The sequence below is a fragment of the Ambystoma mexicanum genome, chromosome 4q (assembly GCF_040938575.1).
Source record: "Ambystoma mexicanum isolate Mex_15411 chromosome 4q, UKY_AmexF1_1, whole genome shotgun sequence".
In the NCBI taxonomy this organism is placed as follows: domain Eukaryota; kingdom Metazoa; phylum Chordata; class Amphibia; order Caudata; family Ambystomatidae; genus Ambystoma; species Ambystoma mexicanum.
The window spans coordinates 1,197,529,558-1,197,601,646 of record NC_090928.1 but is presented as its reverse complement, the minus strand read 5'-3'; positions in this window follow the sequence as shown (position 1 = coordinate 1,197,601,646).

Here is a 72,089-nt window from a genome sequence, read left to right as displayed (position 1 = left end):
AGGACCCGGTATTTCCCCATTCAGGGAAGCCATCCCCATTCGCATTCGAGCCTCAATAGGGCTCAATGGGAATGGGGAGAAAGCTAATAACGGGCCTGTAAATAACAGGCCCGTTATTAGCTCCCTGGTCCTTTAGCAGCTCCCACTAAAGGACCTCAGAATTTGGCGGTAAGGGGTTAACGGCACTGGCATCCTTAGCAGCGCCGTTAACCCCTTACCGCCACACTCGTAATGAGGCCCCTTGTCTTTTGCTCTGAGTACTGGAAATCGCCCATATAGGAGTTAAACAAAGCTGGAGTGAGCGGGCTTCCCTGTTTTACCCCTCGTGCTGTTAAGATTTTAAGATCTCTGTTGATAGTTGACCGGTTGGATCTAGCCGCTCTCTCATTGATGTCCCAGATTAGAGGGCTTTTATGGGTTCCAAGGTCGAATTCGGGCATTTCAAGCTGCCAGTTTTTGCCATAGTGTTTCACGGTTTACCTGGTCAAAAACCTGGACCAGGTCAACAAAGGCCATAAACAGGGGAGTTGCTAGGTCTGGAAAAGACCCGGGGCTAAGCTGATGTCAGAACTGTTGGGACCGGGGGCTAGCTAGCCTTTTGGCTGTAGCTCCTGAGATTCTATCCGGGGCTACAACCAAAAGATCAGGGGCTATAGCCCCCTTAGCCCCCTCCTAGCAACGCCCCTGGCAATAAAAACTCTAGGGCTTTCCTCCTTGATCTTGCCCCTTAGTGTACTTAGCAGCAGTGGAAGTCCTCCAAGAGTTTGGTATTGATTTTGTTTGAACACATTTTGTAAACACTTTGTGGATAAAGTAGGCCCATTCTTCCGGGTGCTCTTTCGGTTCAGCATTGGTAATGCCATCAGGGCCAGGGGCCCTTGAGGGATTCAACTTGATGATTTTCCCTAAAATTGTCTGAACATTATACATGATATCCCCAGTTGTTGATGGGTTTTTTGCAAAGCGCAGTTTTCTGCTGCTGGTCCTTGAAAGAGTTCTGTAAAACATTCCACCCATATCTGTTCACCTACATTATTTCGTAAGGACTAATTTCTGGCATTTATTGGGGATTTTGTTAAAGACCAGAACTCTCTTGATTTTCTTCCGCTTACCACTCGGAACATTTGTTCCGAATCTTCCTGGTAATTTTTTAATCGGTAGGTTATTAAACAGTTTGTATATGCCTTTTCTGCAGTTTTTGCCCTTTCCACATTTTCTTGAGATTTTATATTTACTGCCAAGCACTTTATTCGCCGCAAGCTGCTTCTTTTTTTGACCAAAAGTGTATTGCACATGTGAGTATTTGTTTTTACAATTTTTTTTGCACTTTTTTTCTTGGAAAAATAAGGGGTTAGTACAGGTTGATAGCCGACCCCTGATTCCCGAGTCTATAGTTCCCAATTCACAATTTGCTGAATACAGCTTTGTTATTTTATCAATGGACTCTATACTCAGGCGAGTGCCACGATTACAATCTTCAACCTGGGCCTTCATTTTAGGTTTTAGGATTTTCAGAGTCTTCCATGTTGCGTTCAGCAGATTATGGTCACTGTGCTTAGTTCTCGTCACTTTAAATGTGGTGATGAAGGAAAGGAGCTCTCTGGACACGAAAATGTGGTCTATCGTTGCATATGATCCATAACGCTCGCATGTCGGTACTCGTGGCTTGTTTTTAATCTAGCTTTTCTGTTTAAGATCAGCTCATCTCTCCTGTCAAGTATTTGTTCCAGAATGAAGGTGCGGTTGCTTTTGTTTTGATGCTTTTGGTTTGACGACCGCCCATCTTTCTCTAGATATCTTGGTTCAAAGTATGTATGAATATGATCTTGTGACCTTAAACGTTTGTCGCAGGGGCTTCTTCTCTGAGCAAGCTTATGTTTTAAGTATGGGGAAGCGCTACAAGGATTGTCATTCCTTCTTCTTGCTTGATCTTCACATCGTCCGTCTCTGTTTCGTCTTGGCCTCATTACGAGTTTGCCGGTTCGGATACAACGGTACTGGTATCCGGACCAGCAAACTGCGAGTAATCCTCGCGGGTACCTTTCATTCCGACAGGTCTGACCTGGCAGAATGAAAGGCACCCACGAGCACAGCTTGCATGTAGCACCGGCACGGTAATGAATCGTGGCGGTGCTACAGGCATCCACATTCCCATTGAGCTCTATGGGGCTCATGGGAATGGGGATCACCCGATTCCGACACCCACGAAAGGGCAATTACCGGATCCGGCGTGGCTGGAATACCCCGGTAATTGCCAATTCACAGGTGCCGGACTTTCTTGCAAGTTTGGAGGTAGCCTTGCCGGTTTTAACCACCTTGTAATGAGGCCCATTTTCTCCCTAGGTTTAGGATTATCCCTTTTTCGCCTTTCAATCCTTTGTGGTCTAGCATGTAGAAATACCTCTTCTTTGTTTTTCCTCTTTGACAACTTTAAGCATCTGTCGGCCAATTTTAAGAAGGCCGGAGAATCCGTCTCCATTATCGTTACTTTCTTCCATGATTCGGAAAGCGGTGAATTTGTTTCCACCTTCTTCTTCAACTGAGACGCATTAGCAAGTTTGGATTCCGACTCTCTGACAGTATATTGACTTAAATCCATCAAGTCCAAAATGTCCTCAGTGTCATCTATAGTAATTAGTGGCTAGTTTGATTTTTCTTTATTGCAGGGTATTAATATTGTTTCTAACTCTTTTGCTCGTATTCCCTGACAGATTTTTTTTCTTGGCGCTGGTATTGGTACTATACTCGTTATTTTCTTAACTTCACTATTTTTTGTCAAGGCGAGGTTTTCACGTGAACCTTTATATTAATGTTGTAGTGCGCTTTGTTCCTTGTTTGTGCAAAAATACCAAAATCTTTGTTTCGTTTATTTCTTAGCGATATGCCGTTTTCCAGATGCAAGGCTTGAATTGAAGGTCTTTTATTTAATGGATGATCGTTTACTTCTATAACTACAAAACCGTTTGCCACCCTCTTTTGAGGAACTTGATGTTTTTCACTATGAATCTCCGTGGTTTGTCTGGATGGTGGGTCGGTTTGCTTTAGTCGATTTGTTAATGAGACTGTCTGAGGAATAGATTTAATTTTACATTGTGAAATGCTTACTTTGCCCAGGGATTTATCAGAGTTAACTAAATTCATCGTTTTTGGGGATGAATTTGCCAATTCAAAATCTACTGTTGTTTGAATACTAGTTGTAAGTAGCAACAGCTCTCCCCATGTTGTGACAAGTTGTTCCACTCCTCGTTCATTATTCTCTGATGACAGGGTTATAGTACCCTGATCTCTTGTAATCTCTTTATTAACTTGGAGTGCATCATGGCGGACATTGAAGTATGATCTTTTAATGTATCATTCGATGCCTCATAGAGCTTACGTAAAGGGGCTAGAGCAATGGTAACTGCTGACATGATTGCGAACAAATCTGTTTTTTTTATTTGGAGTTTCCTTTCCAATCGTTTGAGGAATCTCACGTTGTCTTCTGTTTTGAGATGGTGAAGTAATAGAGGTTTGTAATGCTGTTAGTTGAAGCCCGCTGTTCAGCCGATGATTTTTCCTTTGTTACACCAGTCCCCTCTGTTGATCGATACTGAATATCATTCAACGCCAAGCAGTACCTTTCCTGTTCCTTTAATGCATAGTTGTTTTGTGGAATTTGCCTATTACTTGTTGAGAGCGTTACTAGAGCAGGCTTTCCATCCTCTGTTTGTCCTCCGTCAACAGACTTTCTTTCTTTCATTAGGCTCACATATTCACAGTGGTTCTCAGTTATGAAGACAGGCTCTGTTGTTGGTGGTCTACCAAAGTGCCATCTTCTTGGTGTTGATGTTTGATCAGTCACCACTGTGGGGCCCCTACTCCGCCCCATAGATGAAGAAATAAGTTCCTGGTCACTTGGGGTTTCACGTCCTGTTTGATCTTGGGCGCCTTCCAAGATCTCCACATCAAATAATTCCCTAGTAAGAGTTGTGTTTCCTTGTTTATGAAAAAGTCTGGTAAAAAGAGGTCGTTTAGGAGTAATTTCCCTATACGTGCAGAGTTTTTTTTAATGTCGTTGGTGCATTTTTACATTGCTTGTTCTGACAGTTTTTCAGTAAATGTGAGGTTTTGAATGTATATGCTAACCTCTCCATTTTCTTTCTGTGCGTTTTCGAGTAGAGACAGTTTGCCAGTATGTTTAATATTCTGTTTTTGCTTTGCCGTGTCCTTTTGAATGTTTAATATTTCATTTTTTACGGGCAGTTGACTCAAATCGATTTTGTGGACCTGGTTAATATGCAACGCGTCAGGTTGCAGGAGTCATTTTTATCCTGGTTCGCTACTGCTTCCCCACCAAATACAGGTGGGTTTTGGGCTTCTTTTGGTGACATTTGAGAGGTGTTGGAATCACGATAGGGCTTCACTGTCTATCGCTTTATGGATCTCAATTGGGACTTCTAACAGAGGTTGTATCCAGTTTGCGAACAGCTCTTCATTTGGATAAGGGTGATACGTTATCGATTCATTTGTTCCTTTTGATTAGCCTTGATCAGAGCTGAGTTCCCATTCAAAAGAAGCTATTCTTGTGTATGCTTCGGTATACTGGTCACTCAATTGCAACCGTGACTCCACTTGTGAGCCGTCACGCCAATCTCAACGCACTCATCCCAAAGATCAAGAGGCATGAGTGAAACTGCTCAAAGTTCAATCTCAGGGGGTGGGGGGCTGTCTCGCGGGTTCCCCCGGAACAGCCTCTCCCATCTCAAGCGCCTCGACCTGTATTTCGCTCAGATCGTGTTTTAAAGATGGAGCTTTCTCCATTAGTGTCATTATGTTCATTATGGTGTGGGGCAGCTTTTACCAGCGCATGAAGGTGAAGATAAAGAACAACAGTGAAAGATCTTAAAGGTCATACATGTGTTCTGTGTTAGCCGCCTACCTGCCTCCTCGTCTTCTTCCGTCGTTCTCGCCAGCAGAGTCCAGGTCAGACTCGGCTGAATCAATGAGGGAGCCGGAGCGTGTGATGAGCTCAGCTGTTCTGAATGCCCACCATCTCGTATCGTCGGAGCTGCAAGACAGCAGCCCTCCTCCTCAGTAGTCCGCTTACTCGCCAACGCAGACATTGGGCCTCATTACACGGATGGCGGTAAGCATTTACCGGTACCGGTAAAATACCGGTACCGGTAAATCCTTACCGCCTTACCACGAGGTCCCTTTGCGGGTTGGGGGATTTAACCCCTGCTTTTTGCAGGCGTTAAAAACCAACCCGCAAAGGGACCCAGGGAGCTAATTACGGTACCGCAATTTGCGGTACCGTAATTAGCGCCTTCCCCATTCCCATTGAGCCCTATGGGGCAAAAATGGGAATGGGGAGGGCAATAGTGGAAGGAGGAATTACCGCCCCGCCAACCTTGGAATGGGGCAGTAATTCCCCTTTCCGCCAAGGCGGTGCCGGTATTTTACCGGCATGATCCATGGCGCTAATAGCGCCATGGTTCTCCGCCATCCGTGTAATGAGGCCCATAGAATGCAACTCTGCAGCAACTCCGCGGCCAGGCATAGATTATGAATGGGTCCTCCCGCTCAATCAATGGAGACTGCAGAAAGACTGCCAAAAGGCACAGGAAAGCACTGACAACGAGGTAAGCTGCCAAAGACTGCAACTCTGGATTTGGTATAGGCCCATATTGCCAAATTACTGTGAATGTAAGCAGATGTCCAAGGCCAAATGATAATGATGTGTTATGCTTTATATAGAACAAATATACATACAATATCGCCCAACCTGTGTTGGTACTCATTCATCAACCTCAGAAAGCTGAAAGGCTGAGTTGGCCTAGCTGGGATTCGAACATGCAACCTGCAGATCACACACACATCACAGCAGCCACCACTCAACCCACTGAGCTATCTTACTGGCTATAGCTATCTTACCGGATATAGTAAAATGAGCAATTACATGCCTGAATGTTCTCAAAACTCAGATGGCAAATTAAAACTGGTAACAGATTTAATAGCAGGCCAGTTCATCTGCAGATCTGTTGCAAAGTTGGCCACATGTCAAGCCTGCGTGTATCTACTTTTCAGACTTCAGATGTTAGCAAAGTACATACCATCGGGAGGGTTCATAACTGTGTATTAAAGAATTTAGAGTAGTGCAGGAAAAGCAGTGCACTCACACGACATGCTGTACTCTGGGCACTCATTACCTCATAAATGAAAACAAACATCCTGAACAGCATGCCATGGAGATAGGATAGATAGACACATTAAAACAAAGCATTAATTGTGGCACAATGAAATCAAAGGCCACTTTCAGGGTAATTCATGGAATTAATGTGCGCTGAAAACAGGGGCGCAAGAGTGAAAATCGCAGTGTCGATTCATGGAAGGCGCTGCGCGTGGCTTACCTGAGATCTGACTGAATCCGCGTGTGGCGCACACGTCATTGCGACATCCCAAAGGCAGTGCGCGAGATGGCCAGTGAAGGGGCACGCACCTGAAAAGGGGGCGGAACACACAGAATGGGGACCAACATGTGAAAATGTGGCCATTATGGGGGAAGTACCTCTGCTAAATCCTCGCAACGCCCACACGCGGGCTAACAACACGTATTCATGGAATCGAACAGTGGAAACCCGCTTGCCACAAAAGACATGCTAATCCGGAAACACGCACGCCAGGCGGAAGCAGGCAGAAGCAGGAGGAAGCAGCCCCGCGCAACATTAAAGTGTGCGCAACAACCAACAAGCTCATATGCTATGATGAATATACCGTTCCTTGCAGCAGTGGTCGTGGGACACCGCAGGAGGAGGAGGATAGCCAGGTCCTGCATTCATTTTTTTACGCAGGACCAGCCTTTTTAGGATGCCTGATGACCAGGTCTATGGCAGATACAGGTTTCCACCCCATATCATCCTAGAACCGGTTGCTGAGTGGGAGGATGACCTCACATCACCCACCCTGTGCTCCCAAGCACTGAGCCCCTTGGAAAAGGTGCTCAATGTACTGCATTTTCTGGCTACTGTGTCATTTCGCGGACAAGTGCCATAGTTGGGGGCGTCTCAGAGGCCACGCAGTCACACTGCCTATACCAGGTGTTGGCGATCATGACTGCATGACCCGCAGGCACATATATATGCCCAGAACACCCGCAGAAAGGCAGGCCGTGGTCCAGGACTTTTATGGGGTGGCACACTTCCCCAAAGTGCTAGCTGCCATTGCTTGCACCCATGTGGCTCTACGTCCTCCTAGGGCCACTGAGCACATCTATCACAACCGCAAGCACTGGCATTCCATCAACGTTCAGGTTGTATGTGATGCCAAGGGAATCATCACCTCTGTATATGCCAACTATCCGGGGTCCAGCCATGATAGTTTCATATTCAGAATGTCACCCCTAAAGTGGGACCTGGAAGCTGGGAGTCATGGCAACACATGGCTTATTGGTGAGTACAAATGCCTCTGCACATGCATGTATGTCAGACACAGAGAAATGGAAAAACCCAACTAATGACAACCATTATCACCTCCCCAGGGGAAAGTGCCTACCCTCTGAGCACCTACATGGTGACGCCAATACGGAACCCCACCACACCACACCCGGTAAGATACAACGCAGCCCATATTACAACCCGGGGCATAGTGGAGCGCACATTCGGAGTGTGGAAGTCACGTTTCTGCTCCCTTGACCGCTCTGGTGGCCAGCTGCTAAATACGCCCCCAGCAGTGTGCAGGATTATAGTGGCAGCATGTGTCCTGCACAACATTGCAACCCGGCGGGGCGTGGCTGTGAATAATGGTGGTGCCCCCACATCCCTAACCACATGCATGGCCGCTGCGCATGGGAGGGGAAGGGCGCGTGGTGAGGCAGCCCGTACCCAGCTTGTGGCAACATTTTTCACCTAAAATTCCACCCCTGCAGAGTGCACACATGCCTGGCACATACCAGCTGATAATTGAAGATGACAAAGGGACAATCATATGTTACAACCATATCACCCTGAGATTGTTTCCCTGGAAGTGCTACATTGTGTGCATCCCTAGCTACTTAAACAGACCCAATGCTCTGTCAGTAAAAGCCACACATTCATGCTGCATGAAGGAGTACCCCCTTGCAAAACAGCACACCCAAATACTGGTATGTCACCCAACCCCTCCCAAACCTCATCTCACCCACCCAAGACACCATGGCATGGCATGCAATGTGAAAGCAACCAAATGAATGCACAACACATGACACAACTGTCACAAAGTGCATCATCACAAATGGAAACAGGCCACAGACAATTCCCTCTCACCTACGAAAAAGAAACAGCACACATGAACATATACTTATAGGCATGACAAAACATGAATACAGGACCCAACAGTGGCAACGTCTGACAGTAACCAATCACAATAGTGCAGGTTTTACAACCTGACAAAGGCAGCACATCGACTCCTTCAATCTCCAGTGTGTTGCTCGTAGGTAAATGTGGCAGGGTACGGCATACAACATGTACTGCATTTGCAAAGAAGACAGGCAAGGTAAGACATGAAGAAGCTGCATGCACATATGCATAATTAGCAATATGGAATACAATATACAAATCAACCATGCAGTGGAGAAATCATCAGTAATCCCAACTAGGCGTGAATACACAGTTTGGACTACAGACTGGCCACACCACTGATGGAAGCCTAATGCCTCTGTGTAAGTTACTGTCACACGGTGCCACCCTTGCGAGCCAATGGAAAGGTGAAGTAGGAGTGGAATATGTGTCTGGATCCCAAGCTTCAAACACAAACACAAGACAAGCCTGCATGGGCCCAGCTGGAACACACAGTGGATGCCTACGGGTGCCACACAAAGCAACACACTGTAACAGGAATGCACAATAGACAAAAAGTAAGATTTATTTTTCAAAAATCAAAATCAAAAAGGGCCATGGGTCAGCCGGGGCCAGGGGGGACCACCCAGGAGGGAGGAGGTGCAGGGTGCACCCCAACACGCACATGCGTACAAGAAAATGTCGTCCTACATAGACCTTTAACCCTTTCCCACAGCAACGCCTACGCGTACCACATTCACTTGTGTGCTTACGCGCTAAGGGCCTTTCCTCGGATAACATGCATTCACACGCGGACGTGCTGTTTTTGCAGGTGCGGATTCACTATGCACCCGTGCTGAGGGAAACGCCCGGGCGCATCACGTCACTTACGCGCTTACGTGCTAAGGCCCTTTCCTCGAATTACACGCTGACGTGCTGTTGTTTCACATACGGATTCACTCTGCATCAAGCTGGCCACGCGACAACACTCGGAAGACCACGCTCCTGCCAAGAAGGTCATTTTCCTACCCCCAGAGCCCCGAGGCGCCTCCCACAAGCCATCTGCTGCTGCCTGCTGGCCACGTGCCCTGCTACTTGGTGCCTGCACATCAGCCATTTGCAGGGGTCCAGTTGCTGCGACCACCCCTGCTGGAACAGAAGACTCCCGCCTGCTGTTCCATCGCTCCAAAGCCCAGCACCTGGACCCAGTTGCCCACCCGCACCTGCCTCTGGGGTTGCCATGTCAGGTCAAACTCCATCTGGGACCAGTGGTGACCCCCCTGGCAGAGAGGCAGAGAGCTGCCAATTTCACTGCAGGAGAAGTTGGCATCCCGGTGGAGCAAGTCCTGGTGCATTATGATGCCCTCTTCGGATGACCACATGCCGACGGAAGAGGATCTGGTTGGACATTGTGGGTGCCATCAACCCCGAGGGGGTGGCAACCCGCAAACTGAAACACATCCATAAGCGCTGGGAGGACTTCAGGTCCAGGACCCTCAGGAAGGCCCGGCGCCTCTTGGACGCAGCGGATGCAGTGGGGTGCCGGGTCCATCTTATCGCCGACCAGATGAGGGTCCTGGAACGCATTAGCACAGCGCTTCACCTCCAGGTCCTCAAGAGGCAGACCCGTCTGGAGTCGAGCGGTAAGTGTCCATGCATATTCATTGGAAACAGTGCATGTTGAGGTGTGCCAGGAGTACGCAGCTTGGACATATGTCTGACATGGCCCATATACGGATGTGTATGTTCAGGGACATGACCGTGCTGCATGTGAGTCCAGTCATGTGTGATGCACATCAATGGTGTATGTGTTCCAAAGCATGACGCACAACTGCATGTGAAGATGCACACATGTTTGCATGCCTGTGTATGTACTCAGCCATGTTTGGGGTGTGACACATGGATGCTCGTCACGCCTTCATGTACGTGCACAGTGTACATGTGTGTGTGTGTCTGTTTGGGGGGGCTGTGACTGTGAGACGCCATGGATGCATGTGACACAGACATGTCGGTATCTGATTGGCAGATGTGACATAGTTGCCGATGATTGCATGTGACAAGTGGTAGAGATGTACAGATGCATGTCTGTCTGGTGGTGTGTGTGCATGTGTTTGGCACTTCCCATGTTACTTGTGCCGTCATGCCAACCTTTCAATGTTCATGCAGTTGTGTGTGTACGGGTGCTGCTGCCTGTTGCATGATTCCTGTTAATGTGTGCATGTGTGTGGGTTCAAATTATATGAGTGTTGGGAGTGTGATGCCATCTGTGAAGTTTGACACTGCCACTCATGTGCAACTGTCATGTGTGTATCAGACCATTGTACAGTGCCCTGATGCCTGTGTTCTATCTCTCCCTGTCTGCAGCATCGACTGATGAAGAGGACGGAGACGGTGCTGTGGAGCACAGCGGAAGGGATGCCACCGCCAGCCGGAGACGCAAGGCCCAGCTCCCCTCCGAGGTAATATCTTCCGGGAGAGAGGAATCGGGTACCGCGTCCATGGCCGCAGCTACCAAGCGAAGGTCCAAAAGGTGAAGGTTGCAGGTGGACCCCTCGGCAGCAGAAGGGGCAGCTGAGCCCCTACAGGGGCCTAATGAGGAAGATGGCACAGAATCATCCAGGTTGGTGGGGGTTTGGTTGAGGAGGAGGCCGTGACAGCCCCATGCACAGGGCCTGGAAGGGGGGATTCTACTGGTGCTAGTGGTGCAGTCCAGGGGCAGGGACAGGAGGCTGGACAGGCCGCCGTGGAGGTGCCTGTGTGTAATCCTGTCCCCGATCCTGTGACTGCATCATCTGGCACCAGCAGGGATGCCTTCGTCCAGACCCGTTTTCAGGGAGGGTATGCGCAAACAACAACTGGACTTCCTCTCCCTGCGGACGTGACAATCCATGACTGGATTGAGCCTGTCCTAGCTGGTGTGGTGTTGCACCAACATGGTATTCGGGATGACGTGCAGCATTCTCGTGAGGACAATGCACGTAATTTTGAATACCTGTTTGGGCGCGTTGCACTACTACGACAGGTCGTCGGCACTGGGTTGCTCCGTGTGCTGGATCTTCTTGCGACACCCTCCTCAACTGAACCCCCTATGCACCAGTCCTGCGTGCCATCTTCCTGCCCAAGTATCACCTGGGCCCCCTGTGGAGGTGCCCCTGAGCCAGCGGCCAGGCTGGTAGAGGACACATCCCTGCCACAGTCGGGAGTAACAGGTCCAGCAGGGGTGGCCACCCACCAACTGGAACCCAGCAAATGGAGGACGTGCAGGCATCAACAAGCAGGGTACGTGCACGGCAGCACCAGAGGATTCCATCAGCCTGGATGCCGTTGTGGTGCCAGAGGCCGTTGCATTGGAGGCAGCAGCAGGCTCCGCGTGGGAGCCATCATGGCTCAGGGCCATCAACATCCCAGGGGCAGGCATCGGCCGGTGGGCAGGAGGACCCAGGATTGGGAGTGTCTTCCGTGTGGCAGCAGTTAAGCCAGCAAAAAGATGCAGAGTGGCGACGGGTGGAGAGGTCATTGCTCACAATGGTCAGGGCGGAGAACTCCTTGCACCGGAGTTTGAGGCGGGTTGAGTGCCTTGAGGCAACTCGCAGGGAGTTGGAGGATGCCATGGCTGCATCCCTGCGAGACCTCCAGGCTAGGGAACAGGCCCGCCTCTGGAACATCGACATGGAGTTTGATGATGCCCTGGCCCGGGACATCAAAAAGTGAGCGTCAGACTAGCCCGTCGCCTTTGTATATAGTTAATTAAGTTTAGGTTTCATTTTCTTTTTTTATGATTTGGAGTACAGACTTTGCTCCCATTTTTGTATATAGTTGTGTTTTCTGTAGGTTTCATTTTGTTTTGGAATCATGGACCCTTCAGACTTTCATTGTAAATAGTTCTGGACATGTACATACTTTCTTTTTTTTGTTGATCCCATGGAGTAATGGTTTTTTATGCTTTTCAGTTTTGGAATCATTTTTTTTTCCTTGCATTTTACTTTCTTTTTCATATTGCATTCATTATTTCATCATTTGCATGTGTGGTTTTCATTTTGTCATACATTTCATAAATCTTCATTATTTCCGTGATCTACTCTGATTGGTTTTGTGCATGTCTCTATGAGCATTGGCTCAGTCGTGTGTTGCCATTGTGGGACATTTATTCATGGGCATGCTGGTTCTTTTCAGACTCTAGGGAGTGGGTGCAGTGGATGTATGGGTGTTTGTACTGGGAGGTGGCAGGGTTGGCATTAGGGCCAGGGGTCTGTATTGTTATGAAGTGGTGTTTGGCGGGACATGAGTCGGGGCCTGCTGGCAGGTGTCCATCGCTGGTGGGGGGACATGAGTCGGGGCCTGCTGGCAGGTGCCCGTCAATGGTGGTGGGGTGGAGGGACATGTGTCGTGGCCTGCTGGCAGGTGCCCATCACTGGAGGTGTGGTGGGGGAGACATGAGTCGGGGCCTGCTGACAGGTGCCTGTCACAGGTGGGGGGACATGAGTCGGGGCCTGCTGGCAGATGCCCGTCAATGGGGGTGGGGTGGAGGGACATGTGTCGGGGCCTGCTGGCAGGTGCCCATTTCTGATGGGGGGGACTTGTGTTGGGGCTCACAAGTGCATGGTGCCATGGGGCCTGCCTGCAGGGCATGGTCAGTGTTTTCAGGGGTCCCCACTGTGGTGTGGGGTGCCTGCGGGGCATTGTCAGGGGTGATGGGCTGCCTGTGGGGCATGACCAGAGCTGTAGGGGGGCCCTGTGGTGTGGGCTGCCTGCAGGGCATGACCAGGGTGGATGGGCTGCCTGCAGGGCATGCCCAGGGGTGTAGAGTGGCCCCCTGTGGTGTGGGCTGCCTGTGGGGCATGGGGAAAGGGAAGGTCACACCTGGGAGGGGCCGCACTGCCAATTTGCGTGTAAAGCTCACTCACATACCCCGGAATACACGTACCCCGCTCGTGCCAGAGAAATCGCGTGGACAGCTCACTCGCTTATGCCGGAATACACGTACCCCGCTCCCGCCAGCGAAATCGCGTGTAAAACTCACTCGCGTAGGCCAAAATACATGTACCCCGCTCCTGCCAGAGAAATTGCGTGGACAGCTCACTCGCGTACCCCAGAATACACGTACCCGGCTCGCGCCAGCAAAATCGCGTGGACAGCTCACTCGCGTACCCTGGAACACATGACCACGCTCGCGCCAGCAAAATTGTGTGGACAGCTCACTTGCATACCTTGGAATACACGTACCCCACTCCCGCTGGTGAAATCGTGTGTAAAGCTCGCTCACGTAGCCCGAAATACATGTACCCAGCTTGTGCCAGGAAAATCGCGTGGACAGCTCACTCGCGTACCCCGGAATACACGTACCCCACTCCCACCAGCGAAATTGTGTGTAAAACTCACTCACGTAGGCCAAAATACACTTACCCAGCTCCCGCCAATGAAATCACGTGGACAGCTCACTCGCGGACCCCGGAATACACGTACCCCTTTCGCGCCAGCTAAATCGCATGGACAGCTCACTCGCGTACCCCGGAATACACGTACCCCGCTCCCGCCAGCGAAATCGCATGTAAAACTCACTCATGTAGCCCGAAATACACGTACCCCGCTCCCGCCAGCAAAATTGTGTGGACAGCTCACTCGCATACCCCGGAATACAAGTATCCCACTCCTGCGAGCGAAATCGCATGTAAAGCTCACTCATCTTTCCCCGGAATACACGTACCCCGCTCCCGCCAGCGAAATCGTGTGTTAAACTCACTTGCGTACCCCGGAATAAATGTACCCCGCTCCCGCCAGCAAAATCATGTGACAGCTCACTCACTGACCATTACCCACAGGCAGCCCATCCACCCTGACCATGCCCTGCAGGCAGCCCATCACCCTTGACCATGACCCGCAGGCAGCCCATCACCCCTGACCATGCCCTGCAGGCAGCCCACACCACTGGGGACCACCATACACCCCTGGGCATGCCCTGCAGGCAGCTCATCCACCCTGATCATGACCTGCAGGCAGTCCATCCCCCCTGAACATGCCCTGCAGGCAGCCCACACCACGGGGGACCACCATACACCCCTGGGCATGCCCCGCAGACAGCCCATCACCCCTGACCATGACCTGCAGGCAGTCCACACCACAGGGGACCACCATACACCCCTGGGCATGCCCCGCAGACAGTCCATCCACCCTGACCATGCCCTGCAGTCAGCCCACACCAATGGGGACCACCATACACCCCTGGGCATGCCCCGCAGGCAGCTCATCCTCCCAGACCATGACCCGCAGGCATCCCATCACCCCTGACCATGCCCTGCAGGCAGCCCAAACCACGGGGGATCACCATACACCCCTGGGCATGCCCGGCAGGCAGCCCATCCACCCTGACCATGCCCTGCAGGCAGCACAGACCACAAGAGGGACTTTTTCCAAGCAATTTTCCTGGCGCAGGCAAAGTATGCGTATTCAATAGGGTGCAGGAGTTGATTTTCATGCGTTTTGGCTGCTGCGGACAGGGTATGCATATCGAAGGAGGTGTACAGGGAGATTTTCACAGCTTTTGGCTGCTGCGAGCGGTGTACGAATATTCAAGGGGGTGAGCGAGTACATTTTCACACGTTTAGTCTGCCGCGAGCTGGGTATGTGTAGTTTTTAACGCGATTACAGTGTAGGGGACCTGTAAACTGGTCCAGGGTTAGCGCGGCCCTTTGTGCCGTATTGGGGATTTCTATGGCTTTTCCTTGTGCAAGGGGCGTTCTTGGGGGCATAACTGGCGCTGTGGGATGTTCGCTACGCCATGGCTGCAAATGGCTTGGGAAATCCATGAATATGCGGTGCGCCAGAATGCTGTTTAGCGCACATGGCTGGCGCACGCTGGCTCATGTTCCCTCCCTGCGCTGCCCGCGTGTGCTACTTCTGTGCTGAATTCTATGAATTACCCCCTTTATGTTTATGTGTACATTTCTATACTATACACAAGCTTTTAGGCACAAGGATTTTGTCAACTGACCGAGGACGCTGAGATGGAATATCTTGTGATGATCGTAACAGAGACAACGGCAGAAAAAAAACATGCTATAACTGCAACTTGAGAAAAGCAAAATACATAGTCCGAAATGGATGCTTATTGTACTTTCAATGTTTTTTTGACGTTTTTGCCTGCATTGTGAATTTGAGCTGTTTAAGAACAGACTAAATCAGTGACTCATCCACTGAATTATGCCGGAAATAAACCTTTAATGAGTCTAGCAATTATTGTATAGAATTCCAGAAAGACAAATTATTTGTTATTCCTATTCATTCTTATTTAGGGTCACTGCTCAAAGTGTTACACTTGTGGAACCCCTGTTTTATTTAAGAGGCCTGAACATGAAAGCCAGCCACTCCCCAAAAAGCCACATAGCACTGGGGTAGCAAGGGAGACCACAGGGGCAGCAAGGGAGCCCTCAGGGGTTGCAGATGCGACCCCTGGCAACTCCCAAATGACATCCATGAAGAGTCTGCAACCACATTTTAGCCAACAGTACCTTTAACTGTAGAAATATCTATTGGATACCTACCCACAGAAAAGGTAATTTGGCTGTGTTGTTTCTCAGTAGCGGGGGCTCCCAGACCTCTTTGTGAATGTGCTCAACTGTTGATATTGCAGACTGAACACATATCCCAATATCCCAGCTTCACCACTTCCTAATCTGTCAGAAATACGATTCCAAAAACATTTCAAAATTGTCAGTCATTAGGGCCAATTACGTTTTCAAGGTACACTGTTCAATTAAGTCTACTTCTTTTACTGGCTATTTGTGTTGCTTCATATATATATATATATATATATATATATATATATATATATATATATATATATTTACTGAAAAAACGTTGTTAAAGGGACGTTATGGTTAAGTTGCACCAAAAAAAGTTAATGAAATTCAATGAAAACACATTATGGTTATGTTGGACATTAAGATTGCATCACAAATGGTTGCTTAGTTTACCATAACTGGGGAATTTCTGGGGTTTTTCAGTTTTACTTGTAACCATAAAGTCCCTTAAACAAAGATGTTTCATTGAATTTCATAGGTTTTTATTAGTGCAACTTAACCATAATGTCCCTCTAACAAAGTATTGTCAGTGAATTCTATGGGTTTTACAAGTGCACCCTAATTTCCTACAACTTACTAATATCATGCTTACCCCAATTTAGCAACATTATTGTTCAATTTAGAAAGTTTCACCTTAAAGCTCTGCCATTCCTCACCTTCCAGCATCTTTTTTTAACACTCTATACACTTATTGCAACTTTTTCTACTCTTTCTGTGTGGTCGCTGATGTTCGCGAACGTCTGATGTCACTGTGGACTTTCCGGATTGGATCACATGACCACACGCGTGCACGCAGCATTATGATTTGTTCGCGAATGTGTCCGCACTTTGCATACTGGTCCATGCTTTGCGAACAATTTGGAAACTGCATTTTTCAGCTCATCTTAGAACTTTGTGTCAGGTCTGGGCTATCTAGAAGACATGTACTCATGTTAAGTTTACGGAGTTGGGAGTCTTTTAGGTAAGATTCTATTAAGTTGTCTATTCTTATTGGGATGGGCCCTTAACTATTAATTCTGCACAGTGATGTTTCCCCAATGTATCCAGCTGCTGATTGGTTCTAGTGGTCAAAGCAATTCCTGATCAGTCAATTTAGAAACATAGGAGTAATACTGGCTTTCCCAACTGCCTTTCATCTTCCTTCCTCAAGATTAGATGCTCTTAATTTGGAAGCCAAACCTTTATTATTCAGAAGTTCAGTCAGGTAACAGGGATAACAGGAGACTTCACAGCGTGGGACAAGACAAGCAAATTATTTGGTGGGAGCGCAGCGCTCTGTTTCATAAATGAGATTTTGCCTGAAAATTCTGTGAAGGAGCTCATCAAGAAACTAGTTCTAAAGGATTGAAACTTATTTAGTTTAGGTATTAAGTTAGTAGAGTTGATGTTAAAATCATTATCAAGTTGTTTAGAAAATAACGTGACTGTGCAAAATCACGGTCTTTATTGGATGGGGAATCAGCACCTCAGATTTCCTTTGCATTGGACTCTTATTAACATAAGAGCATTCCTAAAGTAAAGTTTTCTTCAAAAAAAGCGGTTCCCTTGACGTGTCATTAAGATTAGCGGTAGAGAATTCTTAAAGAAAATGTTCAGTTTACAGGAAATATCGCTGACGATCGATTAAAGTTGAAAACTGTTTCCATTTTATATTGTGTGCCTTGCGCAGTGGTAGTGCTCATGTGAAGTGAATCTGAAAGCCTTCAGCTTAAAAAAATAACGTGTGTTTCAGCAATGAGTAGAGCTATGGGTTGAAGTTAAAAGATTAGTGTTACAGCCTCTAATCATCTGCGCATGCGCTGCATTACCAGACAGTGCCTGACGGTGAGCAGTATTTTAAAGGGACAATTACTGATCGAGTCTGCGTGCCAGTGACTTTGTTCTTAGCTTTCTGCACATGAGCGCACAAAATATTTCTGAATAGAATGGAGTGTAATGTTATGCGAGACTTTCAGAGGTGTGCATGTTTAAATTCACGTTATTTTCACTGCTAAACACGGAGACATTGAAGAAGAGACCAGCCTTACATTTCAGAGTTCACTCAAAATAAGTAAAATAGTTTATTGCTTAATTCCTGATGTTATAAAGAGCAATTGAACTCATTCAACTTTTAAACCTGATGATCCTTTTGGAGTTTAACCTTGGACAACCTGAATCCCTGAATGCAATGTGTCCAGTCAGAATGTGCAAGAAGATCCAGAGACTTAATTGCCTTTAACCCTTCACCCTTTGGGATTTCATCTTAGTGGCCTCATTACTTTTCAAGAAGGCAAAACAGGTATTGATTGTTACTGGGATTGGGAACGGGTCAGCCTAAAGGGTATAACTAATTATTTGTTTTCTCATTCTCAGCAGATTCTCAAACTTCCAGTTAGAACACATAAATCTGTCTGTTTGTTATTGTATCCACTTCCCCTTTCCCCCGGAAGTGTTAGGATTTCTGCTGTAGTTTTATTCAGTAGTTGACCTAACACTAAGCAGGGAATGGGGGGTTCAGCAGTTCCCACGTATCAAGATATTCACAGGACCTGACAATTTGAAGCTCAAAATGTACACTTGCACAGCTCCTACACCTATTCTTACTCATTATCCATTAACAATCTAGTACACAGTACATACTTGGAAAAATATTAGTAAACCTACTATTTATCTTAAAAATGGCATCATCTATTGCCATCCTTCGTCCCCAAGAGCCACCACCACCACTAGCTGGAGGACCTACACAACGAAAGAAGCACAATACTTCAAAAGGCAATCAAGAAGAATAAAAAGATGAGGGGAGAGGAAATACCTACCTTTAGCTCCCAGAGAGAATCATGGGTGTGGCAGTTCTTTACCACTGTTGGAAATGTACCAAAGGCTAAAGATACTAAATTTAAATGCACTGAGTGCAACATTGTACTCGGTCACGGACAACCTGGGCAGTACTCCTACGGGACCACCTCCATGCAGCGCCACACCAAATCCAAACACTGCAATGCTCTCAGAAAGGTTGTTACTTTTTTTAGGAAGTAGTAGGCTGTCTTCCCCTACCTCATCTTCTCAATCGATGCTGTAACCACACAGCCTACTTCTGTGGTGCCCAAACTCCCACCAGCTACCTTGCAAGCAATGAAAGAGGCTGTTGATCCAGATTTTTCAAAAACAACAGTACTCTGTATATAATTCAACACACAACTCAGCAGCGGGGAGCAATATCGAAGTGCTTTTGAAGTTGTAATCAAGGAGCTTGAGAAACACTGCCCTCTACCTTATATGGAACACATATGCAACATCTTATCCTGTCCATCTGCCCCTCAACATCTGGAGTTGGTGCCCCTGCCCTCATATCCCTCCCCACCATACTTTCTGTCCTCTCCTGCAAAAAACATAAACATGATACAAGGTTTGTTGAGGAACCACCTTTCACAGTTAAGTAAAGTGTGTGATGTGCAATATGTGGCTGCTCAGAATCTATGTGATCACTGCGCAGTGCCATAATGGGAGTCAGCAATTTAATAAAATATAATAGTTGACATTATGGCCGGCGCAGTGATCACATAGCAGCCACATATTGCACTTCACACATGTCATTTGTTTTCGTCTCACTGTTAACATCATTCAGACACCATGGCCCTCTTCTAAGCCGAGTCCTTTTTCGTGTACCAGCACATTCCTCGAATCTTCTGATGCATATCCCCCATCGTTGCTATGTGTGATAGGTCTATGTTCTGTGTTGTTGCCAATCCATTTCCTGTATCCATTTTTGAGTATTTGTACCCTCCATGAGGATACTAATTTAAGTTCTGTGTTTATGATGGGTATGTGTATCTTTTTCATACTGCTAATGATCTATTTGTGACCTGCATCTAATCCACATCCCTCATACCTTTCCCATGGCCATGGCTGCTATTGCTAAAATGTCTCCTGTACCTATAGAGGAATGCAGACACCCTCACCATGGACTACTGATGTTGTCCTAGAAATGTTACTTATGTATTATTTTTACTCCATGATTGAAGAAGGGGGGATGGGAATTGTAAAGGAATTCCGCTGCTAATTTTGATTAGTGCTGGAGACGCATATCCTGATACCGGTTATGAGCGGGACAAGTTGTTTGGGAGCAAACCATGATTCTGGAATCCCTACATTTCTTCTATTTGGGGGTGCACATTTGCTTGTGCCTCAGTCCCCCAAAACTCTTACGATGGACCTGAGGGTTCACACTGCTTCTCCAGGAAGATGTCTTTGGGAAGGTTATTATAAGAATTACGTTCAAGCTGCGATGAAAGGTGCATATGATGTAGTGCTGGTCGCACGAGAATCACAAAGCTGGATGGTAGAGAAATCCACAACCTACCATACAATATAAGGATGACACTTATACAAATTGTCAACTATCAAAGGGCATACAGAACAAGTAGTGGCAATGCAAGCAGTTTTGGCAGTAGTGGCAGTATGGGATAGGCATTTGCCAGGCACTGCCAGTATTTGATAAGATATGATATGGCATTTATAATGCGCCTATACACAAGTGTTTGAAGGCGCGACGAGGCAAAGGAGGGGGAACAGAGGGAAGACAGAGACAACGATCTCACTAGGCCAAGTGACATTGAGATCGCGCAAGTGCAGGGGAGGTGGGGAAGGGGAAAAGTGTGAGGGGTAAGGGAGAGGGAAAGTGCAGTACATAGTATAAACAGTAATAAATAGAAAAAATAAATAGGAACAGTAAATAAAGTGCGGCCAGCTGATAGCAGGTGCAAGGGTAAGTGCAGGCATCAGGTGTCAAGTGCTGGTAGGGGGCTGTAGGGATACAGAAAACATAATGGTACCACCTGGTCATAAGAGGACAACATGTCATCATAGTGCCTATAATTTTTTTTCTTTTTTGATGTGCATTAACCATGTATTTTATTCAGTGTATCTTCACATTTTGACTGCATATTAAAATAAACACATGATGCATTATCATTCCTGTAGCCACTCTCTCACTTTCTCTCACCCACTCTGTTTCAATGCCCGCTTGATTCTTTTGCCACTCTTCACTGCACCCTACTCGGACCGGATAAGCATCTGCAGATTGGAGTGGGCCATGCCGGCAACCATGTGGCATGCATGCCTGTAACAAGTATGGCATATTGCAGTCTAGAATATGTAATCCTATATGAACAGCTTTGATAATTAAGGTGCTTTCTTAAGGTTTTGTTGATAGATTAGGCGGTGTCAATTGTGGAGCAAGTATTTCGTTTCTGTGTGAGGTAAAATGCATTCTGGAATAAATACTCATCTTGCAGCCTCTGAGGAAAAATGCATTCTGGTATAAATAGGTATTGTACAGCCTCTGTTGTCAGCCAGGTGAAGTGATCTCTGTGAAATGCAGTCATGCGGCGGCTGTACATTACATATAGAATTAAGGCTGAACCATAGTTGCCAACAAGACTTTGTTATCTGTGCAGTGCAGAATATTATTGAGGTCTCGCCCCACCAACACCCCTTGCCCAACTTCCTGCCCTAACCCCAACAGAAACCATAACAAACAACAGAGCATTTTTACTCCTAGATCCTCAGAGATGGTATAAGTAGCAAGTCCATATTTTCGGTCTCTCGATGACCGTGGTCATCTTATATCTTGCAATTGGCCCCTGCAGGAGCTGAGGGGGCCTATCATCAGGTGAGCGAAACTGCGCCAACACCAAGGCATTCCAGGTCATTACATCCTCGGAGGCCTCCTTTCTTCCCAATAGGACGACTCTGCACCACACCGCCGTCTCTGCTATGGACCACCTTCGAAGGTTTACATAGCAGCTATCTATGTATGGGCCTTCTCTTGATTTCCATGCCACAGCAATTCCTCTCTTCGCTAGTACCCAGGCTAGATCTATCAGTCTGTTCTGTGGTCTGTTTACTTCAGGTCGCACAAACACACCAAGGAGACAGGCCCCCGGAGCCCAAGTATATCCAGTTATACCCTTTTCTCTGAGACTCTATTATATGTCTCTCCAGAAAGCATGTACCACCGGGCAGCCCCAGAACATGTGTCCAATTCCTGCCCTGCTTGTTCCACATCTCAGACATCCGCTCATCTCGGTGCCCAGGTAGTGTTACAAAAGCTGTGGCATCATGTATGCCCTGTCTACTACAAGGAATTGAGTGTGTTTCAGCCCAGAGTTTCTCAAAATTATTTTTGGGTATAATAGTGCCTTGGTCCACTCGCTATCCGTCAACATCCTCCTCACATCTGCATCCCATGCACTCTTCCCCTTGGACACCTCTTTCAGTAAGGCCTCCAATAGTCCCTGATATAACCTGGAGATCTCAGGAACACCCTCTGATACATCATATATGAGATTTAATACACTGCTCCCATTTGGGGGAGTTGGGAGAGTTGGACATTTCATGTGCATGCCTTCGACTACCTCTGGAAAAGTTAGGAGCCTATCTGAGGAGAATAAGCCACCTATTGTTATTATCCCTTTGCTTTCTCAGTGCATCCTGCACTGTGCTATGCCCCCCAATGGTTGCCAGCAGGAACCTGGCATGAGAAGGGTTCTTTTAGCTTCAGAATGGCTTTGGTGCTTGCCCAAATGTTTCTACCCAATCATAAGAGCATTGTGGGAGTTGTGAATTGACTTAGGTCCGGCCACAGTGCTTCCTTCAGCACGTAGGGGGCTGATCCCGTACCTGACAAGAGAGTGTTCCGAATTTTTGTCATCTTCCAACCAACTCGCTACCTGTAGTAGTTGTCCCGCCAAATAGAAAAGTTTGAAATTCGGTAGTCTCAGTCCTCCGTTTGCATACTCTCTCTGAAAGGTATCTAAGGCCAGCCCCCTACTGTCCTGTCTCTAGATGAACCCCAAATTAAGGAGTGTATTTTCCTGCAAAAAGGGTTGAGGTATAAGATATGGGATATTTACAAAGTGGTACAACAAACGAGGGAGGGCCACCATTTTTAAAAGCACAACCCTGCCCACTACTAAGAGGGGCAGCTTCCCCCAGAATCTAATCAAGGTCTCCAGCCTTTCCTTAACACTTAGTGTATTGTGCTGGTGAGTCTGAAATTATGACATGATGAATGTCTATGCCCAGGTACTGGAATGTTTTATTGTTCCACTGTAGTCTCAGGTGCCGGAGTCTCGACTAGACTTCTCTGGTCCAACCCCCCAGGGGAAATCTGCAGGATTTTTTCCCTACTAACTGTTATGCCTGACAGCTTAGCAAAATTTGCCAGTATTTATAGGTATGACTCTAAGGTATCCTCAGGGTTTCGCACATACAGTACTATGACATCTGCATATAGAAATAGTACATGGTGAGCACCGTCTACCAGCAACCCTGTGTCTCTAAATTCCCTCCTGAGGATAACCGCCATAGAATCCAGGGCTAGGATGTACAGCATAGGAGGCCATGGACACCCCTGTTTCGTCTCTCTTTGTATGAGAAATGGATCTGATATGATCTTTCCAGTCCTCACTCATGCTATCGGTCTACAGACGCACAACAGAACCCACTTCATGAAATGATCACCAAACCCAAAGCTTCTCTGGGTGGCAAACAGCCATTCACACCTAACAAACACTGCAGACCACTCTCTACTGTTAGTGTAATTTTCCTATTTTGGTATTATGGGTTCTGTTCTTTCTTGGTATCTATCTCCAAGGACATTTTCTGTTTCTTGGGCTGGCAAGTCATCTAAATCTTTTTCGGCTTGCCCATAGTGTGCCTCAAGGGTCCGTTTTGGGTCCTTTTCTATTTTCCCTCTACACTTCCCCTCTTGCAGCTGTTATTTCTTCCTTTGGTTTGTCACAGCACTTTTATGCAGATGATACACAACTTTTTCTTTCTTTCTCCTCATTCTCTTCTGAAAGTCACCACACTCTTTCCACCTGTCTAGTGGCTATCATGGCCTCTCACTATCTTATGCTGAATGCTGGGAAAACAGAAGCTCTCTTTTTCCCCGCTAACACTCTTCTCCCTCCCTCTACCCGTCTTTCATCTCTTTTCCTCCATCACAGCTTCCAATCTCACTCATGGCTCGAAATCTTGGCCTCTATTTTGACTGTAGTATTTCCTTCTCTCACCACATTTCTTTAACCGTGCGCGCCTGGCGCATTGACCTACGCAATATTCGTAAAGCCTGTATAAAAACTTCTAATTTCCTCTTTAATCTTTTTTCATCTCTTCTACTGTTCTACAGCTCTTTTTGGGCTTCCTAGTTCTCGTCTTGCACCTCTCAAATCTGTATTTAATTCTTCCATTCGTCTTGTCTGTCTTCTTCTCTTTCCAGGATTCTATCTCCTCTTCTCTTGCCACCCTTAGCTGGTTACCCTTCCATACTCAAATGACATTTAATTTTCTTTGTTTTGTTTTTAAATCCCTCTATGGTCTCTCTGCTCTGATATCTTTCTATACACCTTCTCATTCTCTTCATTTTTCTTCCCAGTTTTTACTGGTGGCACCTCGCCCTCCTTGTGCCCAATCCCGTATTTACTCTTTTAAGCTTCTAACCACTCTCCACTGGAATGCTCTTCCCTACTCTCTTTGCTCTATTTCTGTGTATTCTTTTTTTCGTGGCTCACTGAAGTCTCATTTGCTGCAACACTTTTGATTGATTGCTTTCTTAATGTATTGCTTATTCATTTTTATAATGATATATAAAACACAAATGAAATACAAAATACAAATACAAGGCTTTGATGGCATCTAGTGTACCACGGCACAGCCCTCTGACCAATCTCTTGTCCCATCTCTTGTTCCATCAATGATTGCATGTAGTCGCCTTAGGTTTTCTGTTGTTGCCCTTCCCGGCATATAACTCATTGATGAGGGTGTATCAGTGATCCGATTACCCTCTTGAGCCACTCTGCCAAGACTGTTGTCAGGATTTTAGTATCCCGATTCATTAATGATATTGGTTGATATGATCCACAGTGCTTCCCTTCATTACTATTATTATGGATTCCTCCATACTCTGAGGTAGTCTCCCGGTTGCAAATGCCCCCTCATAGGTACGTAGTAACTGTGGTGTCACCCCCTCTGCAAAATCTTTATACAAATCTGCTGGGAGGGCATATCCCCCTGGTGTTTTACCCGTTGGCAGTGAGGCAATAACCCCCTGCACCTCTTCCAAAGAGAGGGGTGCTTCCAGCATGTCTCTCTGTCTCGCATTTAGGGCAGGCACATCTATCTCTTCAGTGTCTTCTCAATTTCCCTCAACGTAGCGTCTCCAGAGTCCTCATACAAGTGTTGGTAGAACGTTCTAAAGGTCTCATTAATTTCCTTCTGGGATTTCCACAGTTCCTCGCTTTCATCTGTTATCTCTGAGATGCCTTCCCTATTTTCCCAGCCCCTACATAACCACGCTAAAGGTTTCCCTGCTCTATCGCCCTGTTTGTGTAACTGTTCCATGTATCATGCAAAGCTGTACTTTCCAAGTCTGTCCGAGAGTGCTAGACATTCCTGTCTAATCCTGTAGCTTCCTCCTCAGTCCCCTTCCCATCTCCACTCATATTCTACACCACTTAATTCTTTCCCCTGTGTTTCTTAGTTCCCTTCTAATAATTTCCATACCCCTCCTGCCTTGGTTATAACTACTCCCTGTATAACCACTTTCAAGGCATCTCAGAGGATTTCTTTTTTGTCTATGCTCCCCTAATTCAGTTTAAAGTATTCCCCTATCTGCTGTGCCATTTCATTCCGGAATGGCCTGTCTGGTCCGCTCCCGTGAGAAAGTAGTCTATTCATGTATGGACTTTGTGTACCCCTGAATAATATGAACATTCCTTTTTGGTTCCCTCCTGCCATCTCCAGATCTCTTGCAGCTCCAGGTCCCTCATGAGTTCTAACAGGACCCTTGCGGGGGTGATGGCATCATGTATCTACTGTACGATCTGTCGAGCCTCAGATCAAGTGTACAATTAAAGTCCACTCCCCAGATCCAGGTCATACCTCCAAAGGGAGCTAATCTTCCATACAAGGATCGGAAGAAGATTGCAGCATTAGGGTTGGGCGCATATGCATTTATGAGGCAAACCTCCTTCTCTCCCAAGTACCCATGCACAAGCTCCATTCTTCAAACATTATCTTTGTGAGCACCCAGCAACTTCAAAGGCACCGTCATGGCCCTCCAGGTGAGTACACCCCTTGCATAGTTAGAATACGCTGAGCCATACCCTTTGACCCCACCATTTCTTCACCACTTGTGTCTGCCTATCTGCCGTAAAATGTGTTTCCTGGAGCAGTGCTATTTTGACTCCTCTATGGTGCAGGTATGTTGCTATCCTCAACCGGTTTATGCAGTAGTTTTAGCCTCTTACATTCCAAGAGGCAACTCTTATCGTCTCAACCATTTGGTCCATGTCTTCCCCCTCTTCCTATGTGTACGGTATAAGTAGGCTCTGTGGGTTTCATTTCCCTCCTCACATGCCCCTGGCCCTGCCTTACCTTGCCTCCATCCCTTAAGCTCAAACCATGGCACAACCACAACCAGTATAAACCAACTAAACTATAAACTGTAACAAACTGCCCATCAGGAAATTCCTGTAGAGGCGTAGCCACCATTTGTCTCCCCTTCTCCGGGTCCTTGTGGTAGGGTACTGTTGGGAAATTGGAAAAATTCGAACTTCGCGTGCCATACCACTGACTGGGCGGTCGACACGTCATCATCGTCATTTCTGTCACTTTCGCAAATTGCTACAAATATTACAATATGTATGCTAAATGGAATGAATGTTACATTTAGGTTACATTTTGTGTTATTTTGTGTAAAGGTGGTACATTTGTCGATATGCATGCTCGCGGAAACATAACGATGAAACGTCACCCAGAGCTGATCAATATGTGCACATGGAGTTTAGCTGTATGAATGGCGCTCATGATAGGAGACCATAATAGGTCTAACATACACACATAATGGTACACATGTATGGGAAGTGTTTTTCGAATGTAGTAAAAGATATGAAACATATGAGGTGGGACTGGTCTGAGTATCATGGGTCTCCACATTGTGGATCATTCAGAAGGATGTTTTTGCCATCATGGCAACGGTTTGCAAAGGCTTCGTCAGCAGTTGGAGAACAGGGTTTTCAAGTTGATCAATGGAGTAGCTGCGTTCCGTTTGCAGATAGCTGAAGTGCTGAAGTGCAATGGAAGATATGTTCTCTGGTGTACTGGAGAGCTCATTGTTGTAAGAGACAGGCATCTTGTGAATTGATGGGGTTGGTTAAAGCAGGTGGCTCTCCTGGGGCACTTGCGGAGACCATTAGTAATACATTTTAGGAAAACGATTTTGTTGTCAGAGAGAGGCAGCACTCATGTGAATAGGAAAAGGTCAGTCACGTAGAAATCATAAAAATCGGACACCGGACAGGTCTGGGCAATGCGATTAGCAAACATGAATAGGTCAAAAGGGAATATACATGTCTTTCTCTTGTCTTCATGTGCTTAGGTATTTTTTGTGTAGGTCTGTGTGCATCATTGATAGGAATTATGTTGTTGTGTAAATAAGAGGCAAGGCTGCCACCAAATATGGATAGGCTTTTGGTAAGGGGTGTGTTGAAAATGTAAACCTTGTAAATATACGTTTTTAGGGGATTGTGTTATAATGTCTGTGTGGGTTTTAGATTATGTGTTGCAAATTGTATATAATGGGCCTCATTAAAACAGTCGCGGCCACAGTATGTAATAGGGGAGCAAAGAGGAAACAGTGTTTTCTAGGTAGGGGAAGAAATGTATTTGTGGAACTAGAAGGGATTAAGCAGGTTGAAGAAGTGAATGTTTTTAGGAAGTGTATGCATCGTTTTATGTTGGTAAAACTTTTTCTATGCATCTAGTTTGTTCATTTAGAGGTGTAGTCTTTCAGCGCAGTATGCTACTCATGGGGATAGGCTCGATACCCTTCAGGTTGCTTGTCTGGTTGGCTGGAGCCCTCACTTTAGAGTGAGGTGGCATCGTATGGTAATACTACTCGTAGATACCTTTCTGAGGCATATCTTGGTAAGGCCTTCTTTGTACTAATTGTGCGGGCGGACCTAACACCTTCAGTTTCTTGGTTAGTCTAACATAGTGTGGGTCTGCTCTGGCAGTTTTGGGGAACATGGCTCGGTAGTAGAAAGGACCATACGAGATACACCGGTGTTGTAATGGTAAACATTGCACTCCTTCTATGCTCGAGTGAATGTGAAATCTCAAAGGAATGGAAATAATTTGGGCTGTAGTGTTTTAATAAGATGTTGTCTTTTGTGAGCGGTTGAGGAATTCATAGTTATTGAGGTGGTTATGATAAAGCAGTGAGTGTAGAGGGCGAGTGTGGGGAAAATCTTCTAAGGGACAGAAAAAGGAATTTTTGGGTAGTCATTTTGGTATAGACGGATTGGGGTTTTCTTTAATAATATTGGAATTTGGGGGATTTTTGTTGAAACATGCAAACACCATTGAATAATTTATGCCATGTGTTCCCTGGACATAAAATACATGTGTTTAAGTATCTTCAGGAATGGTTGAGGGAAACGAAGGGTAAGATGTTTAAACCATGGCCTCGTGAGGGGTCCTACGATAAGGATATATTGGAAAATCTGCGTACTTTCTTAGCGATGAAACATAAGGGGTCGAAACTGGAAAATAGACTGAATATCTTGGAGCTATGGGGGTTATATGAGAAGGGTGGGAAGGCCCAGGACGTTGTGACTATGGAAGAAGGGACAAGGAAGAAAGGTGTTGGAATTTGTTCTGCATATGGGTGCTATCCTTTGTCGCCTGCAGAAGGTTATACAAATCCAGAGTTTGAACCTCCATATTCTCCAGTGACAACTCAGGTGGTTACCAGATGGTCAGGGGTAACACCTCCGTCTGCACCAATGTTCAAGAGACAGGAATATTAGGGAAGCAGAAGGGTAACGCCTTCTTTAGTAAAAGGTTGTTGGTGGTCCTCCAAGGGAAGAGGAAAGAAGAAAAGTCTATTTTACGGATAAATCAGTGTTAACCTTGGGACCAGAAAAGCCAGAGCCAGAGGGGATTGTAGAAGCAGGCATGAAGTAAAGTCAACGAGGAGAGAATTTCCCCCCAGTTTCAGAATAGAGGATAGATTACGCAGAGTAGTGGAAAGGCAAGAACAGCAGAATAGGGAAGAAGCAGCAAAGTTAGTAGAGAGCGAAGCAGCAGGGGTACAACAGGATAGGAGTAAAAAGCAGGAAGACGATAACAGGGAAACACAGGAAGTGGAGGGAGAAAGATGGAGGCATGGTTAGATTCTCATATGGCTTGATAAATCTGTCGTAAAGAAAGTAAGTGCGGGCATGGAAAAAGAAAGCACATCTATAGCTGCGGAGTTCGAATGAAGGCGAAGAGAGATGGCCTGCTACGGCAACCTTGAGGGTGTGATTGTTCCCACAAAAAGGATCAGGGAATCTGATAGAGGAACAGATGAGGAAGAGGAGAATGACTGGGAGACAGACAATGAGCAAGGAGGACAGGAAGCAGAGGCCACAACTTTTTATTTTTTTATTTTTTTCGGTTTATTACAAACCTTTAAAATAGACAAACAAACATGAACCAAACAGTATCCCGACATCCTCCCTTCAAGAAACCCCTCTCAAGTTCACTATCAATCAGGCAGAGCACTGTCCTCCATCCTCATCAGTCGACAATGCATTCAGGCGAGTTTCAATTATCATTAGAAGGCGAATCAGTGGTAGTATCAGTTTCATGTCCCATCCTTGGCCACAACTTTTGCTCTAGTTAGGACTTTGCAAAATAGGCCATGGGGTCTTCGGACACGCCCTGGAACCCGGATGATCATAGGAACAGGGCAAGGGCAGCTAGGGGAAGCCCTAGTAAAAGCAAAGTGGCTCAATACCCACTACTCCAGAAGGATCAGGGGAGGGCGTATTAGGTCCCATGGACCAGAATAACTTAATGAAGATGCTTCCTTCGCTCACTGTAGGGGCGGAGAATTGGATTTATGCTCTAGAAAAGACCGCCGGTGTCATGTTGGCAATTGGGGACATGAAAAATGTTTTTACAGCCTTAATGGGGGAACGGGCAGATGAGATGTGAAAGAAAGTGTGGTATTAGCAAATTCAATTAGAGACGTTCAGAGACCCACAATGGGGCTGTTTTCAATAATTATAGGGCACAAGTTTGGGGAGCCCTGGGGATAATGTATCCTGACACGCCAGACATAAATTCTATTTTGGCAAAAACAATGAAGTTGGATGAGGATCCCACTGCCCACATTCAGTTGATTCAGGAGATGTGGAGAGCAGCGACGGGAGAAGGATGGGACAATAATGTGGCTATTTTTTTATCACATGTTGAAAAATGGACTTCCTAAAGAAGTACTGCACAACCTAGACAAGGTCGTAGGGATGGAGGCAAAGAGTTGGCAGGAGATACAGGCACACATTGTGCCTTTTTGTAAGAGGTGAGAAAAAAAGAAAAGGCGATTATGGGCCAGGAACAAAAGGCTGAGGCCAAACTGGTCCAGAAAAAACTAGCGAAGATTTCGTTAAATGGGGCAATGATAACCAGCACCATAGAGGGACAGCTGGGGCAATTGAGACAACAAGGACAAATAAACTCTGGAATGGGGCAAGCATGGATGGACAGGCATGTACCTAGACCAAGCCTGATGAGAGGATTTCTATGGGGTAAGGGAGGTTTTTCGCGAGGCGTCCGGTCATTCAAGCAGATTTGGAGTAATGGGGCCCTGGTTCAATGGGCCTATGGGAGAGGGGTATGGAGGAATGTATGTAGTGCAGTGTTGGGGGTGTGGAAGAATGGGGCATGTGTCACAGTATTGTCGAAGTTCACCACAGTATTTTAACACAGGGCCCCTCCAGATGAATGACCAAGTATCACCCTATGCCCTGAATTTTGTGCCATTGCAGCAAGTACAGGTTGATCAGAATCGGGGAACTAGAATTACACAAACTCACTCCCCAATCATGACTGCCAGGCACCAGTACAGGCTTGGGAGAAGAATACTCTACCAAATGGGACAGTCACCAATTACACTAGAACGATTGTACTCAGGGGAAACCCTTGTTCGCATCCTGGTGCGCAAATGTATCTGGAATAGGCCAGCCCACAGGTATCTCTGATGCATCAAATTCTATTGGTTAATACAGATCAGGAAGAGCAACCCCGGATAGGTGTAAAGGTAGGTAAACAGACATTTGCTTTCATGATCCACACAGGGGCCACAAGATCCAGTATTAAAGAAGGTAGAATTCCCCTATAAGGCAAAAGATAGGACACACAGGGATTTTCTGGGGCTGTCCTATCGGTTCCATACACTTGTTATACTGAGAAGATATCCCAGTGAACCTTCTGGGATGGGACCTCCTGAGCAAACTAATATGTCAATCACATATTCAAAGGACGGCATGCTATGCTCAATTCCAGGATTGTGCCCAATAAGAGAATTTGCGTTTTTCCCCACGTATTGCAGCGACAGTGTGATTAGGGGATGCCAGTACATTCTGCATTATTCTTGTATGGGGTAATGATAGTGGTGAGTTGGGTTCCTGGAATAAGAGATAAGTCATGGCAGATTCCCCTAGAATGTGTGGTCCAGTCTGCTGAGTCACAGGAGATGACACCAGAGACTATTGTTACCATTCATCTAGAAGCCGTGGTTGGGAAGAAGGACAGGGTGGTTCTTTCAGGCACCGATGAGGAAGGAGGCGAATTGGACACAGTGTTGTGTATTGATCTGACCTCATCGTTAAGGGACGTGTCAGATGAGCAATTGTTTGAGGATGCAGAAGACGCAGGTGAAATGGTTTTCGAGATTGGGGTGCCTTGTCAGGTAATGGTGGAGCAAATAGACGTACCACAGACTATATTAATCATGTGAAAAACATCTCCATACTGGAAGGAGGTTTTGGAGAAGGTGCAGCGTCACTTATGGACCAGCAATCCCCCTGATGTGGGGCTATTGAAAAGTGTAGGGGCAGTGCAAATAAATATAAAACAAGGAGCAATTTTACCAAGGGTTAGGCAATACCCAATGTATACAGAGGCAGATGAAGTTATCTTTGAGACCTTCATGGCATTGTTGAAGCAAGGCATTATACAACCTTCCATATCCCCGTGTAACACAGCCATTTACCCTGTGAAGAAGGCAAAGGGGTCTAGTTGGAGGATGGTTCAGGATTTGCGGCCTCTGACCAACATTGTTGAAGCAGAATTTCTGGTGGTACCAAATCCTGCAACCATTCTATGTAACATCCCTACTGGGTCGACCCACTTCACAATTATTAATTCGAAATATGCCTTTTTCTTGGTTCCTTTGCACCCTGATTCCCAGTATCTCACAGTATTTACGTATTGTGAACAGAGGTTTGAACACACAAGGTTACCACAGGGGTACTGTGAATCTCCACGTGTTTTTAACAGTTATTCTGATGGATTTGCAGAACTTACAAATGACCAGTACTGTAATTCAGTAGTTGAATGTTTGTAGTGCTTCAGAGGAACAGTGTAGAGGAGACTCAGTCAGATTCCTCATCCTGCTCACGGAGAAGGGGTGCAAAGTAGACAAAGAAAAACAGCAATATTGTCAAACAGAAATAGTGCATTTGGGACAGGTACTATCATCCGCAGGGGAAGGGCAATGCCTGAGCGAGCCACCACAGTTCAGAACACGCCTCAACCAACTACGGTAAGACAGATGCAGCAGTTTCTGGGGCTCTGTAACTGTTGTAGGTCTTTAATTTTTGACTACTCTTGTTACACGAGGCCCCTGCTGCCTGCTCTCAAGGAAGCACAGAAAAAGAAGAGTCTGATCGAGTGGTCAGATGAAATGAGAACTTGTTTTCAGGAGCTCAAGACTGTGATCGATAATGCTCCAGTTTTGGTGACACCAGATTACCTAAAGTCATTTTTTTCTTTTTTCACATAAATGGGAAGGCAATGACAAAGACCCTAACACAGAAAACATCATTAGGTCACAAACCCTTGGCCTATAGTAGTGGGTTGTTAGACTCAGTGATACAGGGTCAGTTTCCGTTTGAGCAATCTCTCACGGCAGCAGCCTTTGCAATACCAAAGTCCTCAGCCATTACTATGGGCTTCCGGTGACACTGTGCGTGGAGCATGCAGGTTTTTGTAATTTTGGAGGAGTCAAAATCAACTTTGACTACTCAGAGAGTTTCTGGGTATGAGGTTATTTTGTCAAATGCTTCCGTACGACCAGTGAGGTGTCACGCAATAAACCGAGCGACTTTTTTGGCTAACCCAGTACAGCCGGGTGATGATGTTCATGATTGTGTGACCTATGAGGGAGATGAGGGGAAAAAGTAAAAGTGTTAAAGAAGATGCTTTGGAGACAGGAGGAACACCTTTTGTTGATGGACCATCCATGATTGATCAGGGCACTAGTGAGAGACATACAGGAGCAGAGGTTGTAAGTCTTGTGGGTGGTGAGTCCCAGGGGGAAGTGAAGACCCGATTGCTGTCACATTACTCTGCACAAGCAGCTGAGTTGGTGGTGCTTATTTGGGTGCTAGAAATGAGAAAGGGGAAGGCAGTCACTATCTACTCCAACTCTGTGTATGTTACCACAACAATACGTTCTGTGTAATCTAGATGGCAGAGAAGAGTGTTTATAAGATTTGATGGGAGCCCCTGTCCAGCATGCTGCACTGCTTTCATGATTTACTGATGTGTTAACATTGCCTATTGAGGTAGGGGTTGTTAAATGAAATGTGCATACAAGTAAAACCGATTTTGTAGAACTTGGTAATGATGCTGCGGACCAATCAGCAAATCAGCAAAAGGCTCCCTCCCAGATATCCCAGAAATTAAAATGATGTCCCAACAGGCACAATTGCCCATCCTGTACACTGCAGTCCCATTGTTACAAATTGTTGAACTGCAGGGAAAAGCACCACAGGAGGAAAAGGAGATTTGGGCAAAGAGGAGATGTACGCTCTTGCCCTCAGATTTGTTGTGGAGGCAGGACCTGATGTGGAAGGTAGTGATGCCCATAGAATTGCTTTTGTGACTTTGGAGCAACTTCATTTCCTGGCACAAACTCCTCAGCGACAAATTGGAGCAGAACTAAAGGAGGATTGGTTTTTGGCCAACCTCTCTGAGCAGGTGAGTAGGTTTATTGGTAATTGCACACTCTGTAAGGAATTTTATCCAGGAAATTGTTTGAGGGTGGTAAAGGGGGTTATACCCTGACCTTCAGGTCTTTTTAAGGAATTACATATTGATTTCATTGATATGGTACAAAGGTGTGGCACCTTTCATTATTTAATTGTGGTTGTGTGTCCATTGTCCCGATAGCTTCAGGCTGGACCCTGCATGCACTCTGATGCCAAGTCAGTTGCCAGATTCTTGGTAAGGGAGGTATTTTCATAGTGGGGTATTTGTGAAGTGTTAAGGTCCGATAATGGGACTCACTTCTTTAATGCTTTGTTCATTAAAATGACTTCACTTTTGGGGATATACCACAGGTTGTGCTCAGTGTACCACCCTCAGGCTAATGGAAGTGTGCAGCATCTAAATGGCTTGATGAAAACTGAATTGTCAAAAATGTGTTCTGATTTGTATAAGTCATGCCTTTACTGCCTTCCCCTGGCACTGTTTTGTTTGCAGAATAAGCTTGGAAAAGATCACCACCTCAGCTCCTATGAGGTGGTGATGGGTCGTAGAATGTTTACACCTCTCGCACCTACACGTATAGGTACTGATGCACATAAATCAGCAGAAATTCTGGGAAATTAATTTGGGGACTATCTTAAGGAGTTTAACCAAGTCTATCAGAATTGTGTCCTCACAGGTTGCTGCATCCCATCAGAAAAATAAGATCAAAGGCAATGTGGGACCAATCAAGCATCAGCATCCATTGTTACTCCCTGGTGAGAGGGTCTTTGTTCACTCTTTTGTCCTTTTCTGGAGTGACTGTCGATTCCACTGACCCCATAAGGTCATCTTCTCCACTCCTACAGCAGTAAGAGTGGAAGGACTTAAAACTTGGGTGCACCTCCATGATGTTTGGAGGGACACCGGTATGCCACCACTGACACCTGAGAAACAGAAGTCGACTAATAATTAAGTTAAGTAGAATTTAAGGAATCACGGTTCATTCCAGCTGATAGAGGGGAGAAGAGCATACGAAAACCTAAGAATTATTTTAATAAATTGTCTTTTGTTTTTAATTGTCTTAAAATGTAGACTTGTTTTAGTAGGAATTGGTTGTAGAAGGACAATGTGTTTAGTAATGTATAGAGTTTTGTTTCTTTTTTCTTTGCGGGTCATATGTGTTGGATAAGGAAATGTGTACAGGGGGAGGACATTTTGGGACATTTGGGTACAATGGTTGCAACAAAGTTTCAATGTTGATTTTGCATCTGATGATTCTGATGGAACTTTAGAAATTGTAAATGACACACACAGTTTGGCAGCTCATAATATATGGTACCAGCACATGAAGAGAGTGGGAAGGTAGAGAGTAACTAAGTCATGTTACATTTGCTCCCTCATTCCCCATGCCTCTGATGTTCCTAGATAATGTATTCCTGATGAGGTAGAAGTGGAAGATGTATGTTGTCTTGTGCACCTAGCCCTATGCAGGGCTCAAAGGCAGTTTCAGGGGTGATCTGTTGCAGCATCTGTCCTTTCAATCGATGAAGACTGTTCAAACTCAACTGGGGAAGATCACAAAGATGTTAGTTGTATGTAAAGAGTGCAGCTTAAGCTTGAGGGTTTGATACTCATGAACTACAGATGGGAGTAAGGGGGAATGAGTTGCAAAGCTGGAGGGATGGTGGGACTCTCTGGAGAAGGGGTGGCACAAACTAATTTGTCAAGTGGAAAAGTTTGGAGAAAATATTTGAATTTCTTGACACTTGTTAAGATCCGGTTATTTACACTTTTTGTGTTTTAAGGACGATGGCACAGTGCCTGTGGGCATAAATCAAAACTGTGGCACCAGTCTGCATATTCCTGATTTGGGTGGAGGTACAGAGGCGATTCTCGATTTATTCTGGTCATGTGGGCCCTTTTAGTACAAACAATTACCTCCAGCTTGGAGAGGTGTATGCAGCATTACCACTTTGCACATGCCCGTCCTTGTGGTTCCACAGAGCCACCTGACACTGTCTGAATCCACATTTGTGCCCCTTTTGTCCTCTTGACCCCTGCATCCCTTGTGTCATTGGACATGGACAATCTACGAACTTTGCAGGACTCTGAAGGAATTGACTTTTTGAGGAGATTGAAAAAATCTAACTATGTGTCAGCAGCATCTTTTGAGGCTCTGAGGATCTTCCTGATCGTTTTTGACTGTTTAGTCGTACTGAAACATTTTTCTCCTCTCTATTGGCCCCAGGCATGCAAACCTCTGTCAATGCAAAATAGTTTCAAATAACTAGTTACAGGTTGCTATTATTTGTCAATTCCTCTGTGTTAGTGTTCAGTGCCATCAAAGAAGAATTTAGGGCTTTGCATCGTGTAGCCCTACAGAATCGTTACATCCCAGACCTCCTAACAGCTATGGAGGGTGGGGTGTGCCATAAATTTGGCAAAACTTGCTGCACATATGTGCCTTCTAATGACTCATATAATGGAACATTGGCTCAAACAGTTAGTGAACTGTAAACTCTAAAGGGGGCCATGGAGAGGGAGGCAGGAATTACTGACAATACTTTTTGGACTCTCTTTTCTCTTGGATGCCGTCATGGATGAACATAATCTTAAAAGTACTTTCACCTATTTTGATTTTTCCTCTAGCACTTTTTTGCTCGTGTCAGTTATGTCTTCAATGCTGCTCGACTCAGATGCCTAGGAGTACTGCCATGTTTCTTGTAACCCTGTCTAAGGCTGGGTATAGGACTAATTCTCTTCATGTGGGCACTCAAACTGATTTTGGAATGATTGAAGAGGGGTTTCTGTCCTTCCTCAGTTTGGACTGAATGTGTAGAACGATGGGTAGATTGCGGTACTAATGAGTCAAATTGGGGTTGACTAGCTGAAGGCTATGGGAAAATCGGTTGTGAAGAATTGATCCATAAAAATAGTGAGATTGATGATTTGGAAATTGGTTTGTTAGTTAATGGATTAACTAAAGGGGGGAATGTTGGGAAATTGGAAAAATTTGAACCTCGCGTGCCATACCACTGAATGGGAGGTGGACATGTCATCATCGTCATTTCTGTCACTTTCGTAAATTGCTTCAAATATTACAATATTTATGGTAAATGGAACAAGTGTTTCATTTAGGTTACCTTGTGTTATTTTGTGTAGAGATTATACATTTGTAGATTTGCGCGCTCGCAGAAACATAACGATGAAACATTGTCACCCAGAGGTGATCAATATGTGCACATGGAGTTTAGCTGTATGAATGGCGCTCATGATAGGAGATCATAGTAGGTATAAAATGCACACATAATGGTACATATGTATGGGAAGTGTTTTTTGAAAGTAGTAAAAGATATGAAATATATGAGGTGGGATTGGTCTGTGTATCATGGGTCTCTGCATTGTGGATCAATCAGACGGGTGTTTTCACTGTCATGGCAAAGGTTTGCAAAGGCTTTGTCAGCAGTTGGGGAACAGGATTTACAAGTTGATCAATGAGGTAGCCCAGTCATTTTTCAGATGGCTCAAGTGCTGGAGGGCAAGGGAAAATATGATCTCTGGTGAACTGGAGAGCTCATTGTTGTAAGAGATAGGCTTCTTGTGAATTTGTGGGGTTGTTTGAAGCAAGTGGCTCTCCTCAGGCACTTGTGGAGACCAGTAGTAATATATTTTAGGAGAACGATTGTGTTGTCAGAGAGTTAGTGGAACTCATGTGAATAGGAAAATGTCCATCACGTAGAAATCATATAAATCGGACACAGGACAGGTCTGGACAATGCGATTAGCAAACATGAATAGGTCAAAAGGGAATATACGTGTCTTTCTTTCGTCTTCATGTGCTTAGGTATTCTTTGGGTAGGTCTATGTGTATCATTGATAGGAATTTTGTTGTTGTGTAACTAAGGGGTAAAGCTGCCACCAAAAAAGCAGAGGCTTTTGGCAAGGGTGTGTTGACAATGTAAACCTTGTAACTATAGGTTTTTAGGGGATTGTGTTATAATGTTTGTGCCCAAGCTACTCCTTCAAGAAGGAGATATCAAAACCCCCATGGGGCTGGACCAGCTGGTCATGCTAGGTGAAGATGGTTCATTCACTTTGTCCTTTTTTCTGCGTCTCCCTGATTTTGGTGTCTCTGAAAGGTTTGTGCATTGCAGCCTACAATTCAGCAGTGTGGATGGACTTCAACCAACAGTTCTTTAGGTGTCCTTGCTTCCGTATGGCATCTGTTTCATTTAGTTGGCGTCCATCCATGTGTTCACATCTTCCCGGGGCATCAAAGAAAAGGGTCTTCCTAATGTGTTTCACTTTTAATTTCGCAGGATAGAGGAGCATATATTTAATGCCCTGTCATCGTAGTCTGTCTTCCGTGTGGGGATAAACTGTCTCCCCCATCTCTGGACTTGGATAGTGTAGTCCAAATAAATGGCCAAGGAGGCTGAACTTCGGCGGATCACTCCTCCCGTTCTGCTGGATAATGTTCAAATGTTCTCTTTGTCCTGGAAATGAGGGAATTTAGCATTGATGGGTCGGCAGAGTCCTGGGGGGAGGGGGGCTTTTCTGATTAGTGCTCTACTCTAATCTTGATTATGGGCCCATTCTACAGTAAAACCTTGGAACAGCTCACTAGGGCCAACCTGTTGAAGGATCATGTTCTCCACATATGTGGTTGGGTCTCTTCCTACCTCTCCCTCGGAAGACCCAAGATTTGGATATTGCTTATCCTTGCACTTGCTTCTGCGCAGAAGTTCCACATCACTTTTGACCTCTCCAATACGGGCCTCCATGGATGTCTGCAGTGACCTTATTGCTTCCAGTATCGTGTCATTGAAGCAACCAGATGGTGGCTCCGGGGTTCCCTTGGTGTTCTCCCCTTTCTGCTCCCTCGAATCATTAGATGGTTGCCAGGGCTCCTTTTTATGGCAAACACCTCCATCTTAGTTTGTTTAGAATGTGCTGAGTTTCTTTTCCTTTCTCCCTCCAAAATTAGTCCACTGGCACCTTCCCGGATGTTGTTCGACACTGGGCAGCACAGTGCTCTTAGGATCCCACTTGCCCTGGAGAGCCTGCTACGGATGTCGGTGACCCTTCTCTTGATCTCACCACCCCTCTGTTAGGGCTGCCACCTTGTGTCCAGGGATGGGCCTCTCAGTTTCTGGCCCTTTACTCTTCCCCAGTCGTGACTCAGGGTATATCTGGCAGAGGGGCCATGGAGTCCAGCTCAATGGCATCGCCTGAGGCAATGAGAGCAGGCAAGACCGTTGTGATGGCCGGTCCCAGTATGGAAACTAACATTTGCGTCCGGGTATGGTCTCAAACTTCTACCACAGCATCGTCCCCTATGTCTTGCTCCCACTGGCCTTCTACTATGCATGTTGGTGGCAGGGATACCTATTTTGTCTCCAGCGGTCTGTTTTTGGCTCCTATGGTTCCTCTTCAGGCTCAACAATGTCTGTTGAGGCCCTGTGCCTCTCCAGTTTATACGCACCAACGAGTTCCCAAAGGTCCTCACTCAGCCTGCGTGATCGCCCTCTCTCTGCTGCTGGTACGCTGTGCTGAATGGCGGGATGTCTGTGGACCCGGGGGCTCTGCAGCGCGTTGCGCAAGGTGCCTGTTCTCCTGGCCTCCTCTGCTAATTGCGCACTGTCTGATGCGGTTTCCAACCTTTAGGCCGTGTAATATCTCTGTCTATCCTCCGGTGGCTGCTCTCCTCAGCATGCGCGCTCTGTCTCCGACTCCCCACTTCCTCCACCATGCCTTTTATCGCAAAGCACCACACTGGGATGCCGCGGCTCTTGCTAGTGGTCTATCTTGCTGTGGGCCCCTTCCCTCGGTTTCTCCACCTTCAGCAAATCGTGCCTGCCGTTTTGGATAAAGCAGGCAACGGTGTTCTTCCTCCTTTTCCACTGCTGCAGTGTCCTTTAGCATCTCTCCAGGGGCCAGCGAGCAACTCGGCCAGTACCCGACTCCCCGACCAAATGTCCGGGCTGTATTCTGCATTTGGATGCACAAAGAAATATCACTTGGAAGGATCCACTCAAGGAGCTCCAGAGTATCACAGCTTCCTCACATCTCCGCTGGCCACACCTCATTATAGTGCCTATACATGAGCCCAAACTGTTGGCTTTGTCAATGCTTCTTTTGTACATAATTTCAATACAAAGAACATATAAAAAGTGTACTGGAGGCACAATTGTTTAAGACATTCTTATTACATGAGTTTACAGTTGCAATTAAGCCATTGGCTGGGATCCCTCCTTACATTACCTCTATCCTAGCTGTACTCCAATGTAATAGTTCTGGCTTATAGTAGGCACTTAAACCCACAATTCCCAAAATTAACAAAAGGATCACAATCATGAAAGTGATATGCCACAGAAACTTAGTCCAATTATGGGAATGGGGCCACCATTTGGAGATGCAAGGTGTGCCAGTTTAAATAAATAACACGGCTTGTGCTTGCCACAGAGCACACATGCAGGGGCAAATGATGGGGGCATGGTCACAAGTAACAAAATACAGAAGTCATACCCAGTGCAGCCAATTTCCCACCATGGATCACAATCATGAAAGTGATATGCCACAGAAACTTAGTCCAATTATGGGAATGGGGCCACCATCTGGAGATGCAAGGTGTGCCAGTTTAAATAAATAACACGGCTTGTGCTTGCCACAGAGCACACATGCAGGGGCAAATGATGGGTGCATGGTCACAAGTAACAAAATACAGAAGTCATACCCAGTGCAGCCAATTTCCCACCCTGGAGGGCAAATGTCCCAGGGTGCAGCTTGATCAGCTGAACTCTTTTAATAATGAAGCCCCTCCTGCCCCCTGAACTTTCAAAATGTGTTGTGATGGGAAGGAGCTGTTTAACATAGAGTTGGCATAAGTCCAACTTGGCCTCAACCAGAACACAAATATATCGTTACCTTTATGCACATGACTCTTCTGATTGTGTGTATCATCCACACATGTCAACACTATGTTGGCCCCACGGTAACTATGACACTTGTTGTAAACAGACGTCTGAGTCACAGTTGCTCATTTCGCCACCAAGTGGCGCATGCCATTCAACTGACGTGGAAGCAGCTGCACGCCAGACACCTGTCACTCTATGCAAAAGCAATGACTGCAGAGTTGATGGCCTACATGATGCACCTATGATAGATTGGAGAACAGTGTTTAAACCTGGGGTGATCCTCAACAACAGGGAGAATGCCTCATCAGCTGGGTAACCACTAAATCAATTTGGTCTCAGGATTCGATCCACCTGACTACTGTTTATTTTGATGCAGCCAGTAAATAGTGCATTTTACACCTGCTCTTCTCCCTGAGCCATTCATACCTATCAAGAGTTGCGGGGTCTACAGTTTTGGGCTCCACAAGCCCACAGTACATGCCACCATAGAACAGCAACAGGATCCCAGGACACAAACACACATTTTAACATTTTTCTTTTGTGTTTTATTTACATCGAATATATCGATGCAACCTGAAAGTCATCATACAGTGAGTACATTATTAAGGTTGCTTTTCAGCTAATCAGACTGTACGCCCCCCTCACTGGCTTACCAAACCCCCACACAATCGCACATCTCAAAGTGCGCTGACCTTGTAAAAACCCCATAACCCGACTCTTTTGAACTAAACCTTCCATTGCCACGCTATGAATCTGCAATTATACTGTTTGATTGAGTGTTATTTTACACATAGCCACTAACATTTGGTACCATAAACAGGCTCAATAGACATCCCCCATCCTGGGTCGACAGAAATCACTTGTGAGAAAAAGTCACAGGTGTGATCACCTTGATCGGTTCAGAGGTGGTAAGTATCACACAGCCAGCAAAACCCAAACTTCAAAAGTACTGTAAGAAAGGTAGGACATGAAAAGTCGTGGCCAAAGCCGTAATTTTACTTTACTCCCTGTGGGGAGTTGCTATGAGACAAAAAGCCATCCCAAAATGCATGGTATTACCCACTGTTTCCGAATGCCATGTTCGATGAATTGATGTGTTGCTCTTATAGATGGTACGTTTGGTTTAGGTATGTAGAAGGGGACCTCTGGAGGTGGAAAGGGGGCTTCCCCCACTTTTTGTGGCTAGAAAAGTGGTATAATCGGCAAAAACAAATTTGCCAAAATTTCCATTTGGCAAACAAAAAGCAAGGAATGTTTATCAAAGATCCAAATGCACACAATGATCACAACTTGTTTCTGATGATTATTACTATTCCAGACATACGTGGGGTCATTACGAGGTTGCAATGGTACCGGTAAGCTTGCCAGTACCGTTGTTTCCGGACCGGCAAACTACGAGTTCATGCGAGCAGGTGCCTTTCCGCCTGCCAGGTCTGACCTGGCGGGCGGAAAGGCACCCACTCGCAGACCTTGACGGATGTACCGGCACCATTCATGAATGGCTCTGGTGCATCCAACCTCCCCATTCCCATTGAGTCCAATGGGACTCGAATGGGAATGGGGATCAATCATTTCCGGCGCCCGGCAATGAGGAATTACCAGGGCCGCCGGGACTGCAATGCCCTGGTAAGTCCCCATTGCCGGGCACCGGAAACAAAATGACTCTGGCGGCAAACGTGCCGTTTTTACCAGCACGGCTACCGCAGGCCTCCTAATGAGGCCCACTGTCTGAACCTGCGCTTAGTATCATCTCCAGTGATCAAGTGAGTCAAATAACCAATGACACAGCAGTGCACTACTGTACGGAAGGCTCATTGCCGCTCACATCATACCTATTTCTGGCTCTGCCTCTGTTTATACAGTTACAAAAGCTGCAAAAAAGCTTGGTATCAGCAACACCTTGTGCATGGGTAGCTCAATGTTCCAATGTATGGGAAGGCCCTGCCACAAACCATAAATCAGCTGCAAACGCAAAAGGGCACAATTTGGGGCAAAGGGTGCATTGTCGGTAGGCTGACATTTCAAATGTTGATGACAATTAAAATATACCTACAGTAGTACCTGTAGTAGAGGTGATAATAACAGCACCATTGTTAGAGTGCTGCATGTTATGGTACACACCAGAGACCCTCTATGACAATACATTCAGCACCATCCTTGTGTATTATTAAGCTGAGGATGCAGAAGCCACTTTTTTCTCTTATCTATTGTCTTCTCATCCCACTCTTCCCATGCACCAGTACTTTAATTCCTTCGCTTCTCCACCTGTGACCCACTCCTGATATCAACTTTAGTAGTGTTCCTTTCATGGTATCTTGGTAGTGGATCATTGTGGACAAGCACCAATGACCTTGCACCTCCATCTTTGGTCCTGGCTGCTCTCAGGCCAATTGCTCCCCTCCTACCCCAACATATATTTTTGCTGTCATTGACAATGGTTGCCAGTTTGGCAGCATCCAGCATTTGGTTCATGGATGGTGGGGGTTTGAAGTTATGGTTGGGGTGGGGCAGCAGAATCATTTGATGGCTTAAGTCAGAAAAACAGTGATAAGCAATTATGTATCACTTGTACTCTACTGTGGTTTGTCTGTGTGGATACCCCTACACTATATTATTCCATACACAATTAAAAGTTGAACAATTATGGGCTTCACCTTTTTTTCTGAGCTAAAGCCCATACAATACTTTATTTCTAGACATGTACAATACAGTATTAAAAGTTGATAAATTGTACATTAAAAGTTGATTAATTATGAACCACAGTATTTGTTCTGAGTGGGTGCCCACGTCGTAATTTATTTCAATGTATGTGACATGCAATATTAAAAGTTGATATCAGCTGAGTCAGTAATTCACACTAGTTGTGCTCCTGAGCACACAGAGGTACATTCTTAAAAGACAAGACGAGCTATAATCACTTCATAATCTACTCCCTCATGCAAATTGGATGGCAAACAGTAGCCTCTTCCTACATGGGGAAAAGACGGAGATCCTCATAATCGGTCCCCCAGACAAACTCAGTAAACTCCCGTCTGACTGTACCTCCATCCTGATAGATGGCACCTCCATTACCATCTCACACAAAGTCAAAACGTTAGGAGTCCACTTAGACTCTAAACTCACCATGAAAAATCATACTAGCGCCATCGCCTCCTCCACTGCATACACAGCCCAACGCATTACCTCAAGCAAGCCCTTTCTCTCCACCCAAAACTGACTAACGCTCTCCAGAGCCCTAATCCTCACAAAGCTACACTTTTGCAATATTCTACTGCTAGGCACCTCAAATAAAAACTTAACCAAACTACACCTTTTACAAAACAAAGCCCTTCGAGCTGCCCTAGGTATTAACAGAAGAGAGCACATCTCCCAACACAGAAGAGATGCACACTGGCTACCGGTACAAGCAAGAATCTGCCACAAAAACTCACCATTAATCATAAATGCATCTCGGACTCGGCACCAACCTACCTCAATCAATCCATAGCCTGCAAAGCCCCAACAAGATCCCTCAGATCCAGTAACAATACACACCTCCACATCCCACGCTTCACTACCACCAGAGGAGGCAATTCCAGCTTCCCCATAGCAGCTCCGCGCATATGGAACGCACACCCCAACCACCTCACCAACGAGACCTCTTTCCACAAGTTCAAGAAGCAATTAAAAACATGGCTTAACAATAAATACTAATCGCCCAAGCAAACACTAACGCAACAATCAAATCACACTGTTGTAAAATGACAGCATAATCCTAAATGTTTGAATATGATGTAAAATAACCTTGATGTTGCAACCTATTTCTTCAAGCAGATAACACCTAAGATCTACGATTAAGATGTATGTACGCCGTGATACCTAAGGGTTTAGGCGTGTAATGAAATGCAATAAATAAATTGAAAAAAAATAATTCATCTCCATATGCATGAAGCCTTTAGAAAAGTAGATAGGTTAATATACCCTCAATCCTAACAATGTGCTCAGATAGGTCAAAACGTGTGCATGAACAACACAATTTCTATCTAATGCCTCATCCTAGAGAGGGTGGAGAGATGCAATGGGTTTCTATGGAGGCATTCCATTGATGGGCAAAAATAAAGAAACCAACCAGAGGTACTTTGATGAGACATGAGACCTAATTAACAGGCACAAGAGGCATTGCGTTTTGGCCAATATAAACGTTTAATAAATGAGAACTAAAAAACATAATAAAATTACAATACTCATAAACTTTCAAAGTCACATAGAAAGGATTAGCACACTTTATAACATTGGGACATTGTGTGACTGCCTGTAGTAACCTTTTACATTCCAATCCAACTATTTTGAGAACATTGTACCAGTTCTACAATTTCTGCAATGTCTAAAAACTTCAGAACTTGCTGATGAAATGAACGTATGCACTTTAAACATGCTTTGCAATGCAAATAACTTTTTCAAATGTAAGTAAAGTTAGTGGAGATGAAAGGAATGTTGAAAGCACTTTGTAAAACGTTCCTACTGCTTTAATTAACACTGGCACTTGCTACCTTTTCTTTGAATGTCAAAAAATCTCAACAAACCATCCAAATGTCAACTTTAACGTTTCAAATATTGGCTTTTTGTTTTACCAAAACTGGCATATGTTCTCACAATTGCAAGTCAAAATGCGTGTCATACATTTTATAATATTGGACAATCCCTCTAAGAATTCATCCCCAGAGGTCAATCACAGCTATTTTACAATTACAGTATGTTCATATAGCCCTTAAACCTCTTGACAGTGGCTTCAGAGCCCTCATGCTACAAAGGCTTAACGTAGGATACCGCCTACAAGAAGGGGATGCTAGCTCAGGCTAGAGAATTTTCAGTGCTTTTATCGTACTTTCCTACGTCATTTTTGAATGAGGAGGTCAAGGAGAGGGAGTACATATTGCACTAGCGGGCGAGACTGCTTATTCTGGGATGAAGATCTTAGATGCTGAGGGTCTTATTACAATAATCCCGTAATACTAAGGTCCTGATTGATTGAGCATTTTCCTATGGGATTGTGCCATTATAAAATGCATCAGGCCCTAACTGTTTTCTCACTACTGTAACAGCCACACGTCATGCAGGGCAGTGAAGGTTCTCCTGAGATCTAAGGTAATCCACCTTTAGATGCATGCAGATAATAAAGCACAATGTTGGGAAGACATTCATGACCACCTTCTGGTCACAGCAGTACTACAAGATTTGGGGTTTTCAGTGAAACTGACATTAATTAGATGTGATTCCAGACCAGGATTTTTTTTTTTTTTTTAGGTTTTCTCAAAGGCTCTTAACACTCATCCCTGTATTTACCTAATTCAAAGATGTGAAGGTTGAACTGGAATTAAAAAGAGTCTTGCAGGTTTGTTTAATCTCTCTGAAGGCACTGGGAAGTGTCATAGATCTGTTGTCACCCTACATTCAGACCATGTATTCTGCGCCTTATCAATACACGGCCACCAATGACTGAAAGGACAGTGTCTAATGAAAGTTTCAATTTTGCATGTAGTCAGGCAGGAACAGATTTAGTAGAGCCATCGTGCAGATTCATGGAACGGCAAACTAATTTTTGTTTCTAGCCTACAACATTTTTTGGAACCATCTGCCAGTCTGACAACATGGGGTGACAGGTGTGGTATGAACTTGACTGGTGGAAGATGGCCTCTTCAGAAGTATTCAGAGCATATCAATAGTTATGCAGGCAGCTTTGCAGTCTGTCTTTTTCCTGAATGATCAGTTTAACTGCTTCATCCTTCTCCAGGTGGACAATGTCTCAGAAATGTGGTACCTAAATTCCTTTCAGAGTTGGCCAATGGCTTCTGGTATTTCAGTGTCCATTGGCAAAAATGGTAAGTGAAACATGCATTACAAGTACACACAGTGTGAAAGGATACATAGATCTCATGTCAGAGAATTTCTTTCATAACAATGGGTCTTCATAGGCCTGTTTTCTGTGAATCTGAACCTCCATCTTCTTCATTTGGACGTCAGATCAAGGCACAAAGGCAGCAAATGCTTTCTTTTAAGGCTGGAACTAAGGTGTAAATTATGCATTTGACATATTTTATTGAATGTCCAGAAATGTCCTATACAATCAGAGGTAGGGGTTACACTTTGTGTTAGTGACTACATTACGAGCCAAAAACAGACCGTGGAAAACAAAGTGTGCATTACACCAAGCACAGCCAGTGAGTAAGCACAACCGCCATGCAGGTGAACGGTCCCCCTCTGGCAGGACAACCACCACAGGAGACCTCGTGGGTGCCAGACAGGAGGGCAGTCTGCCCTGAACTAAGAACACTGCCACTGGAGGCAATACGGGCACCGCAGGAGATAGAGCTGGCATCATCCGCGGGGACAGGACGGACACAACTGCTACCAGGGACACAGAATGATGGAACAGGAGATCACTGCCCAGAACAATGTGGCCATCAGCAATGACGTATAGGGAAGGGGGCAGTGAATTCTCCACAAACCAGGACATTACAAGGGGGAGGGGAGGAGCACAAAACATGTTATTTGGTATTCTGTTATTTGTTATTTATATTGTGCATATATAGTCCTACCAGGGAGAAAAGCCAGACAGAAAAACTGTATCTAGGCGCAAATGGTTTTCAAATAGAAGAACATTATTATAAGTGATTATTGGAAGAGGTTTTTTTTAAAGTTTTTTCGGAAATATGCAATAGGAGTCCATTTTGTAGAGATCAATGGGAAGTGAGTTCCAAATATGGAGGCCCATCACTGAAAAACACCTATCACCTCTGTGCACAAAATGGCATGATAGTACAAGTAAAAGATGTTGATCAAAAGATCCTAATGACCAATGTGTGTGGTAATGTACACAGCTGCAAGATAGACAAAGGCAGAGCCATGAAGGCACTTATCAACAACACAGAGCATCTTGAAACAAATCCTCGGTTGTACCAGCAGCCAGTGAAGTGCTTTACGATGGGAAGAAATGGATAGACATTTTGGCACGTGAAACAAAAGTCTAAAAGCTGAATTTTGGAGTTTTTGTAGATGACACATTTTTTTTCCGGAATCCCTGAGAGAATGGTGTTGCAATAATCCAATATAGAGCTAATCAGTCAGCCCATAACTACTGGTCGATCGTTCTCTGGGATAAGTGGAATACCTGGTCGCAAAAGTCTAAGGCGGTAGTAGATGGTCTTCACTGTTATGCTGACCTGGTAATTACAGTCCAGGTTAAACTTTCAGACACAGCAAAGATATTTAACCTGATGTTCATAGAATGTTGGAAGGACATAAAGACAGGGCAAGCCAGGGCAAGAGGGTAATTTAGATTGATTATCCAGGGGCCTTTGGGCCCGAACAGAATGGCCTCCATTTTTGAAGGGTTCAACTGCAGAATATTGGACAGCGTCTAGATTTTTATTTCCAATGCAATGCACAGTCAGAGATGGGTTTCAGAGAGTCAAAAACACTGTTCACATGTTCATATATCTGTGTGTCATTGGCATAAGAGTGATAATGTAAGCCAGATTTTGAAGAAAAGAATTCTCCGAAGTGGCTGGCTATGAATATTAAACAGTAAAGGTGAAGTAAAGGTGACAAAGAAGAGCCCTGCAGAACTCTGCAAAGGACAGGTAATGGGCTGGAGTAGTGAGCTCCTATCTTAACCATTTTAAGGAATCCTCAGACACATAACCAACTTCAGTCAATCTGGATTCAAGAATTTTGAAGTTGACGGTGTTGAATGCCGGCAAGAGGTCGAGTAGGATCAAGAAAATTGCATTGCCCTCATCATCTGATCTCAGGATATTGTCCCACAAAGTAATGAGTGCTGTTTCGATATGGGCCTCATTACAACTCAGGCGGTAAGGGGTTTACGGTGCCGTAAACAGCGCCGACCCTTACCGCCTGAGTACGAGATCCCTTAGCGCCATGGCGGACTTAACACCTGCTTTTAGCAGGTGTTAAAATCCATGGCGCTAAGGGACCATTGAGTTAATTACGCCACCGTAATTTACGGTGGCGTAATTAACGCCTTCCCCACTCCCATTATGCCCTATGGGGCAAAAATGGGAATGGGGAAGGGTAAATGGGGATTGGGGACTTACCGCCCCGCCAAGGTCGGAATGGGGCGGTAAGTCCGCCAACCACCATGGCGTAAACGTAGTTTACGCCATGGTGGTAAAGTCACGGCCCAGGCGGTAACTTACCGCCTGGGTCGTAATGAGGCCACATGTCATTGAGCGTAAGGCCCTTTAGGAACGTGCATGGGAGGTTACATGGGAGGTTACAACGAACACCAACGGATGTACGCTCAGTCTCTCAATGATCTTCACACAAAATATAGACTTTATACTAAATAGTGCGTCAGAGTGATGTCATACTATATGGCAATAAAGAAAAACCCATTAAGGCTCGGGATTGGTTAAGGGAGACATCTAAGTATACATTTCTATAAGAGCTAGGGTTGTTATTGGCTGTCCGTTATCAGGTGGACTACTCATGCCTACCTCTAAAAACATGTCATCTTAGAAACAGTTAGATACATAGTTACTCATTGGGTTTCAAACTATAAGGTCCTTTGTTATATGGACTGATAAAATTGGTTGGCATGCTTGTGACATGTGTGGAACATTCGGTTCATTTAGCAGCACGTAAACCCAGATCCAGTTACAAGGAGATATGACATGAAACTACCACACCACCAAATTAGCCCACCATCTCTCACCACCCATGCTTTCTGCCATGACATTTGTATTTGTACTTGGCATTGTAGAGTATCCTTGTCTTTGAGAATGCACGGTAGAGAAGACACTTGCTATCATGTCTGGAACTCCAAGTTCAACATCTATTTCCTTCCTTGACTTACGTGATGAAGATTTGGTCTATTTTTGCAGTTTTTAAATGCTCTAAATGAATTAAAACTTGGCATCCTTTCAGGGACGTCATTTAGGAGTCACCAGGGGTCGCACCTGCGATTCCTGCGCTCTCCCTTGCTACCCCCCAATAAAAGTTACATTTTCTGTAAAAAAGATTGGGACTCCTGGGTTGTGGCCAGCAGCATGTGGCTATGTGTCTCTTGAGTGGCTCGTTTTCTGATAGCCATAGCTGGTAAAATAGCTCAGTGGGTTGAGTGCTCGCTGCTGCATTGTGCAGGTTGCAGGTTCGGCTCCCAGAAAGGTCAACTCGGCCTTTCATCCTGCTGAGGTTGAGAAATGAGTACCAACACAGGTTGGGTGATATTGTATGTATACTTGGTCTATATGAAGTGCTGACGCGTAAGTGCTATATAAAAACACATCATTATCATTTGGCGTTGGAAGTCTGCTTGCATTCACAGTAATTTGGAAAATGGGCCTATACGTGATGATATTAACGATACATATGGTAATCCATTCTGGTATGAAATGAATATCACTTTACAGTGATATTGAAACCATATTTTTCATAGTGTACAATGCTATGTGATGCCACTTCCTGTTTTGTCAGGGAGTGAAAGGCTGTGTTCCATCGCTTCCCGTGATGTGACTTTGGGGTGGGGTCAATGACATCACTTCTTGTGATGTCATCAGAGCTGTATAGTCGAGTGATGTCACTTCCGCTACCCCTGGCATTTTGGTGAAATGACGTCCCTGCATCTCTTTTGTTCTTTCTTGCACCTTAACATTAGAAGGTTCATTCTCCGCATACTCGCACTTCTTCAGAGTAGATAGCTGACCTCGATTTCTGGAATCTTGACTCCAGGCGAGGCAGCCTCACCACGCAGCTCCATGAGCCTATTATTCTTGCTGAGACACAGCTTTTCCATTCCCACTTCATGGGTTCCGACTCAATTAATTATATCAATGTCAAGGTTTTGTGCAATGGTGGCTTTGCCTGCATTCTATTCACAACTTATAGCTAGCTTCTATGATGATTTAATCTACCTTACATTTCAGCGCCCGTACATTTATTGAACGGTTGTTTTCTTCTGCAGTTCATGTGCATGTAATCTTCGTCTTTTATATTTGACGGTTTATGGTCTTTCCATCGAAAGGGTTTCCATCGAAACCCTTTCCAACAAAAGTTTTCCATCAAATATTTTTGCACCGAATGCATTTCTTTGCATTTTTTGAGCGGTGCCTCTCAATCCCCCTTTTTTTACCCTTAGAACCCCACCCCAACGAAAAGTAACCCTTTACCCCATCCATATATGCATTTGATGCAAAGAAATTTGCATTTGATGCAAAAGAATTCGATGCGACATTTCGTTGGAAAGGCTTTCGATGGAAAGACCAGATACCTATTTGAGAGTTCACTTGGTCTTTGCTTCACTATTGGCCTTCTTTGATCCATACATTATTCTTCAGCCAGTGTCTTGAGACGTCTTGCACACCTTCTTATGACGTCACTAGCACTTCTTTGCTCCTTTTTCATATTCCTTCAGGGAGTTCCTCCCACAGGTTATCTTCACCTCAGGGGTACATTTATTGTGTATCTTGGTTTATTACAAACCTTAGACACATATGACCAAAAATTCAATCATTCCCTTAAAATTCAATTTGTCATTTTCATTAATATCCAACTAGTAACATTCTAATTATAACAACAATGCAACAGTACACATAACAGTTACATTCCTTGAACAGTTATGAAAATATAAAACAATAAAATCCATTCATTTCATTCCTTGCTACTCCAGCAATTTTAAAAACAATTTCCATATATAAAAAGCAGCTGCCAATACTATCATAATATCCACTGAGAGAATATAAAATGGTTCTGTAGCAATGCTGGAACCATAACTCACAAGTGATGTATTGCCCCTCATATAAGCATCAAATAATTGTGGACAGGTAGTGAGAATATGGCACCTCGATTCAACCGCTGTACCACAGAGTCTGCAAAGACTCTCATCGTAAGGCCGCCTTGTTTAAGATGCAGTAACCTCAAATAACATCCCGAATAGCCTTACTCTTACCCGCCCACAGATACTTTTTCAGATAAGGAAAATTAAATCCCAGTTTGACATAATCCTTAAAATTTACTTTAGATGTTAAATGGTCAAAAATTATACATTTATCCCAATCAGAAGCGTTGCATTTTAACTCTCTAATAGAAACACCTAATATTAAAAGCATATCTATTTTAAAATCAACAGCATCAAAAAACTCCAGCACTTCTTTTTCAAATTTCCGGAATACCAGTGATTTCTTAATCTTGTCCTTTGCCATGGAGGAAAAATAAATGAGCAAAGTTGTATTTTCCTTGTTCATATTGAGCAGTTTAACATAGAAGATGCCTCTGTTAATTTTCCATTGAGTTAGTAAGGAAGATAAACCTAGCTCACATTGTCAGGCCGATTCATGGAATTAATGTGCGCTGAAATTTTCTGCGCAAGCGTGCGAAAGCGTGCGAATCGCAGTGCCAGTGCGAAAATCGCAGCGAAAACCGCGCACAGCGATTTATGGAAGTCTGTGCGCGTGTAAATCCCAGGATGTGCGCCAAAATTCTGCGAGGTGCACGATGGCGCACACGTCTCCAAACAGCATGCGCTACGCGCACAGCGAAATCGCACATAGCGCTCCGCACACAACAAAAGTAGGAGGAACAGAGGGCGTGACATGCGAAATGGGGAACAAAGCGTGAAAATGTGGGCGTTACGGGGGAAGTACAGGAGGCAAATGCGCAGAACGACCACACGCACGTACAAAACACGTATTCATGGATTCGAACGGGGCTAACGCGTGCGCCAAAAAAGACGCGTTAATCCGGGAACACGTACGCCAGCAGGAAGCAGGCGTACGTGGACCCGTGCAGCATAAAAGTGCACGCAAACAACAAACAAGCTCAGACGCCAGGACGAATATACCGTTCCTAGCAGCAGTGGTAGTGGGATACCGCAGGAGGAGGAGGAGGATAGTCAGGCCCAGAATTTTCACACCCAGAACCAGCCTTTTTGGGATGCCCGATGACCAGGTGTATGGGAGGTACAGGTTTCCACCTCACATAATACTCGACCTGGTGAGTGAGTGGGAGGATGACCTCACATCACCCACCCTGTGCTCCCAAGCACTCAGCCCCCTGGAGAAGGTCCTCAATGTACTGCACTTCTTGGCCACTGGATCATTTCAGCGGACAAGTGCTATAGTGGGGGGGGGGGTGTCACAGGCCACGCAGTCACGCTGCCTACACCAGGTCTTGGGCATCATGACTGCACGCCCATCAGTCCGCAGGCACATATACCTGCCCAGAACACCTGCAGAAAGGCAGGCTGCCGTCCAGGATTTCTACAGGGTGGCACAATTCCCCAAAGTCCTAGGTGCCATTGATTGCACCCATGTGGCTCTATGTCCCCCCAGGGCATCAAAGCACATCTATAGAAACCGCAAGCACTGGCATTCCATCAAAGTCCAGGTAGTATGTGATGCCAAGGGAATCATCACCTCAGTATATGCCAACTATCCAGGGTCCACCCACGACAGTTTTATTTACAGAATGTCAACCCTAAAACGGGACCTAGAAGCTGGGCGGCATGGCGATACATGGCTGCTCAGTGAGTATAAATGCCACAGCACATGCATGCATGTCGGAAACTGAGTAACGTCACAACCCCACTAATGATACCCATCACCACCTCCCCAGGGGACAGTGCCTACCCTCTGAGCACCCACATGATGACGCCAATTCGGAACCCCACCACGCCACCCGAGGTAAGATACAACACAGCCCACATTGCAACCCGGGGCATAGTGGAGCGCACATTCGGAGTGCTCAAGTCACGCTTTCGCTCCCTTGACCGTTATGGCGGGCAGCTGTTATACGCTCCTCCAGTAGTGTGCAGGATCATAGTGGCAGCATGTGTCCTGCACAACGTTGCAACACGCTGGGGCCTGCCCGTGGACATGGTGGTGCCCCCACATCCCCAACCACATGCACGGCCACTGCGCATGGGAGGGGAAAGGTCACGGGGTGAGGCAGCCCATATGCAGCTGGAGGCTAATTACTTCACCTAACATCACACCCCTGTGGAGTGCACACAGCCCTGGCACATACCATTTGACAATCAATGATGATGACATAAGGGATAGTCAACTGTCACAACCACACCAGCCTGAGATTGGTCACCTGGAAGTGTTACATTGTGTGCATCCCTACCTACACAAACACCACCAATGCTGTGTCATCAAAAGACACACTTCTATGATGCTAAATTCATTACCACCTTGCAAAATACAACATGACAACAGTGCCATGTCACCCAACCCCTCCCCAGCACCTCCACCCAACACACCATGGCATGTCATGCTATGTGAGAGCAAATAAAGCAATCCTCAAAACATGACACAAGTGTCACAAAGTACAGTGTCCCTAATGGAAACTGGCCACACACAATATGCTCCCAGTAATGTAGAACTAACAACACACATGACCAAATACTTGCCAACAATACAATGCAGCTACACAACCTCAAACATAGCATAAACATGACAGTACTAAGTTAAAGTAGTGGTAGTCTTACAACCTGATTATGCCAGCACATCGACCACTTCCAACTGTACAGTGCTGCTGCCACGCAAATGTCCAAGTGCACTGCTTACATCTCCTAAGTAGACGGCCTTGTGAAGACATGAGGAATGAACCTACAAATTAGGAGGAAGACATGGATGCACAAGCACATATCAATACACCATGCAGTGTACAATACAACAACAATATCCACTAGGAATGCATACACAGTATTGACAACAGACTGCCCACACAGCTCATGGGAGTCCAACGTCACTGTGTAAGTCACTGTCACTTGGGCACACGCTTTGCAAGCCCATGGAAACGGGAAGCAAGAGGGGTGTGTGTCTCACAAACCCAAGTATCTAACCCAAACTAAGGACAAGCCTGCATGTGCCCCGCCGGAATACAGTGGATGCCCACGGAAGCCACACAAGGCAACACACTGTAAAAAAAAATCAAAAATCAAAAATCAAAAATGGCCATGTGGGGGTTGGGGGGGCGGATCCCACCCAGGAGGTCCGAGCACAGGGTGTGCACCAACAGCCACCTGTGTGGATGTTGGGAAAAAAAAACACCTGCATGGCTATGCCAATGTGGGAGAACTGCTGCTGTCACTCTCATCACCCTCTGCTGCTGCCACAGGAGGTGGTGGTGCTATGGGAGGCAGCCCACGCAAAGCCCTGGTATGGTCCCCCATGGCAGCAAGCATGCGGGTGTGGAAGGTCTCGTTCTGGAGGATTATAGTGCGGAGATCCCCATGCACCACCTGACGTGATGCCCGGATCTCCTCCCGGGTTGCCTGCATCTCAGCTGAGAGCGAACGTGTGAGCCGCTCCAGCTGCTGTTCTGTCCTCAAGTTAGTGGAAGCCTCAAGGTCAACAAGAGTCTCCCTGAGGTGATGGAGTTCTACCCTCAGGGCTTCCCTGTGGCCCTGGGACACTATTGATATCGATTGGCGTAGCATCTCCAGTGCCGCCCATCTGTCCCTGTTGGACGCCAACATGTCCTCCCTGTGTGACTGGCAAATGGAGTCTGTTGCCTGCTGTAGTTGCTCCATCTGCCATTCAGGGGGGACAATGGAAGTGGCCACCCTCTCCATTGCTTGAGCCATCATCTCAACTGATGCTGCCTGTTGGGTTGCCATACCGTACATGGATTGTTCCCATGCGGTATTGCCTGGTGGCGAATGGCCACCGCGTCGGCGGGCACCACACCTGTTTGGAGCAAGGCGATCTGTGCCTTACTGTGCCGGCACTGCCTGAGGCTGCAGGACTGCATTCCCCCTCTGATCTGCTGGCCCAGGAACAGGATCAGATGTTGTGGAGTGTGACCCTGCATCCGTAACCACCAAAGGCGGACTTACCAACACTGACATCCCCATAGAGGGTTCTACCCCTGGTGCAGGTGGGTTGGACAGAACAGAATCCCTGCCAGAAACACTTACCTGCAACGGCACATAGGTCTCATCATCCGAATCAGCACCTGAATAGAGGTCTGGGGAGGTGCACTCAGAGACACCCCTGGACAAAATGGTCTGTAGCAAGATTGGGTTCTCACCAACTACCACACCACATCCCCCACTGGTGCCCAGTCGTGCCTGAGATCCCTCCTGGGTCTTCACCATCTCCTCAACCTCAACAGCATTAAGTGCGTCATCCCCTGCAAAAACATGAAAGACAAAAAATGGAAACAGGCATTAGCACCATAGCACACAAATAGGCCTGACAAGCTACAGAACCAGTACATGATTTACACATGTCCCACATGACTATAACCCTCCCATGCATGCACTGTCATTGAGTTGGAAGGGGAGGCAAAAGGCAGACACTGATGACACCAAGATGGAAGAGCAACACATGTGCTGCATGCTGGGTAGCACTGCCATCACACATTGGCCTGTGAGTGGCATGTCCAATACACATACATGACACATGCCAGCACACAGATGGCATGTACCATAGCCATGGTACATTCCACAAGTACATCCATATGTCAGTGAATGAATACTGTCAGCCATCCATGTGAGATGGACATGATGAGATGAAAAATGCTACATAGTGTGACAAAATAGGCATGTGCCACACAGTGCAACACATCCAGTGTACAAAAATACAGTGATTGCAGGCCGATGCACACATCAATAGTTGTGCACTTCAACATGACAGGAAACAACTATCATGTTCCACATTCAAACAGGCCCCAAAAATGTATGTGATCAGGCCAATACTCAATCAGCCTGAATGGTCAAATCATTCACCTAACAAGGTAACACATGTGGGCCAATGTGGGGTTCATCAATGACAGAAGCATGTCACAAATGTGACAATAGGGCTGAGGAATGCGTAGCAAAAGTGGGAGAATTGAAACAATCAGCCTGAATGAACACTGAAAAATACAAACAATGTTGTTGCAAGATGCCACTTCAAGGGCAACTGCCGTAATGTTGCTCTAAATTACTACTGTGGGCAGAAGGGATACTGTCACACCCAAATCCAAGGCCCCTGAATGTTTCGGATGAAGCACATGGGTGACCCATACCACTCAGGCACACACACCCTCACCTGGCACTCATTCAGAACCCGTCACCCAAACAACATACACATGGATTACACACACATGTATGGGCACTCACCGGACAATGCATCATAATCAGGTAGTCCTCCCACACCTTGGATCTGTTCCTCTGTGATGAAGGCCCCAGCAACAGACTCATGTTCAGTGAGTTGGTTGTCCTTTTGTGAAGACCCACCGCCAGTCACCAGAGTAACGACATGATTTGAGGCCAGCTTGTTCTTTGCTCTGCGTTTCAGGTCATTCCACCGCTCGTAGCAATCATCAGCTGTGCGCCTCACAAATCCAAGGGCACTTATGCGGTCGGCGATGATCTGCCAGTGTGCCTTACGTTGACCAGTTGTGGTCTTGGACCCTGCAGTCACCAGCATTTCGTGGCTATGTGCCGACATATAAAACACAAGTGCATCAAGTTCTGCCTCATTAAAGCAAGGCTTCCTTGAGGTACCGGAGTGTGTAGCCGTGTCTGGGGTCTCAGCCTGTCATGCCAGAGCACCCTTCTTCCTCTTCTTTAAAGGTGGCGCAGAGCCAGAGTGGCTTACGCCGCTCTGGTCAGTAGGGGCAGAATCACAGTGGACTGGGTAGTAGGAGTGTGGGAAGGCACAATGACCATAGGTCTTGATGCAGGCATTGGTTGCAGGGTAATGTTGGCAGGGGGAACGTCAGTTTGATGGACCAGGACTGACACTGTCCTGGCTGGGAGAGTCAGAGCTGGGGCGGATGGAGCTGCAGCTGACCCTGTAACCTCCCCACCCTGCATACTTGGGGCAGCAGATGGCATAGCTGCCCCAGATCCACGTGGATTGGTGACAACAACTTGCACTGCCACACGTGGCCTAGACTTGCTGACCTGAAAGTCAGCCAGGGAGTCATCCTGTGCCAGGTCAGGTGCCACAATGGGCTGGTCCAACAGGGGTTGAGCTTGGATGGTGTCAACCATGTTTCCCTCAACCATGGGGGGGGGCATGGGTGTCCCCGATTGTTCCTCCACACATGGGGGTATAGGGGCACCCTGAAAACCCCGGCCACGTCCTCTACCGCGCCCAACACGCTCACCTTTTGCGGGTCGGCCACCTTTGCCTCCCTTACTGCTTGGTCGCCTCCCAGCCATGGCACTGATGTTGTTGTGCATATGGGAGTTGCAGTAAAATATTGTCCTGGGCAATTGGGGGGTCAAAGGGGTAGGATACTAGATGGAATTCGTACCCTAGTGCTCTAACAAGGCTGTCTGTGACCCCCGGGGGAGGATGACGGGTCACGCAACGCACAGGCAGCCCAAAATAAAAATTAACATGCATGCAACCCCTCATAGACCACGTGCATGAAAAAATGAACCCGCACTACGCTGTGGCACCCAGAAACAAAATAATAAGCGTACGCGTAATACACGCAGCCTACAATGACCTCTGAAGGGGAACGCGACACACAGGGCAAGCACAGTTGCTAAGTACGTGCAGAACTCACCGTCTGCTTGGAAAAAGAACGTGAAAAATATGCGCGTGTGCGCGTTGGCAACACCCCCGCCAAAAGAAGAATTGTACGCTGTCTGAGGAGACAGGACAAAAGGAGAAGTGAACTCTGTTTGAGAAAACAGGCCCAACAAAAATTCAGAAAAAAGCTGTCAGAGGTAACAGGGAGTACGAACTCGAAACGCTGTGAATTAATCGCGTGTGAACCGACAAGAAGGACAGATTTCACCCACTCGCTCTCCACGAAAAGCACGTACAAGGAAATGGTGTCCTACATGTAGCTTTTAAACCGGCCCACACGTACACGTCAGATACACGTGCATGCGGGCGCTTTCCTCCAATTACACGCGATAACACTCGGACGTGCAGTTTTTCCACGTGTACTTTGTCATCACGTGCTATGAGGGAAACGCCTGTGCGCTTAATGTAACTTACGCGCTTACGTGCTAAGGGTCTTTGGTCCAATGAAATCGCGTGCGTGTGCTGACGCACTTACGCGCTAAGGCCATTTCCTTGAATTACACGCTGACATGCAATTTTTTAACGTGCCAAATCACTCCGTATCAAGCTGGCCACGCGAAAAGAAACGGAAGACAACGCTCCTGCCCAGAAGGCCGAATTACTGCCCCGCAGAGCCCGAGCATGCTCCCACCTGCCATCTGCTGCTGCCTGACTGCCTGCTGCCCACGTGCCCTGCCATTTGCTGTCTGCACGTCAGCCAGGGTTGTAGTTGCTGTGACCACCCCTGCTGGAACTGAGGACTCCCGACTGGGATTCCATCGCTCCACAGCCCAGCCCCAAGACCCAGTTGCCCACCCACTCCTGCCTCTGGGGTTGCCATGTCCAGCACAACACCATCTGGCAGCACTGGCAACCCCCAGCCAGAGAGGCAGAGGGCCACCAGCTTCAGTGCCACCGAAGTTGGTGTCCTGGTGGAGTAAGTCCTGGGGCAGTATGATGCCCTCTTTGGAAGTTCGCGCGCCGACAATGAAGGACGGACCAGGATCTGGATTGACATCTTGACTGCCATCAACGCGGAGGGGGTGACAGTCCGCGACTTACATCATGTCAAGAAGCGCTGGGAGGACTTCAGGTCCAGGACCCTCAACAAGGCCCGGCGCCTCGCTAAGGCAGCGGATGCCAAGGGGCGCCAGGGCCAGCTGTCGAACCATCAAATGAGGGTCCTGGAACGCATATGCCCAGCGCTCTACGTCCAGATCCTTGAGAGGTAGACCCGTCTGGAGTCTAGCGGTAAGTGTAAATGCATGTTGATAGTACGATGTGCATGTCGTGGTGTGCCAATAGTGTGCAGGTTGCACATGTGTTTATGTAGGGCCATGTAGGGATGTGTATGAACATGGGCGTGAGGCTGCCACATGTGAGTCCTCTCAGTTGTGAGACACATTGATGGTGTATGTGTTGGCAAGCATGCTGGGCAAATGCAGGTGTGGGTGCACACATGTTTGAATTTCTGTGTATGTACATTGGCATGGTTGTGGCATGGATGGTGGTTCATAATGCATGTATCTGCACTGTGTACATGTGCATGTATGTGTATCTGACAAGTGTGCAACTGTGATGCAACATGGATGCACGTGACACTGATATGTAGATGGATGAATGGCAGATGTGACATGTATGGCGATCTCATCACTGCAACAGTTGGAGGAGATGTAGATATGCATGTAAGTGTGGTGGTGTGTGTGCATGTCTAGTGGATTCCTTGTGTTTCATGTGATGTCAGGCTCACCTTTGGCTGTTCATGCTGTTGTATGTGTATGGATGGTGCTGCCTGGTGCAATGTTGCTGTTGAAATGTTCATGTGTGTGAGTTAAAATGACATGTGTGTCATGGAGTGTGATGCCGTGTCTGAAGTTAAACATTGCCACTCATGTACAACTGTCATGTGTGTATCAGTCCATTGTACAGTGCCCTGATGCCTGTGTTTTATTTCTCCCTGTCTGCAGCGTCAACTGAAGAAGAGGGCGGAGAGGGTGCTGTGGAGCACAGTGGCAGGGATCGTCCCACCAGCCGGAGACGCAAGGCCTGGCTCCCCTCCGAGATTGTCATCTCTTCGAGGAGTGAGGATTCTGGTGCCGCGTCCCAGGCCGCAGCTGCCGAGGGTAGGTCCAAGAGGCAGAGGTTGGAGGTGGACTCCTCAGCAGCAGAAGGGGCAGCTGAGACCCCACAGGGTCCGACGGAGGAAGATGGCATGGAGTCATCCAGGTTGGTGGAGGAGGAGGCTGTGGAAGGGACACACACAGGGTCTGGAGGTGGGGATTCCACTGGTGCTAGTTGTGCAGTGCAGGACCAGGGACAGGAGGCAGCACAGGCCGCCGTGGAGGTGCCTGTGTGCAATCCTGTCCCTGATGCTGTCACTGCATCATCTGGCACCAGCAGGGATGCCTATGTCCAGACCCGTTTTCAGAGAGGGGATGAGCACACAACAACTGGCCTTCCTCTCCCTGCGGACGTGGCTATCCGGGACCGTGTTAAGCCTGTCCTGGCCGGGATAGCGTTGCGTCAACGGGGCATGCGAGGTGATGTTCAGTTTTTACGTGAAGAGACTGCACGTCATCTCGGGTGCCTTTTGACCACGTTGACCTGCTGGGACGGGTGCTGGACCTCCTTGCGATCCCCTCCTCACCTGAACCCCCTACGCGCCAGTCGTCCTCCTGCAACAAGGTGGGAGCCATCATGGCTCGGGGCCTTTGACATCGGAGGTGCAGGCATCAGCCAGAGGGCAGGAGGACCCAGGACTGGAAGTGACTTCCGTGTGGCAGCGGTTAGGCCATGCTATAGATGCAGAGCAGGAGCGGGCAGAAGAGGCACGGCTCACAATGGTCAGGGCGGAAAACTCCATGCGGAGGGCCCTGAGGCGGGCCGAGTGCCTCGAGGCAATTCGCAGGGAGTTGGAGGAGAACATGTCGTCGTCCCTGCGAACCCTCGGGCCATGGAAGAGGACCGCCTCCAGGATATTGAGCAGGATTTCGATGATGCCCTGGCACGGGACATCCAAAAGTGAGCCGTCGGACTAGCCCGCTGCCCTTGTAAATAGTTTTTAGAGTTAGGTTTCCTTTTTGTTTTCCTTTTATTTGTGGTCAATGGACAATGCCACACAAATGTGTATATAGTTATATTTTTAGGTAGTTTGTTAGGTAGGTTTCATTTGTTTGGTTGGGATCATGGACCCTTTACATCCTTGGACGATGGATTGTATATAGTTTCATCATGTATTCATTTTTTTTTTTTTGCATTATGGACATGGAGCAATGGATTTATTTTTTCCGGACAATAGATTGTAAATAGTTGGACTATGGATTGATTTCTCTTTTTTTTTTTTATTATGAACATGAAGCAATGGAGATTTCTTTTACATTTCCTTTGGATTTGCGTTGTTGGAGGGTGACTTTGGACTGTTTTTCTTTCAAATTCTTTTGGATTGGTTATCATTTTCATTCAATCATCTTATCATCTTTTTCACATGCTTTTCATTTCATGTTTCATATTTTGGTATGCTTTCATTTCATTTTTGATTTTATGTACATAATACATTTTCATTTTTTTAGTTCCATGTGTGGGATTCGCTCATTGGGTTGATGCATGTGAAAATGTGGGTTTACACAAGCAATGCAAACCAGTGTATGTGTGTGAGGGACATGTGTTGATGTACATAGTTGACTTTTGGTTTATGTCATGAGATAGGCATTTCACTGCTGGGGAGTGGGGTGCAGGGGGACATGAGTGGGGGCCTGCTGGCAGGTGCCCCTCAGTGCTGGGGGGTGGGGGTTCAGGGGGACATGAGTGGGGGCCTGCTGGCAGGTGCCCCTCAGTGCTGGGAGGTGGGGGTGCAGATGGACATGAGTGGGGGCCTGCTGGCAGGTGCCCCTCAGTACTGGGTGTGGGGGTGCAAGGGGACATGAGTGGGACATGAGTGGGGGCCTGCTGGCAGGTGCCCCACAGTGCTGGGGAGTGGGGGTGCAAGGGGACATGAGTGGGGGCCTGCTGGCAGGTGCCCCTCAGTGCTGGGGGGTGGGGGTGCAGGGGGACATGAGTGGGGGCCTGCTGGCAGGTGCCCCTCAGTGCTGGGGGGTGGGGGTGCAAGGGGACATGAGTGGGGGCCTGCTGGCTGGTTCCCCTCAGTGCTGGGGGGGTGGGGGTGCAGGGGGACATGAGTGGGACATGAGTGGGGGCCTGCTGGCAGGTGCCCCACAGTGCTGCGGGTGGGGGTGCAGGGGGACATGAGTGCGGCCTGCTGGCAGGTGCCCCTCAGTGCTGGGCAGTTGGGGTGCAAGGGGACATGAGTGGGGGCCTGCTGGCAGGTGCCCCTCAGTGCTGGGGGTGGGGGAGCAGGGGAACATGAGTGGGACATGAGTGGGGGCCTGCTGGCAGGTGCCCCACAGTGCTGGGGGTGGGGTGCAGGGGGACATGAGTGGGGGCCTGCTGGCAGGTGCCCCTCAGTGCTGGGGGGTGGGGGTGCAGGGGGACATGAGTGGGGGCCTGCTGGCAGGTGCCCCTCAGTGATTGGGGGTGGGGGTGTAAGGGGACATGAGTTGGTGATCAGTAGTGCAAGGTGACATGTGGCTTGGCTGGGGGGGCATGCCCATGGTGGATGGGCTGCCTGCGGGACATGACCAGGGGTGCAGGGTAGTCCCCTGTGGTGTGGGCTGCCTGCAGGGGCCGTGGAGTGCGTAGAAGGAACACCTTTTAGGACCCACACTGCCAATTCACATGTAGGACTCCCCGCGCACACCCGAAATTCACGTATCCTGCTCTGACAGCAAAATCGTGTGTGAAGCTTCCCGCGCACCCAAGGAATACACGTACCCGGCTCCAATCGCGTGTGAGACTTCCCGCGAACCCCAGTTATACACGTACCCCACTCACACAGGGCCAATCGCGTGTGAAACTTCCCGCGCACCCCCGAAATACACATACCCTGCTCCAATCGCATGTGAGACTTCCCGCAAACCCCAGTAATACACGTACCCCACTAGCACAGGCCTTTTTGCGTGTGAAACTTCCTGCGAATCCCAGTAATACACGTACCCCACTCATACAGGGCCTATCGCGTGTGTAACTTCCCGCGAACTCCAGTAATACAAGTTCCCCGCTTGCCGTGCTAGTACAGGGTTAGCGCGGCCCTTTGCGCTAGATTGGGGATTTTGATGGCTTTTCCCTGTGTGAGGGGCGTTCTTGGGGGCGTAACTGCCACTGCTGCAGGGTCGCTGTGCCACTATGTGCCACGGCTGGTTTTGGTAGCTAAAATCCATGAATACGCTGTGCGCGGAAATGGATTTAAGCGCACGCGGCTGGCGCAGAGATTCGCACGCGCACACTGTGCGCCAGCCGCGTGCGCCACTTGTGCGTGAATTTCTATGAATTACCCCCTTCATTGCTTTTAATGGGACACATTGGGCCTCATTACAAGTTTGGAGGTAGCCATGCCGTTTTTACTGGCATAGCTACCCCCAAACTCGGGTCCGGGTCCCGAAAAATGGGAATTACTGGTCCATTCCGACCTTTGCAGGTCCGGTAATTCCCATTTGCGGGACCCATACCCGGTACGTCCCCATTCCCATTTGAGCCCGTATAGGGCTCAATGGGAATGGGGAGGATGGTAACAACGGTCCCGTTAATAACGGGACCGTTGTTACCATCCTGTTCTGCTAGCAGGTGCCGCTCTGCACGTCTGGTCTGACCAGGCGTACAGAGCGGCCCTGTGAGCAAAACTCGTAATGTGGCGGTAGTGTGATAACGGCACCGGCAGCACTATCAGCGCCGTTATCACTCTACCGCCAGGTTCATAATAAGGCCCATTGTGGTAATCGCCCAAAAATATTTCCAAACATGCCCCTCCAGTTGATCTAACCACGTTATTTTCTTTCCGAAATAGGGTTTCAACCCATAGAGGATGCCAGGAACCAAGCAAGATTCATACAACTTAACCATGGCCAAAACGGAGCAAACTACCCTTATGTGACACAAAAGATTTCATTACAGACATTTTGTCCAGTCTTTGAATAGACGTAGTCACGCACAGTATCTCAACATAATCTTGAATGAATAGCGACTCCTAAATATAGATATTTATTGGTGGCCTCTATAGGAAGATTGCCAAGTTTCCATACGCATTTCTTTTTTTTCAGCTTCTCTCTTCCAATTACTAATATCTTTGATTTTTGAGGATTAATTGTGAGCCCATTAGATATAGAATATTTCTCTAAGGGTGCTATGCTGCTCTGCAAACCAACTGAGGTTCTATCCATAAGCACTGTATCAACAGCATAAGCAAGCCAACCTAGAGGGCTATGATTGATATGGGGGAGGCGGGAGATGTGACATCCCTCAAAACAGAGTGGCCTATCTGTCATGGGGCAATAGTTCTGGAGCATATTAGGGACTAATTTGGGTTTCTTTACAAAGGGTTTAGAATTGATCCTTTAAGATTTTTGGGAACCATTCATTGGCAGAGGGAGGAATTAACAAAGCAAGTGATGAATTCACTTAACTCAGTAGCATGACGTTGAGCAAGGCAGGCAGGTAAATAATCGTAATAATGATTCATGGGTTTCAATGTCATGATTAGAGTGAGTAACTCATCAGAAGTGACTGGATCAAACTTAAAATTATGGAAAAAAGCACATGTTGTGGGGTTTGTTTCAGATATAGAGATTTCAAAGGTAGAGGTATGAGCATCAATTTTATCTCAAGCCATACTGACTTTAACTTTATACAAGAAAAAATCATTAAACTTGGTTGCCAATTGGGGAGTAAGAGGCAAGGTTGACGATATGCATGATGGATTGGACAGTTTTCTGTTGATGTCAAAATGTTCTTTGGGTTTATTGATCGCCATGTTGCTACGATTTTTCAAAAAGCTTGACTAAGCAGAAAGATAGCTTTTTTGTAACCATTAAGGGCTGTATTTGCAGCTCTATGAAAGGCAGGATCCTTGTTTTTTTTGCCATAATCATTCTTTTTTTTCTTTTGATAATCCTGCTTAAGGACCCAAAGGGAGGTAGAGTACCACTTGTTATCCTTGTTTTAATATGTCTAGATTCAATATGGGCAATGGTGTTACATCCTTCACATAGCTTAATGATGTTTGACTGAAATCAATCTTTGCATGCAAGATTTAGTTTAAAGGGTGACAGTACTGAGGAGGGTTCCTGGCCAAAGATGTTATTTAGATCCTTCGTGCTATGCGATGAAAGCTTGATGGAGTGGCGAGATATAATCGATATAGAGGGATCTTTTTGGATCCTAAATATTCTGATATAATGATCCGACTATGGAACTGGTAAAGTCTCTTACAGGTTAACCCCCTGACCTTTATATAATATTAGATCAAGGCAGTGCCCTGGACAGTGAGAGAGAGGGGCAACAAGTGAGGAAACACTATGTGAGAAAAGTAGTTTGTCAAGTTCAATCGTGTCCAGATTGTCTGAGATATCATACCAGATGTTAAAATCCCCTAGGATGATAAGCTCAGAAGGTTTTAGGGCATTAGTTCCTAAAAACACATCCAATTTCACTACACACAAACTAGCAGATCCTGGAGATAAATGTTAATTAAAAGAACAAAACTGGGCTGCGGCTTCATCCCATGTTTGGGTTTCATAATTCGTTAGAAGTTCAAAGTAATTGTGATCACCCTCCCGCCTCCATGGGTCTCCTGATTAATCCGTTTAATTTAAAATCGGGGATTAGAAGAAGGTTGAACGCAGAGGTGGAGATAGCATTGAACCAGGTTTCCATTATAAAAACCAGCTTCACATTATGTAGTTCAATTAAATCCGCCAGAGCTCTGGCGTTCTTCACCGCTGATCTAGCATTAACTAGGGCGGCAAAAAGGTTCGGATCCTGATCATTTAGCAGGCTAATTTTGTTTAGGACACGAAGAGTAAGAGAACCATATTTTTTAGACCCAAATATGCTAACCCTCTCAGGATATTGAGTATGCACAGGGCTGGCACATACCATACAGAAGCTGGCGAACACAGCCAAGTGCCACCTAAAACAATCACAAAGGGTGCAAGAGTCCTATTACAACAGAGGAAATTACCTCAGGACTTTTGAACTGGGCGACAAAGTCATGGTTTTGTAGTCTACTATGGCACTATGGGCCTCATTACGACCCAGGCGGTAAGTTACCGCCTGGGTCGTACCTTTACCACCATGGCGTAAACTATGTTTACGCCATGGTGGTTGGCGGACTTACCGCCCCATTCCGAGGTTGGCGGGGCGGTAAGTCCCCAATCCCCATTTACCCTTCCCCATTCCCATTTTTGCCCCATAGGGCATAATGGGAGTGGGGAAGGCGTTAATTACGCCACCGTAAATTACGGTGGCGTAATTAACATCAAGGTCCCTTAGCGCCATGGATTTTAACACCTGCTAAAAGCAGGTGTTAAAACCTCCATGGCGCTAAGGGACCTCGGAATCAGGCGGTAAGGGTCGGCGCTGTTTACGCTGCCGTAAACCCCTTACCGCCTGAGTCGTAATGAGGCCCTATGTCATCGACAAAGCAAAGCAGTATGATCAGTCTCCTACAAAGTCTAACAGGAAGACCATAGACATCCAATACAGACATACCATGTCAATTTATTGAAACAGTGTTAAAAAAACTCAGACCCATCAGAACCCGCAGAGATGGACCCAGAGAGTAATGAAGTGTTAATAGATGGCCTATACATCAACCCTTACTTGGAACCCCACCAGAGAAGACAATTGTACACACTTTTAGAAACCTACAAGAAAACCATTTCATCTTTACCTGGGAAAAAAGTGTAACATGCCATCCGAACTGCTGCAGGGCGTGTCATTCAATTCATCCCATCCCATATCCCAGAGTAACAGAAAGAGGCGATCCACCAGGAAATCCACAACATGTTAGAGATGGGTATTATTGAACCATCTGACAATGAATGTTGTTCACCTATTGTCCTGGTACCCAAACCGGGCGGAGGCATCAGATTGTGTATGGATGTCTGAAAACTGAACAGCATTTCTGCTTTTGATGCCTGCCCAATGCTTAGGATTGAGGACCTATTGGAATGTTTGGGACAAACAAAATTCATAACTACCATTGACCTTACAAAATGCTATTGGCAGATTCCCTTATGATCCGAACATAAGGAAAAAAATGCCTTTTCCTCCCCCAGTGGCTTACATCAGTTCACAGTTCACAGTATTTGGTTTGCATGGGGCTCCCACAACCTTACAGAGATTAATGAATACAATGCTACAAGGACACCAAGACTATGCAACTCCGTATTTGGATGTCATTGTTATATACTGCCCAGACTGGGATGCTCACATGACAGATTTAAACAGTGTTCTAGATGCTCTCACTGGCACTACACTTAAGATAAACCCCCAAAAAAGAACAGTGGGAGCTTCTCGTTCCAAGTATTTGGAATACTTCATGGGCAATGGGGTACTTTAGCCACAGAAAGACAAGATAGAGGCATACTTTTCCCATTGCCATTTTAGTATGTATTGGTTACTATCAGTGTTTTATTCCACACTTTGCTAGCCTGGCTGCTCCCATCATGGACCTAATGAGGAATGTTCCTGTGGGCACAACGTCAATGCTGATTGCACGAGTTGGCCAAGCCTACAACAACCTTGAGAAGGCTCTGGATATCAACGTCTCCCTGCACTGTCTGGATTTCTCTAGATCCTTTTCGCTGCATACGGATGCCTCCGGTATCAGACTGGGCATTGTCCTTTTCCAGGGACGTGGTTATTTGGAACACCCTGACCCGTCCTTCATTGAGAAACTGTTACCACATGAACTGGGTTATCCTGTCACGGAAAAGGAGTGCTTCACAGCGAAGTGGGCCATTGAGATGGTGCGCTACTACCTCCTGGGGAGAAAAGTCACCCTTGTTGCGGATCATGCACCTCAGGTTTGGCTTTCAAGACATACGGACAATAACCCTTGGATGCTCCAATGGTTTCTCAATCTGCAAACATTTTATTTCACAACCACGCACTGTCACATGCTGACTTTCTCTCTCGTTCTTTTTACCTGCCCAATCTTCAGGGCTTGCAGAGGGGGATGTGTGACAGTGTAGGGATGACAGGGTCAGCACTTAACTGCTTGGGGGGAGTCCCATAGTGGGCTGCAGGGAGCACGGCAACCACCATATAGGTGAACAGACTCCCTCTGGTTGAATAACCCACCACGGGAGACGTGGCAGGAATGAGGGCAGTCTACCCCAAACTAAGAACACTGCCACTGGAGGCACGTTGGGCACCGCACAGGCTTGAGCTGACATCTGCAGGGCCGGGCCTGCTCTGACCACCACCAGGGGCATGGGTTGAGGGAACAGGAGATCTTGGCCCAAAACAACTGGGACATCCGCAATGGCAGATAGGGAAGGAGGAGCGGGGCCTCCTTCACAAGCCAGGACGTTACTTGGGAGAAGGAAGGAGGACAACACTGGTTCTATATTGTCTCCACAGGATGTGAGGGGAGGAAGAGATTTTGGGGAGGGAGATGTAAGGAGACCACCCACAGTAAGAATTGTCAATGATCCTTAAGTTGCAGGAGGCGACTGGAGGCGAGGAAGAAGACCAGGAGTTCTATACCTGGGCACTTTAGTAAATAGAGAATCAGTCAGTCAATGTTTATTTGGATAAATTATCCATCAAACACAATAAAACACACTGCATTAAAAGATAACACAAAATACACAATTCATCACAATTATAGAACCACAATTTCAAAACTTCAGTTTCACTCCATTCGGAATCAAGACAATATAAATACAATTTAGATAAAAAGAACATAAAAGCAGTGCAAATCCAGTGGCATTAAAAGTATATTGTCCCGGTTATGCCAGAATCCCCTTTCTTTTATACATGGCTCTTTTAAAAAAGGACAGAAAGGTCCAAGCCGTCAAAACAGAAACTCCGGCCAAGAGGAATAGTAGAGCCGGCCTGTGGGAGTGAATGTTCGATGACCTGACAACCAGTAAAATTGTAGACCTTCTAATGTCACTGTACACTGGACAAAACAGTACGAGGTGCTTCAGATCCTCTCAGTCCGCCCCACAGGCCGGACAACGTAAAGTATCAGGGTACCCTACCCAATTTGCAGTATTTTCCCTCAGCTGTAGACAGTCAAATCTGATGCATGTAATCAGCCAACGCTCACCCCTTTGTGGACTCAGGAAGAGGAAAGGCTGAATCTCAATCGCCCTGCTAATAACGGCATGATTTCTGTCCCGATTAAGAGCAAGCTCTGTTGAGTCCCTTTTATCTTTCATTGCCAGATTTAAAATAAGCTTATAGGAGCTCAATTTCTCAGATGTCGGCAGAATGGCTGAAGGAGAAAGAGCCTGAATGTTGTATCTGGACAGGGACGCATCAATGAATGCTAACCAGTGGATTTTAGCCCAGTTTGCCATATCCATTGTGTTTCTAAATATAAAATTACATAAAGTAGCACACTCACTAGCCCATAGACGGAGCCAAAAAATAGTCAGGGCTAGCAACCCTTGGTCTTCCAAAAAATCAATACCTAGGTCCTTGTGGACTGAAACAAAGGCTGTGGATCCCGGTAATCCCAATAAAGTTCTGAAAAACGTATTTTCCTTTATCCTTAGCTCTGGGGCTTTCATATAACCCCACACTGGTGCTCCATATAATGTTGCAGCCTTGGTCTGCAGAGAGTAAACTTTAAGAGCCAGGTTCAGGGGTTGTCCCTGACAGCGAGAAAGGAAACAGGAAATGCCTCCTATATATTGTGTCAACTTCATGTATTGTTTATTAACATGAGCACTGCCAGTGGCCGATTCTGAAAATCTAACACCCAAATAGTTAAATTCTTTCACTCTAGGGATAATAGCCCTGTTACAGGCCATAGGGCGCATTTTTCACCTGTGGAACCCGATTACCGCAGACTTTAAGGTGTTGAATTTTATCCTCAAGTTGCTCATAAAATCCACGTACGCATTTATCAAAGTCTGAAGGGCCCTTGGGGTCCTGGCTAACAGCACTGTGTCATCAGCGTAAGCCAGGAACGGAAAGGCCCTATGCCCCAAACTCGGGTAGTCTGTCCCTTGTATGAACCTGGACTATCAGGAGACCCTTGATGTAGAGTATGAACATAATTGGGGCCAAGACGCATCACCTGGTGAACCCCACAACCAACGTGGAAGCATGCCGTACAGTGAGCCCCTTATCCACTGCACACACACACCCAGTTCTCCTTGTGCAGTTCAAGCAGCACAGTTACAATATTTGCGGGCACCCCATGAACGAGCACATGCTAACATTTTTATCTGTCCACCTTATCGAATGCCGTGCTCAGGTCGATGAATGCACGGTACACCCCCTCTCCCGAACAGAAGATGGAAGTGGTTATCAGAAGGTCAGAAGGTAAAGATTCAGCCCCTGTTCCATAGTGCCTACCCCTGGGCGAAAACCAAACTGAATGTCTATAAGGACTGTACTCTCCGTTAACCATGATTCTATGTATCCCAGGAGCACCCTCCCAAATATTTTAAATGAGGTTTCTAATAAAAAATTCGTCTGTACGACATTGGATTCGTCAGACCCCTTTTTGGCAAATTGGGAAAATAATGGCAGAGTGCAGGAACGTAGCCAGAATCCAGAAAAGCATTAAACTCTATGGTCAACACAGGTGCCTATAAATCTAGCTGGTCGCGGAACAAATCCGAGGGGATAGCATCAGGACCAGGAGCCTTATTCCAAGCCTGTGTTTTAATGGCTGAAGAGACTTCCTCTGGCCCAAAGCGCAGATCAGAGCAATTAGTACTGGATTCCTCCAGAGGCGCTCTAGTGCCATAGAGGGATGCAAAGTGTGCCAATCATACTGATGCTTCCACACGGGTGCCCCTTGATCTTTCTGTGTGTTTGCAGACCGGGCCTCCATTGAGAAATTCCCAGAATGCTTTTGAGTTCCTTGACCTTGAAGCCTCCAAAAATTCTTCCCAGGTTTTTACTGCAAGCTCTCATTTCCTCAGTAATTAGCTCTAGCCTGGATGATCTCCCCCGAGAGCTACCTGGTGATTTCAATACCTTTAAGAGTAACTTTTTAGCCCAATTAAAATTTGCGTCAAACAACCCTCTCTTCCTAATGTTTGCATTCCGCGAGCACTGCACCACAAAGGCCATTGTGAGTGCCCCCAGTAAATTAATTAAATGTTCCACAATCTGCTCTGGGTTAGCTGCACAGTCTAGGATGCCCTGGATTTCAGGGGTTCTCTCTGCCAAGAAGTCAAGAGGCATCTCTAAGTCGCAGATTATTTCCCAGTTGATTCACCTCGTGGACATATCTTCTACATATACCAGACCTGAGGGGCTAATGGACGGGGCTACCATTCCTACTACTCCCCTAAGTTTCAAGCCAATAGGGGTGTGGTCACTACTCGGATTCAGCACCACATCGAAAGCCACTATCCTGTTCCACAGTTCCACATAAACACAAAAGTAGTCCATAGTAGAGGATCCCAAATGGGTATTAAAGGTCTAATTGCCCGGAATATCAGGCGCTATGCAACCATTTGCAGATCGCATCCCCCATTCAATGAGCAGGGACAGAACTGCAAGCCGTTCGTGCACAACCGGGCAGACTTCACTAGAGGTATTGGGATGTGTAGAGATATATCCTCCTGCAAGTTAAGCATGTGACCCGATAATCCCATCCCCATTCTGACATTAAAATCTCCACCCCAGACA